General features: G+C 37.0%; 3 protein-coding genes across 3 annotated transcripts; 1 reads left to right on the top strand and 2 right to left on the bottom strand.

The window, feature by feature from the left end:
- Window positions 1–28,101: 28,101 nt before the first annotated feature.
- LOC101262669 (kirola) lies at window positions 28,102–28,874 on the top strand. Its single transcript, XM_004248734.5, has 2 exons — window positions 28,102–28,343; window positions 28,446–28,874. The coding sequence occupies exons 1-2, from the start codon at window positions 28,157–28,159 to the stop codon at window positions 28,697–28,699; spliced, it is 441 nt and encodes a 146-aa protein (XP_004248782.1). The 5' UTR covers window positions 28,102–28,156; the 3' UTR covers window positions 28,700–28,874.
- Window positions 28,875–53,954: 25,080 nt separating this feature from the next.
- On the bottom strand, window positions 53,955–54,794 carry LOC138338850 (uncharacterized). Its single transcript, XM_069289933.1, has one exon. The coding sequence runs from the start codon at window positions 54,792–54,794 to the stop codon at window positions 53,955–53,957; it is 840 nt and encodes a 279-aa protein (XP_069146034.1).
- Window positions 54,795–54,952: 158 nt separating this feature from the next.
- LOC138338849 (uncharacterized) lies at window positions 54,953–58,000 on the bottom strand. Its single transcript, XM_069289932.1, has 4 exons — window positions 56,550–58,000; window positions 56,234–56,304; window positions 55,777–56,132; window positions 54,953–55,675 (listed from the first exon to the last, which is right to left on the bottom strand). Exons 1-4 carry the CDS (start codon window positions 57,998–58,000, stop codon window positions 54,953–54,955), a joined length of 2,601 nt encoding a protein of 866 aa, XP_069146033.1.
- Between the last annotated feature and the right edge of the window lie 14,089 nt (window positions 58,001–72,089).

Below are 72,089 nucleotides of genomic sequence, written 5' to 3'. Positions count from 1 at the left end.
AAGCTAAGTTTGAGCAAATTATGTCAAACCAGAGAAGATGTTTATAAAATATATGAGATAAGTATTTTGGGAGTAGTATAGAGCACCACTATCGGGTTGCCAGTCTATATTAACTTAAGACCCCATAAATCATGTAGCTAACATGAACAGATGAAGGGTAATACATTTCATATGATTCCTTAATATATCTTATCACAGACTAGTGGATCCACTTGGTAGTTCAAAATAGGAAGATATTCTTGCAACGTGAGGTAAGACATTGTACTATTGTTTAGGCTCATAGTTATTATAGTCGGTTAGAGAATTTCCTATAAAAACTATGTTACTTTCATATATAAGTAGAGTAGAGTTTGGTACTGCATTTTGTTTAACGAACTAATTTGTTTCACTCTCTAAAAAAACTTTATATGTATTGCATATGTTTTAATTGCCTTATATATATTGAGTTGAGTATTAATAAGTTGAGCAGAACCAATGTCAGTTTCTTTTTGTTCCTTTCAAGCATTAAGTTATTGTTTAGCATTCCAACTTGCATAATTGTACATTCATTGTACTGATACCAGTGACCTGCATTGTCTTATGATGCAGACACATGTAACAAGAATCTTTATCGAGTGCCTCGCTAGTTTGAGCACTGAGAGTCAATTGTGAGCCTCCTTGCATTCCCGAGGACTCTTTTAATTGCGTTCCATGTTTGTACTTATATAACGTTTTGGGTTTTTTCCAAACATTGATCTTAATATTTTAGAGTCTTCATAGACAGATAGTCAGTCAGATTATTCAGTTACAGTCTCTTCATATATTGTATTTCAGATATTCAAATTTTGAGGCTTATGTGCCATTTTGGCCAAGACATTTCTTTAAGCCATTCGTATGAGAATTTTTCTCGCTTTATGGTTATGATAATTTTTCTGTTGTTTTAAGTAAGCCAGGACAAGGGTTCGCTAAGTATCACCAATGGTCATTGGGTGTCGGCCACGTCCAGGAAGTAGGCTCTGGGCGTTTCATACTTGGTATCACAACATAATGTTTAAGAGTCATATTGAGTCTATGAAGTTGTTTAGGTCATATTTATCAGTGTGAACTGCACCACATACATAATTAGGAGGACACAACATTCACGAATTTTGTCACATCCTTTATACTCACTTTGTGCATTAGAGTTTATCTCTAAAAGTCTCTCTCTAGTTCGAAATGTTGAACCTTATGAACAAGTGTTACCTAATGCACCTTAAGTGCAACCTCTAGAGAAGGTCAGCCACGCAGAGTTCTATGAAGCTATCAGGATGCTAAATAAGGTTGTGTGACTAACAAGATGGGTAAACAGAGAGGAGCTCGATTACAAGAGGCTGACACCTCAAGAATTTGTGAGTTCCTGAGAATGAATCCTCGAAGTTTCACAGCTTCGAGTAGTACTAAGGATACGGAAAAATTTTGGAAAAATTGAAGATGGTTTTTGATGTGATGTATGTCATTAATGTTTAGAGAGTTGGGCCAATTGCATACAAAATGAATAATATTGCTAGGATATAGTTCAATTGGTAGAAAGATGGTAGAGATGTGAATGTCTCACATCTGAGTTGCGCTTGTATTGAAATGGCTTTCATGGGGCATTTCTTTCCCTGAGAACTGAAAGAGTCTAGGATACGAGAATTCCTTACGCTTAATAAGGATTCTCTAAGTGTTCATGAATGTGGATTGAAGTTCAACCAACTATCCTGTTATGCTCGGATATTGTTAAAGATATGAGGATTAGAATGAGTTTGTTAGTTGCTGGTTTACGCCGTTTGTCAAGCAAAGAGGGTCGAGCAGCAATGCTTATTGGGTACATGGACATTTGGATATTTATGGTCTATGTGCAACAAATTTAAGAAGAGAATCCAAGGGAGAGATAGGAGAACATGAACAAGAAAGCGAAGACTAGGAATGAGTATGGGATGCAGAAAGGTGGTTTGAATCATCCACAATTTCAAAAATCAAAACGGGCATGCACCATCATATGCTAGTGCACCTATACTTTGAAACATAGGTTAGTATAATGTCCAAAATTCACAGAACTTTAAGTCTATACCAGCTAAGTCCCAAGGTAGTGTGGCACACAGAGGTAATTGGGATCCTGTATGTAGCAGGAGTGGTAAAAACAAATTGCTTCAAGTGCGGTCAACAAGGTCACTTTATGAAAGAGTATTGTAAGAAAAAGCATGGTGGTGGATATCCCGGGTAATAGAGCCCAATCTTCATCATTTGCACCATTAGAAAGGGATGCACCAAGAATAACTACTTCTGGCATTAGTAGAGGAGAAAATTACCTGTATGAAATCACTAGCTTCCAAAAGAAAGATGACTCGCCAGATGTTGTCACAGGTATTATCAAAGTCTTTACCTTTAATGTTTATTCTTTGTTAGACCGTGGAGAAAGTTTATATTTTGTAACTCCTTATCTTGCAAATCTGTTTGAGATTCTTTCTGAGAAAATATGTGAACATTTTTGTGTTTTCTACCTCTTTTAGAGAGTCAATTCCAGTGGATGTCTATCGTGATTTTCCTATTTCTATAAATCACAAGAGCACCATGGCTGACCTATTGGAGTTAGACATGGTAGATTTGGATTTCATTCTTGGTATGGACTGGCTTCATGCCTATTATGCATAAATAGACTGTAGAACTTGAGTTGTCAAGTTTCACATTCTTAATGAGCGAGTCATAGAGTGGAGTAGTAGTTTAGCAATTCCCAAATGTCATTTTATTTCATACCTTTAAGGCGATAAAGTTAGTTTCAAAGGGGTGTATATATTACTTAGCCCGATATAATGACTCAAGGGCTGAGGTACCTGCCCTTCAGCTAGTTCCTATAGTAAAAGAGTTTTCATAAGTTTTCCTAATGATCTACTCAGAGTCTCTCCTAAGAGAGAAATAGACTTTGACATAAATATCATCACAAATACTCATCCTATCTTTGTTTAACCATATCGAGTGGAACTAAAAGAGTGAAAAGTGTTGAAAGAACATCTAAAAGATCTGTTAGATAAAAGTTTTATACAAACAAATGTATCTCCTCTAATTCTCCAGTGTTGTTTGTAAGAAAGAATAATGGTTCCCTTAGGATAGGTATAGACTATCGCCAACTGAATATGTTTACGATCAAGAATATGTATCATCTTCCAAGGATAGATGATCTTTTCGACCAGCTTCAGGGTGCTTCATGCTTTTCAAAAATTGATCTCAAATCGGGCTACCATTAGTTCAAAGTTAAGGAATGTAATATTACAAAGACAACTTTTAGAAACAAATATGGGCATTATGAGTTTTTTTTCATATCCTTTTGTTAGATTAAATCACTTGCATCATTCATGGATCTCATGAATAGAGTCTTCAAAGCTTGTTTAGATATGTTTATTATTGTGTTCATAAGGAATGAAGAAGATCATGCTAGTAACCTAAGAATAGTTCTTTAGACCTTGAAAGTTAAGTAATTATATGTCAAGTTCTCAAAGTGTTAGTTTTTGCTTAAGTTTGTGGCATTCTTGGGCTACATAGTTTTCGATAGTGAGATTAATGTGGATACCTAAAAGATAGAAGAAGTTCAAAGATGGACTAGACCCTAATCTTCTACAGATATAAGGAGTTAGGTTTGGTTGGCTAATATAGAAGACTTGTTGAGGGGTTTTCATCGATCTTGTCTCCTTTGACAAAGTTATCTCTGACGATAGTTAAATTTCAATAGGCTGAGGCCTGTGGGAAAATATTTCACGAATTAAAAATGAGGTTGACTATTGCCTTAGCTTTGACCTTACCAAAGTGTACCGAAGGTTTTCTGGTTTACTGTGATGCATCAAGAGGTTGTTTGGACTCTATGTTAATGCAGAATGGCAACGTAATAGCTTATGCCTCTATACAGTTAATAGTTCGTGAGAATAACTATCCTACGATGACTTATTGTTAATTGTTGTGGTATTCACCTTAAAGATGTGGCATCACTAATTGTACGTGTTCATGTTGATATATTCAATGATCACATGAGCCAACAATATGTTTTTACCCAGAAGGAGATCAATGTTAGACAAAGGAGGTGGTTAGAACTACTGAAGAATTACAACATGAGTATTATTTACAACTTAGGTAAGGAAAATGTTGTTTTTGATGCTTTGAGAAAGTTATCCATGGGGAGTATTGCCCATGTTGATGAAAAAATGACAGAGTTGTCCAAATATGTGCAGAGAGTTACACGTATGGGAGTCAGACTTATGGATTCCATACAAGGAGAAATAGTTTTGACTAAAGAGGATGAATCATCACTAGTGTCAAAGGTGAAAGGAAAGCTAGACCAAGACCTCATTTTTCTTAATTTGAAGGTGATTGTTCATAAGCAGAGAATATTTTCTTTTGACCAAGGGGAGATGGTTTGATAAAGTGTCAAGGTATATTGTGTGTACATGGGGTGGATAAACACGAAGAGAGTATATGGAGGAGGCTCATATCTCAAAATATTCCATTCATCTAGGTTCCACAAAGAAGTACAACAATATGACAGAAGTATACTGGTGGGAAGGTATGAAGAAAGACATTGCTAAGTTTGTTGCAAAGCGCCCAAACTACTAGCAAGTGAAAGTGGAACACAAAAAGTCTTGAGGGTTGGCTTAGAATATAGAACTTTTGGAATAGAGGTGGAAGATTATTAACATGGACTTCATCACACGCTTGCCAAGGTCTCAAAGACAAGACGATTTAATTTGGGTGATGGGCGGTAGAATGAAAAAATCAGCCCAGCTCTTGCCGGTAAATGCCACTCATTCAATGGAAGATTATGCAAATTTGTATATATGAGAAGTGGTAAGACTTTACGGAGTCCCAATTTCAATCATTTCATATAGAGGTACCTAATGTAATGCTCAGTTCTTGAAGTCTTTCGATAAAGGTTTAGATTCAAATGTTAACTTAAGCAGTGCTTTTCATCCTTAGACAGATGATCAAGAACAGCATACTATCCAGACCATAGAAGACATGTTCGTAGATTGTGTGATCAATTTCAAGGAGAATTGGGATAGTCACCTACCTCTCATTGAGTTTGTTACAACAACAACTACAATTCCAGTGTCGAAATGGTTCCATATAAAGCTCTCTATGGGATTTGATACAGATATCCTATTGGGTGGTTCAAGCGTAGTGAAGTAGGGTTGATAGGACCACATCTAGTTCACCAAGACACGGAGAAGGTGAAGGTTATTCAAGAGAGATTGAAGACTACACAAAGTATTTAGAAATCCACACAGATGGAAGGAGAAGGCCATCGAAGTTTGAATTTGATGACTTGATAAAAGTTTAACCCATAAAGGGTGTTATCAGGTTTGTTAAGAAGCGGAAACATAGTCCACGGTATATGGGACGTTATAGAATATCTAAGAGAATTGGAATTTAGCTTATGAATTGGAGTTTCCATAAGAGTTAGCAGCGGTTCATCCGGTATTTTATATCTCCATGTTAAAGAAGTGCATGGGTTACCCTTCATTGATAGGACCGACTGAGAATGTTGGAATTAAGGATAGTTTTTCCTATAAAGAGATTTTGGTTCAGGTTTTATATCGCCAAGTTTGCAACTTGACAGCAAGGGAGGGTGCGTCAATCAAGGTCCTTTGGAGGAATCTATTTATTGAAGGGCGACTTGGTATGCTAAAGAGGATATGAAGAGGAGATATTCACATCTCTTTGAATTCAGAGAGAATGCAGATCAAGGTACTAATTCTCTTCTTATTACTTTATTAATTTTGAGTAACATGATTGTTATTTGATTTTGGATTGTGAAGTGTTTAAATTGATGATACTATTCTTAGCATAGTAAAAAACTCTCATCCGGGGAGGACTGTTCACAAGGGGAGATATTGTAATATATTTTAGCTCGTAATAGCCAAGAATAACATAAGAAACATAATTTATAATCTTTTATAATAAAATGAAAAATCTAAAAAATTCATCAGTTTAAGAAGTGAGTTTTGGTCCTTTACAAACGGTTATAACTTCTAGTTCAAGATGATTTAGAGTCAGTTCTTTACATGGTTGGAAAGCCCTTGGATAGATTTTCCCAATGGCTTCAAGTTTGCATGATTTCAATATCGTATGACAGAGATATGCCTTTCGGAAGTTGGGTTGTTGAAGTGAGTAAGGTTCAATTCTGGATTTTAGTCAGGTCAAACTTGGCTTTTTACCTATCTATTTCATAATTAATTTTAAGGGTTGATTTGCAGATAAAATAAGTTGGAATTAAGAATAGAAGGATTATTTACACTTAGGGATTAGAGAAAAGGAAAGAGAAGGAGGAAAAAGGGAGAAAAGATTAAGAATTCATCAAGAATGCCAAGATCTTCGAGTGAAATTCTCTTGTGGTGATCCCTATTAAGGTGTGTGATATCTTTCTGTGTTGGGATAGTTCACCCACACACCAACTTGTTTATTTCAGCGATTTATGAGTTGATTGAATGATGAAAAGTGAAGTTCTTGAAAAACATTGTGGAAATCTTGTTGGAGGAGTTTTTATATGGATTTAGTTTATTTGATTTGGGTTTATGGGTTATTTTCGAGTCTAATATATTGGGTATTGAGGTAATTTGAGACCCTAAATGTTTGGATAAATATCCATGGAAGTTTAGATGTTTTAGAGAAGAAAAACCGAGAAAAAATCAAATTAACCATCTAACAGGCTTGGGGATCGAGCCTGCCAGAGCACCATACCACCAGCTCTTTCCAAAGCATCCTAGCACTCTGAACCAGAAAAAGCTCCTTAGGAAAGTCTGTATACGTCAGGCTCTGGCGGTCCACGCCTCCCACAGTTTCAAGGAAGCTTTGAGACCCAATTCTTTCCCTATCTTTTTGCACTAGTTCCTAAATGATGTACCCACATTTCTTGGTTTGTTCTAATATTCTAAGGTACATTTATACGTCATGAAATCATCCATAAGCATGATATCATGAAACTTTAATCCATAATCCAACTCAAGGAATGTTAAGATCAAAGTGAAATAAGTTAAGAGTCAAGTCTAAAATTTAAGAAGCATATCAAAGTAAGTACTTATGGTTTGCAATGGTCTTAAACTAGAATTTAACTTTATTTTAAGTCTCAAGCTACAAGTTGAGAAAAGAGTAGTGTGCTGAGTTAAAATTGTTAAAAGTTATAAGGGAACTAAGTATTTCGTAAGAGTTAAGTTACAAGTTGAGAAAACAGTAAAGAGTTGAGTTCATTTCTCAAAAGTTATAAAGGAACTAAGTATTCCCAAGAATTACAAATGTAATTAACATTGTGAGAAAGAAAGTAAGCTAGACTTCCAACAGAGCCTTTGACTAGTCTTATTATAGAGGAAACTATGAATTCGGAGAGAGATTTTTAAAGTAAGTTTGAGCAAATTATGTCAAACAAGAGAAGTAGTTGTTTTTAAAACACATGAGCTGAGTATTTTTGGAGTATTATTGAGAACGAATAGAGGATTATAGTTCATATTAACTTAAGTCCCCATAAACCATCTAGATAACATGGACAAATGAAGGTTCACACATTTGAGATAAGTCCTTAGTGATTTTTAACATTGATTAGAGGATCTACTGAGTAGTTAAGGTTCTATATCGACAAAAAGTTATAGGAAGGTCCTCTTGCAATGTGAGGTAATATGTTGTACCATCTCTTAAGTTGATAGTGATGCTTGTCAGTTAGAGAATTGATCTGTCGTGATTTTACGACATTTCTAATGTATTTTATTTATGATTTTTGGGTGTATAAATCCTTTTTGTAATGATTTTAACAAATATTTATCTTGTTTTGAAGGAAAGATGTTCAGGTTGCAATAAAAGGAAACAACTGAAAATAGTGCAGAATTAGACCCATAGAGGAGATCGACGGTTCATTGTTTAATTGATTGACCCTAGATGCTATTGAAGATTAGAAGCTAATGACATTGAAGGAAAACATCAGGGACGTCTCAATAAGAGCGGAACCACGAAAGACCATAACGGTCCGTTAATTGATTTATGAACCATACAAATGAACCGTCATTTGGTCAGGAGAAGGTTCCAATACCTAGTTTTTAGAAGATTCTAAGTATAGCGCTATTGAGGTGCATCGACGGCCTGTAAATGGGTCGACGAACCATATTGTTGGTCCTTCATTAGATTTAGATAGGGTGTCATTTTCATCGTAGGATCAACCCCAACCTACTAGTTGGGTTTTCTACATGATAACGTTCGCTTATACTTCTTTAGGGAGGTATATTTTAAGTGTCAAATATTTGCACCGCTGCCGGGGAATTATATATTTAGGATTATTTTTAATAACATTATTTATATTTAGTAAACTTTTTCCTTATTTTACTTTTTTCTTTTTCTTTTGGTTTCTCTCAGGTCTAGATACAAAGTACACAAAGCCGAGGGGAACCATTCACTCCATATGATCCTGAACTAAATCAAACATTGAGAAGTATGGACAACCAAGGGGTTCGAGTCAACGCTAACAGAGAAAATATAGATGACTGAGCAGGCCATCAGCCTCCATTACGAGTTCAGTCACGTAATTGGGCACACATTGAGAATTAGTTAGGTGACGCCTTGAGGGTACAACCTCTAGTATCCCTAAGACTTATGGATTACTACAATGGTAATGTGAACATTGTAGACTCTGATAGACCTCTAGTCCTACCCCGATCATCTCTTGGGCACACTTCCATGGTGTTTAGTAGCTTCATATAGATACTCACCGTGAGGTCTTGTTTTGAGAACTTCCATTGGAAAACCCATATGCGCATATAACCAACTCAGATACGTGTGCAAAAGTAGTGTGGTAGACTAGTCTTGGATATGAATGTTATCAGGCTGTGTCTGTTTCCTTTGTCACTGAAAAAAGATATTGGTATGATGGTTTACTAAGATACCCTAACACTCTATCCACACTTGGGATCATTTGAGAGATGTGGTCTTAGTGAGATACTTTCCAGTATCCCTGAAGACAAACCACATGGATAACGTAAATTTTTAGCATTACCTCGTGAGTTAGTGAATAGCTTTTGGGACAAATTTACTGCATTCGTAAGGGGTGTTTTGAATTATCGCATTGATGATGAGTCATTAAAGGAGTACTTTTATAGAGGTCAAGATGAACAAAGCGTTTCTTGATATTATTGCACGTGTCTCTTATAGGAAATGCACATATTTAGAGATTGCAAAGAAATTGAACAAGATATCTCGCAACAGTATAGGTTGCAGGACTAGAATTCGGACAGTGAGCGAAACTCCTTCCCAGTACAACATACAAACAACACAACCATAGATGATATTCGTGAAAAGATGGAGCAGATGAGAACTGAATTAGGGTTGTTATTGAATCATGTGAGTGGAGGCGCAACAAAGGTGAATGCGATGAACTATTTGGTAAAACCACCACCCATTAGCTAATAAGTATTACTATGAAGAGGATACATACGTAGTTAATGATCAACGGGTGGGAACGTGGGGGGGGGGCTTCTGACCAAATGCCCAAAGTGCCAATCATAACAATTGGTGCCAAAGTTCAAGAAACCTAGTTAAGACTATGGTAATTACAATCGAGATGGTGAATATATCCGAGATGGGAACTACAATTGCGACAACAACTTCAACTGGAACAACTGTGGTCACAAGATTACATGTGGTCCATATGTGCCACCACAAAATAGGGAAGCTATACCTAGGGTCGGTAGATTTAGTAGGTCACAGGTTGAAGATATGCTATAGAAGATAAAGAGGAGATTCGACGCAACCAGTGAGAATGACAAGGAGATGAGAGGTGCACTATCAAGCATTGGACAAAAGGTGGATGTGTATGTGGTCTCGATAAATCATCTTGAGATACAGTTGAATCAGTTGTCTACTATTGTGAAACCATACCAATTTCGTACTCTCCCAAGAAACACTATCCAGAATAAAAAAATTATGGGCATTGCATGGTAGTCAGTGCTCAAGGAGGTAAGCAGACAATTGATCCACCTATGTCGTCTGTAGTAGAATGTGTTATTAGAAAGGAAGACGAGGTAGCAGAAGCTAGTGGGGAAGGTAATGCACCATCGAAAGAAGTAGAGGATCTCAGAAAGTTCTCCCCATATAAAAGCTCCACCACAATTCCCACAAAGATAACTGAAAAAAATGGAAGATGGTAAATATCGGCAATTTAACACTATGTTTAAACATCTTTACATCAATGTGTTGGTGATAGAGGCTTTGGAATAAATGTCTGATTATGCTAAGTTTACAAAGGACATGGGGGGGGGGGGGGGCTTCTGACCAAACGCCCAAAGTTCCAATCAGAACAATTGGTGCCAAAGTTCAAGAAACCAAGTTTTGACTATGGTAATTACAATCGAGATGGTAAATATATCCGAGATGGGAACTACAATTGCGACAACAACTTCAACTGGATCAACTATGGTAACAAGATTACATGTGGTCCATATGTGCCACCTCAAAATAGGGAAGCTATATCTAGGGTCGGTAGATTTAGTATGTCACATGTTGAGGATATGTTATAGAAGATGAAGAGGAGATTTGACGCAACCAATGAGAATGTCAAGGAGATGAGAGGTGCACTATCAAGCATTTGACAAAAGGTGGATGTGTATGTGGCCTCGCTAAATCATCTTGAGATACAGTTGAATTAGTGGTCTACTATTGTGAACCCGTACCAATCTCGCACTCTCCCAAGCAACACTATCAAGAATCAAAAATTATGGGCATTGCATAGTAGTCACTGATCGAGGAGGTAAGCAGACCATTGATCCACCTATGTCGTCTGTAGTAGAATGTGTTATTAGAAAGCAAGATGAGGTACCAGAAGCTAGTGGAGAAGGTAATGCACCATCGAAAGAAGTAGAAGATCTCAAAAAGTTGTCCCCATATCAAAACCTCCACCACCATTCCCACAAAGATAACTGAAAAAAATGAAAGATGGTAAATATCGTCAATTTAACACTATGTTTAAATATCTTTACATCAATGTTTTTGTGGTAGAGGCTTTGGAATAAATATCTGATTATGCTATGTTTATAAAGGACATGGAGGGGGAGGGGGCTTCTAACTAAACGCCAAAAGTTTTAATCAGAACAATTGGTGCCAAAGTTCAAGAAACCTAGTTAAGACTATCGTAAATACAATCGAGATAGTGAATATATCGGAGATGGGAACTATAATTGGGACAACAACGTCAACTGGAACAACTATGGTAAAAGGATTACATGTGGTCCATATGTGACACCTAAACATAGGGAAGCTATACCTAGGGTCGGTAGATTTAGTATGTCACATGTTGAGGATATGTTATAGAAGATTAAGAGGATATTTGACGCAACCAATGAGAATGTAAAGGAGATGAGAGGTGCACTATCAAGCATTGGACGAAAGGTGGATGTGTATGCGGTCTCGGTAAATCATCTTGAGATATAGTTGAATCGTTTTTCTACTATTGTGAACCCATACCAATCTCTCACTATCCCAAGTAACACTATCAAGAATCAAAAAATTATGGGCATTGCCTGGTAGTCATGTCTCGAGGAGGTAAGCAGACCATTGATCCACCTATGTCGTTTGTAGTAGAATGTGTTATTAGAAAGGAAGATGAGGTAGAAGAAGCTAGTGGAGAAGGTAATGCACCATCGAAAAAAGTAGAGGATCTCAAAAAGTTGTCCCTATATCAAAACCTCCACCACCATTCCCACAAAGATAACTGAAAAAAACGGAAGATGGTAAATATCGGCAATTTAACACTATGTTTAAACATCTTTACATCAATGTTTTGGTGGTAGAGGCTTTGGAATAAATGTCTGATTATGCTATGTTTACAAAGGACATGGTGAAAAAGAAGAGGTCAGTGAGTTTTGAGGATGATGACTGAATGCAACATTGTAGTGCTATTGCTACAGGGTGTCTTATGTAGAAGAATAAGGATCGAGGAACCTTCACTATTCCATGTACGATAGGGTTGCTACACTTTGTTAAGGATTTGTGTGATCTTGGAGCGACATCAATCTCATGCTATTGTCCATTTTTAAAAAGTTTGGTTTGGGAGAGCCAAATCCTACTACGATGCAGTTATTTGCCGATTAAGTGATTCTTTACTGTGAGATTATTTTGAGGTGACTATAATTCTTGGCAGACCATTCCTTGCCACTGGCGTGTACTAGTCAATATGGATAAAAGACAGATGAAGTTTAGGTTTCATAATGAGGAAGAAACTTTGAATATTTGTAGGTCCAAAGAGTAGAGTGGTGAGCTCCAAACAGTATCTTCTATATCCTAAAAATTGGAGAGTGTATCCGATGTGCATATTGAAGAGCGACTAGTTGTAGAGGAACTCACAGCGGTCATCATGAATTTTTATAGTGATATTATTAAAGAGTATGATTCATTGGTAGTGGCTCTTGAACGTAACAAATATCAGTCAAAGCCGAAGAAATTTGAGTTGGATAAGAAACATCACGATTTTCAACACGCGAAACATCTATTGTGGAGTTCCCAAAATTAGAGCTTCAGGCTCTTCCACCTTACTGAGGTATGTTTTCTTAGATAGATATGACACTTTTTCGGTGATTATTGCATTAGAGTTGAATAGGCAACAACTAAAGTGCTTCGTGGTGGTATTAAAGAGGTTTAAACAAGCCATTTGTTGGACTATTGCGAATGTCATTGGGATACCTCCCAGTATGTGTTTCCACAAAACAAACTTATTCCAAGTTACAAAGAAAGTTGAATCCACCTATGTAATAAGTAGAGAAAAACGAGATCATCAAGAGGTTGGATGTTGATGTCATTTATCCTATTGCAGACATTAGTTTGTTGTGTCCTTTTCAGTATGTTACTAAAAAGGGTCGGATAAGTGTGGTACCTAATAAAAGGAACGAGATTGTTTTGTGCGGACAATGCCCGATTGGAGAGTTTGCATTGACTATCGAAAGTTTAATGCTTAGACTGAGAAGGACTATTTCCCTATGAACTTCAGGGATCATATGTTAAACAAACTTGCATACAAGGGTCAATATTGCTTTTTTAATGGCTATTGGGCTAAAATCAGATCTTTATCACTTCAAAAGAATATTGCTTGGGTTATGTAATGCACCTTCCAACGTTGTATGATGTTGATGTTCTATGATATGGGGCAGGACGCTAAAATCATTTGGCTGAGGTGTTCAAGAGATGTAAGGATTGTAATTGGGTATAATTTTGAGATATTTCACTTTCTAGTGAAATCAGGAACAATGATGGGCCACTGAATCTTAGAGAAGGAAAATGCGGTTTATCGAACCAAAGTAGAGGTAATAGAGAAACGTCATCCACCAATCTCTGTCAATAGTGTGAGATGTTTTCTAGGGCATGATAGTTTTTATCAGAGGTTTATTATGGATTTCTCGAATATTGCACATCTTTTCTGCAATGTGCTGAACAAGGATTGTAAGATTTATATCGATGATCCTTTCAAAAAACATTTGGAGAATCAAAAGAGAAGTTGGGGTCCGCACATATTATTTTTTCACTAGAATGGAGTGATCCATTCAGGTGATGTGTAATGCGAGTGGGGTTATACTTGGTGTGGTACTAGGACAAAGAAGGGATAAAATCATTCAACTCATCTATTATGCGAGTAAAGCCTTGAATGAAGCCCAAAAGAACTACACGATAACAGAACAGGAAATTCTTGTGGTGGTGTTCACATTCAAAAACAATTTGTTCTATTTTTTTTGCACGAGGGTTATAGTGCCTAACAATTATTTTGCTTTGAGGTATTTGGTGACAAAAAAATGTGAAACAAAGGTTGATCAGATAGGTACTGTTGCTACAAGAGTTTGATTTTGATGTGAAAGATAGAAAGGAGACTGCGAATCAAGTAGTAGATCATTTGTCTAGATTAGAGGATGAAGATATACGAGAATGGGGAGAAGAGGCTGAAATTGATGATTCATTCTAAGGTTAATATGTAATTACCACTTCTTAAAATTTAATTACATGGTTAGCAGACTTTGCAAATTATCTGGCAAGTGATGTGTTTTCGTCAAATCTGACCTTCCCCTACAGGAAAAATATCATTCACGATGTGAAAAAATTCTTCTTGGATGAGCCTTACTTATATCGGATTTATGCCGATGGGGTGATTCGCCACTGTGTACGTGGGGTTGAGATGTTGAGTTTTTTTGAGGCGTGTCATTTCTCTCCTGTGGCTGGGCACAATAGTGTTATTCAAACTATGCATAAGATCTTGAAGTGTGGGTATTATTGTCCAAACATTCACTAAGGTACTCATGATTTCTCCATGTTATGTTATCGGAGGTAACATTATGGAGGAATCTAAATGAGCCAAGAGCTTCCCTTGAATCCCGTTCTGGTTATTGACTTATTTGATGTATGGGGCATTGACTTCATAAGACCGTATTTGATTCCCATGGGATGAAGTACATTCTTTTGGCAGTTGACTATGTTTCTAAATGGGTGGAAGCAATAACTATTTTCAAAAATTAAGGAAAGAGTGCTAAAGAAGAACATATTCTCCACATTTCGTACACCAAGGGTCATCATTAGCGATAGTTACTCACACTTTTGTAATAATTGTTCAAAGGAATTCTCGAGAAATATGGTGTTCCTCACAATGTTACAATACCTTACCATCTATAGAGTAGTGGACAGATGGAGGTGTTCAATCGGGAGATTAAAACTATTTTGGACAAAAACGTGAACTCCAATAGAACGGATTAGTCAAGGAGGCTAGATGATGCTCTTTGGGCCTACCACAATACATTCAAGACTCCTATAGATATGTCTCCATAGCAACATGTATAATGAATGCTTGTCAATTACCGGTCGAGGTAGAGCACAAGGCGATGCGGGCGATGAAGAGACTAAATTTGGATTGGACCAAAGCATCAGAAAAAAGGATAACTGAGTTGTATGATCTTGATAAGTTTCAACCATCTACAAAGAGAAGATGAACAAGTATAACGACCAAAGAATTTAAAAGAGAGATTTTGCGGTTGTAGATTTGGTGTTTCCATTCAACTCTAGGTTGCGCTTATTTCGAGGAAAACTCAAGTACAAATGACTAGGCAATTCCTTATTACCAAAGTGTTACTACATTGGGCGGTTCATCTAGAGAAGAAGGTACGAGACAAGTTCACAGTCAATGGAGAAATGAGAAAGATCTATCTGGGCACACGAAGAGTGTTCATGAGTTTTATGCCTCCTACATTGCTACTACCGAAGGGTCCATCTATAGGCGGAAAATACCGCCAAATAAGACCCTCTCACATCTACACTAGTTTGGATCTAACAGGTTGACCTATCAAAATATACAATCTGTCACTTCATATACGACCCCACCATTGGCTCACGCTAAACCTAAAATACATTAGAGTTTGATACAGGTAGGAGATTGTCCATAGAGGTGAGTTTCGGTAAAGTGCGAAGTAACGTGAGGCAGTTCAAAATGCATGGCCCAATATCGTGCAATAGATGGTGAGAGGGAGGACTGGGTTATCGATCCCTAAGGGTTGATAAATACGGCGACACTCACTTTTGTGACAATGTTTTTCGGGCTTTTGGTCTAACACCAATTATCGCCCACGAAATCTTACAATGTACTTAAATGGGATAGGGCAGTGGTGGTGGCAGCACTGGTAGAGGGACTGGAGATAGACTTCGCTCCAATGATTACAGTGGAGATCCATGAGAAGGAACCATTTACCCCTTTCTGTGTCTTATTTTACAGCTATGATGGGATACAGGAGTGCCAATTTGGCACTATGATAGACTCCGTGGACAAGCAGGACAGTAGATATAGAACTCATCAGGGATGAGGCCAATGTAGAAGCACCCCGCAGAGGGACCCGGATAGAGTACCATTCATTGAGAAAGTATTTGGGAGATACGATTGAGGTAGCTGAAGGGGCTGACCCTGCCGTACAAGACCATGCACATACCACTCTGACCTTTTCCCCACATGCAGCAAATAGGCCCCCAGCTCATCTAGATCCACTCCACCAGTTGTTGCTTTAGTATCTGTAGCTCGAGTCTAAAAGTTAAAGGCACAAATTGCCACCCATATCCATCACATTCAAATGTGGATGCATAAATCTAATAGAGGACCGCATAGAGTACCGGGTGTCAAAGTGGGACGAGCAGTAAATTCAGGAGGTTCACAAGTGTCATGACGCTTTCGTGCTGCATGTTCTAGCATAACCAGCTCCTACCACTACCTCATTACTTTTCAGTCTGACCTTGCCAGCTTGAAAGCAAATGTTAATGCCAACTTGGAGATGTAAGGGACTGAGCCAGAGAGTGCTCCCATTGAAATAGGTAAGGACACGGTGCTAGAGGTCTTTTTTAAGGTCCATGTTAAGCCACAGTCCAAGCAACGATTTCATACCAAGAGGCACCGCTCCAGCAATACCATGGAGTTCGGTGACCTGTACCATGTGAGAAAGAGAGAAGAATGAGCTGGTCCATGCTAGGAGGGCCTCTTTAGTAGATGAGGAGATACGTCAAAGGAGAGTGCTGGGGATGAATGCTGGGGAATCAAATTCTATACGGTTAATGGATAGAAGAGCACTACTAATGGTGCGGAGGTTGATGTGGGAATTACTGAGGGTGGCCCAAGTTATGATCCTACTGGTTTTGGGAAATCAGACCCACCCGCTTGTTGAGAGTCTTCGAGACTATGCGCCATATGTTTGCTTCACCCACCGCCGTGTTTCTTTGATTTCTAATTGCATTAGGTACAATTGTAAATTTTTTGTTGGGGTGGGGTAAATGCAAAGTGAGTGGTAGGGTGAAGTTTGAGTAACCCAACTCTCAATCGTCTCTTGGCATTTTCTTGCCTGTGTTCTTTTTCCCCAAGTAACTGCTGAAATTTATGTTGAACCGACATATCTTAGTGAGTACAACTATAGAAGCATGAAAACAAAGAATGATGGTTATTAATGAGGATACCCCGACTATTGTTGTGCTTGCATGCATATGTTAAGATAAGTTGAATGTGTTGGCTCTAAATATGATATAAATAGGCATCCCCTGCACGACCTTCAACTAAATACTGAATAGGGAAATCTAATAACCTGATAGTGCATTGATGTGCCAAGAGAGTGTGTGAAGATTCGAATGTTCAAACAGTTGGGCCTAGCTAAAACATTTCTAGTTATTCATGCGAAGGGAATCGACTCTAGAAACTGGGAAGTTATCATAGTACCTTGTTTGAAATAAGCAATATCTAGCCTAAAAGAAGATGATCAAATGAAATAACTATCCCTATTTTATCCAAATATGTTGAGACTCTAATAGAACGATTTTTTTATTTACCAACTCATATTCCCAAGGTCTAATGTTTTGGCCCTGTCCCTATTTGACATGTGCTCATTGACTTAGACGAAAAGTCTAAGTTGAGGGTTGCTAAAGTCAAAAGTTACCTCATCTTAGCCATGACCAGACTTTGGGTATTGTGAAACTCAACCTATGGAATATCCTTGAGTTTAGGTTGACTATTATGAGTGAGGACCCTAAAATGGGTATGAAAATAGTTGGATGTTGAAAAGAAAACCTGAAGTAAGTGAAACATGTAACTTGTAAAAAAATGAAAGAACAGTTGAAAAAGAGTAAAAAAAAATAATAAGAAAAAGAGAAAAGAATTTTCTGAGAAAGAGATAAAAAGGAAAAGTGAAAGTCACATTAAATAAAAAAGGGAAACAAAGCAAAGAAGAGAAGAGAAATGGGAGGTCAAAAGCAATGAAAAAAGGAAGGAATCTTAAAAGTAATGTCAATGAGAGAAAAATGTACTAAAAATGTACCCAAATGTACCACACTTGACCTTGATCCTACATTACAAACCTTGAAAATTCTACCATGATCGTAGAGTCTACTGTTATTAAACTAAGAAGCAAAAATAAGGGAAAATATATGGCGTGAGTACTAACTGTATTTGAACATGTTCCTGAGTGCGAGCATTGAAATAAAGATCGTTGTATCCAAAATGCTTAACCATTGTGTGAAAATTTAGGATTTCTATTGATGTAATGGCACTAGTTTCAATGTGAGAAAGCTGGTACCTTTGTGAGAGGAAAAATAGTAGAGTTGTCTGTTGCATGGAAAATTTGTGTCATGATGTGATCCGCATGAGGTAGCTTATCTATCATGATGTGTCGTTTAGCATCATGGTTAATATGTGTCGGAATGTGTCGTGATATCACAACATTTATAATGCATTTTACTTAATGGTTTTATGTGTCAAAATCCTCTTTGTAGTGATTTAAACAAACTTTGTGCCTTCTTTTGCAGAAAAAATGTTCAGTTGTAAATAAAAGAAAACAACTAAAATAGTGCAGAATAAGACATAGTGAGGCAATCGACGGTCCATTGTACAATCGATGGACTTTTGTAGATGAGAAGTTTAGGAAACTGAAGGAAAATCAGGGAATTATTACTAAGTACGGAACCACGAGAGACAACGGTGGTCTATCGATTAATCGATGGACCGAATGGTAAACTGTCGTTTGGTTCAGAGTAGGTTCCAGTACCTGATTTTAAAAGATTCTAAGTATGGAGCTAAAGAGGAGAATCAATGGCTCGTAGATGGATCGACAGATCGTATTGTTTTTCAATCGTTTGATTAAGATAGGTTGCTATCTGGATAGCAAAAATAATTTTATGTCATGACTAACGAAAGTAATCTACAGACCGTCGATTGATCGATGGTTCATCATTTTTTTTGTCGATTAATATCGCATACCTTAACAAAACTTTCCTTAATTGAATACCTTTTCTTTATGACTATGTTTTCTATATATATGGTATTAAAAACATCATTTTTCGGGGTTAGCTATTATTACTTTTGTTCCACATTGTGTACTGGAGATTATTTTTGCAACATTAGCAATTAGTTTATTTATAGATTTGGTTTGAAGAATGTTTCTTGCAATTTCAAGTTGAATTTCTTATTTTATTCTTCTTATTCAGCAAGTCCATGATTTCTTCATCTAAAATTATGAATTGTAGTCTTTCTAGCATGGGAAACTAAATCCACCACTAGGGTTGTGGGAACCATGGGTATTTAAAAAAGTATGACTAGTAATTAAGGAATTCTTTAATAGTGTTTTGCATGCATTGATAATTCATTCATTAAGGAGTCTTTTAAATGGTTTCCAACGTTAGAACTCACCTTGTTTCTACTTTCCAGACCAAGGAGGTATTAAATAAGAAAAGAAATATCAACATAGATTTAGTGAGATACTATCTAATAGGTTGTTGTCGATTGGTGCAAAGTAATAACTAAGCCATACATCTATTATGATGTCTAATATGAGGTAATGGTAAGGGTTAATTAGTTATACACACATAGCCGTACCAAGGTGCGGGGTAAAATTCTCTTGATTCCAGACCAAGGATTTAGAGTTACCTAACTAATCACTTAGCATGTAATACACTAGGAAAGGATTACTATTATTGAGTGTATCAAGAATCTCCCACAGAAATTATTTTACTTTCATATATACGTAAAAATGAGTTTTTATTGCCTTTTCATTAATGAAGTAAGTTTAATGTTACTGCTTTACGAAACCTTATATACATTGCATGTGATTTCATTGCCTTATATGCATTGAAATGAGTATTCTTTAGTTCAGCAGAGCCAAGGTATGTTTTTTCTTATTCCTTTCATGCTTTAAGTTATTGTTTAGCATTTTAACTAGCATATGTGTAGATTAAATGCACTTATGCCAATTGTCCTGCATCGTCTTATGATAAAGAAGGAGATAACCAGGATCAACATCCAGCGCCTCGTTGATCCATTTAAGCACTTTGAATCAGTTGTGAATCTCCTTGCATTCTGGAGGACTATTTTAATTGTTTTCTATGTTTTTACTTATAGAATGTTGTGGGTTTTATGTCAAGACTCATCTTAGTATTATAGAGGATTCATAGACAGATAGTCAAACATATTAATCAGTTTAACTCTCTACTTATCTTGTATTCAGATATTCAAATTTTGAGACTTAAATGTCATTTTTCCAAGAAATTTATTTTAGTAATTTTTATGAGAATGTTTATAGCTTTATAATTAAGATATGTCTTACACTAGGTTAAGTAAGTTTAAGTCAAGGGTTTGCTAAAGACCAACAATGGTCATTGGGTGCCGCCCACGTCGAGTGTGTAGGCTCGGGGCATGACATTAATTATGAGATAATTAAGTAAGCTAGTAGGAATTTTTATAAATTATTCATTATATTTTTCATAGGTGGATTCACTTTATGATATGTAAAGTTCATTCAATACCATACTTGAAATAAGAATCAATCATTATCTCATCAAGCGTATTATTTCTCAATATGCTATGTAATTCCTTATTCAAGATTATCTTTTATAATGAATTTTATCAATATAAGATTACATTTATTTGTAGCTTTAAGATTATTCATTATTTATGTTGTTGATACTCTTTCTATTTTAGATTTAAAGAGATTGAATCTAGTGAGTCATAAAGTGGATTTAATCAACCACTTATTTGTGAGATGATTATATTTCTTTTACTACTCAGAACTTGTAATAATATATATGGACGAGATACATCATATGAAACCCCAGTTTAAAACCATGCATGTTACACTTATTCAATTTCCAAAAATGGAATCTTCACAAGAATCTTCAAATGAACTATACATAAATTGAATAAGGAAGAAGGAATGAAAGGATGCATCTTTTTTTAAGAAATGTTTGTTATTTTCACCAAGTATTTATTTAACCCATTAAACAATAGTTCCGGCCCCCGAGCCGGTGATCAGAGTAGAGATCGCATGTCCATGATAAGAGTAGAGAACACAAGTCCATGGGAAGTGTTTTGTTCCTTATTATTAGTCGCATAAACAAACTGATGTACCTAATATGGCATCCTCGATGGTTATAAATTGTGGCATTCTTCTTTGAAACCTTCCCTTTATATAAACTATTCATGAAACCCCCATTGCAATACCTCCAACTTTTATTATTTCAAAAATTTAACTTATTATGTAAGAGAATAAAAGCCACACTAATTGACAATCCTTACATAAGTCTATAAACCAACACTATACTTTGTGTTTTTACCTTGGAATATGCCTACTACAAATTATTTTTAACCATTCATGTTCCTCTTGATTCAAGTGTACTACTGAAAGCCTGCTGAAAAACAACGACCAAAGGAGACATACCGCACCACTTATTTTGTCTAAATCGACAAAAAAGCAACGCAGTCATATTCTTCACTTTTTGGTTTGACGGTACGGATAGGAAGACCTTGTCCGTCACTTTTATCAAAATATTTCTTTTGTTAAAATACAAAAAATCGACGGACTAATGGACATTGTTCATAACTTTTTTGGGATTTTTTAAACAATAAAACCCATAACAACAATAAAAAAACCACTCAATCAATCGTTGTTTCTGCAATTCTTTTGACAACTGAAACTGTTAGTCTCTGCTACCTGCAAATGCAATTCAATTTAGCCCAATTAAACACACAACATTATTAGTAACCTACACAATACATAAAACAACCAACTTAAATTACCATTCAAAAGTATTTTAATCACAATTTAAAGACTCATAAAGTCTTTCAAAATTCATTTCAAAATTTAAAAAAAGTCCATAAATTAAAACTGACCTAATCTAAAGAGTGGCATATACAAATAAACCTCTTCAGCACGTGTTGTTTCATTTGTTGAACGACCTCACTCTTGCTCTATGTTCAGCTACTCTTCTCCGCTCTAACTCTGCCAGTGTCGATGTAAGTTGTGCTATTTGAGATTACATAGTAGCAATTTGAACATCATCAAGTGCCTCCGCTTGACCCTATGATCCAATATCTTGTATGCCTGATTGAAGTCGTCTTACATTGTTTTTAAAGACTAGAACATCGACTCTACCTTTGCGTGTCCCCCCTCCCAAACACACTATCTAAATTTGGGTGGAAAATTAAGGTTTCATTATGACTGAAATATCTACATTCTCATTGACATACTGATGAAACTTATTCAGCATATTAAATAAAAACAATGACACACACACACACATATATATATATACACACACACATTACTCCACTATTTATCTATATTATTCAAATTAAATAACTTATAAAAGTTTGTTCGACCTTTTCCTCTACTCACACATCTGTATCCGACTCATTTTCTTTCTTCCTGACATGAATCAACTTGAAAACCTCCGGTGCAATGGGAGTGTGCCCAGACTCTTTTTCTGGTAAATAATAGCTAAAATTTATAATTGTATATATAAATCAACAAATTATTTACTTAAAAGTTTGAATAGAACTACCATCTCTCTTGAAATTGTTTCAAAGGTCTTTGCATCTCCAGTGTGCATTTAGACACCTTTAAGACTACCTCTAGACTTTTTGTCTTATGGTGAAATTGCCTTAAACTTATATATATTCCAGTACAAACGCAATTAACCAAAAATATGAGGCTACAAATAATCTACACATTGATCATCATCCCGAATTATCTTTAGCCACCTAAACATTTTGGCAGATGCCCTCCTCTCAGATGTGGTCGTTATGGCAAAATTGTATCTCGACGCCCAAATATAATATACTGTGAAAAAATTGAATAGTATTAATTATACTAATAGTAAAAAAAAGTAAATTATAACAAGCATACCTACAAATATATACTTTAAATTCATTAAACTTCGTTTGGCATATACTATTTGAAATATTGCTCCAAGAGTGATAAGCATGCGTAGAAATTCTTCTAACATAGTCTTTTAAAGCTCAAAGAGCATACTTTGCATGGTGCGACTTGCAAAACATATAATAAATATGTTAGTTCATAAATAAATATTAAATTATAAGAAATAAATAAAATAAACTAACAAATAGATAACAAAACAAACGTACGATCATCCATTTGAGTCAATCATGATACTACCAAGTCTATTGATGAGTCCACGATTTGGACTAATTTAGGGCAATGTTTTTGTAGAATAAGTGTCTTCTACTGCATATTTTGTCTCGAAAAATTATGGAAACCTTGAGTTTCATGTATTTAGACTTGGAGGAAAAGCATGGACACAATTGAGCAAAAAAGAACAAGGCATTGGAACGAATGAAGAAAGGACTGATTGAGGATCGCCTTACTCATTATGTGAGTCTCCGAATGTCCTTATTCTCGCCTAATGTTCCAGTGTACTGGGATTTGAAGGAAATAATTAAGTCAGCATGTTGCGGAGCAGTTCCGCAATTCACTACTACGTCACCAAAATTTAAAAAACACGAAGATGTTGAAGGCTAAGGCAGGACGACGAGGAGATATATAAAAAGGAGTATCACCGAGGTTCTTTGCGATCCCAACTAACGGCGCTGAGTGGTCCTTCACACCACAACTTTTCATAAACTATAACTACTCGTTGTTATTTTTAGCTTAGTATCAAATTTTACTAGACTTTTACCTTTTAGGTTATGTTCAAATATTTTCTCAACTTTAGTTCATAGAATTCTTGTGAAAGTTTGTTCTTAAGCTTTGAAGAATTAAGGGTTTTCAACTGCAACACATTGGAAGTGGGTATTGAAGAATCTTTGTTGTAGACATGTGTGTATACATATCAATCATACCAGTTGATGGAAACACCAGTTGGAATCGACTACTATATATTACTATGCCTAGCTAAAACCCCAATTCTTTGGGTTTGATTATGTGAGTATGAGTTGAATTTACTTCTAGGTCTTTCTCATTGACTGTTTATTTGCTTATTAAATGTGATTTCATTTAGTATTTTTGTCTGAATTAAATTGTCCTGTAGTTTTAAGTATTATTTCACCTTCGTGTCTTTGGCTTTTTCTCGTGAGAGAGGTACCAAGTCTACTGAATCGATAACTGGTGATTATTGGGTTGACGTGGCTTAGCTCGAGAGAATGAATTCTAAACAATCTCCCAGACTTTTAGCTCGAGAGAGTGAATAATCTAAGTCAAAGGTTGGGCATGATTGCGGAAAATTAGTGTTCAAGGGAAACCAATTTGATTTGGGTTAATTTGCTTAAAGGAGAATTTACTCCACTAAAGCCTATCTAAGTCATAAATTTACAACAATTTAATATCAATTGGTTTAACCCAATAGTTTATTTTAGCTCATACTCCTATCACATCCCAAGCATCCCATATCCGTATTAGTATTTTCAATTATTATTAGTTGTTAGCTTATAATTTTTTACAACCCCCATCCATTTGATAATTGATACTCGTGCCTCTTTTAATGTATTATGTTTCTGTTTATAGTAAATGTCTTTTTGCTACGAAGAGCTTGAACTAATTCGGTCTTAACTCTTAAATCTCAAAATTACTCCCTATTGGAATGGTCCCAAACTTTGGTTGGTTTATAACATTACTTGCAGACACGGGCACTTAGAATTGGAAAATGTATCCTAATACGTCAAGTCAAAATGGTGACACTAGAGGGGAGAAGTATTATTTTAGAATTTTTGGTTAACTTCAGTCTTGAACTTGTTTGTTATAGCAGAATTAATCTAATTTTCTCTTTTGTTTTGCCTGTTTGTATTGAAAACATGAACCATAAGTGTTAATGGAAGCCAAATAGGCCAGCAAGATGACATTGGAAACCTCAACAATGTCAACGAGCTTCGTGCTAATAATCCCCATCTCATGGGAGGTGCCATTTTTTTTTACCACAAGTTGAAGGGAATGCAATGTTACACGTCACGGGCACCATGTTGCAACTTTTGCAACTAAAGGGCGTTAAAGATCATTGGGCCATGAGGATTCACATTACCATCTTTAAAACTTCATGGATTTATGTGGACCATTTTCCTTCGAGAACATATCTTAAGAGTCAGTCTGGGTAAGGTTATTTCTATTTTCACTGATGGAAGGAAGCATGCAAGTTGTTGGCCGAGTAGCCACGTGCCTCAGTCACTTCTTGGGAGGAGTTGGTCACCATATTTTACGTGTAATTTTTTCCTACAAAGAAGATGATTAATGTTAGAGAAATCATACAAAGATTTCAACATTTGGAGGGCAAGAGAATTCATGAGACTTGGCTCTAATTGAAGAAGGTGGTGCTATGAGATACATGATCAATATCATGAAAGAGTGTGAAGAAGTCTGTTTTAGTTGCATCCACTATGGGAGCTGAGTTTGTGGCATTCTTTGACTAGTCGATAGTATTTCCAAGCAGCCAAAAATTTATTGTGATAATACTGCAATAGTCTTCTTCGTAAAAATTATAAGTATTCTAAGGGTGACAAACATATGGAATTGAAATGCGTTTCAATTAAAGAAAAAGTCTAGAAGCATCAAGAGACAATTGAAAATATTAGCACCAAACATATGATTGTTGATCCTTTGACGAAAGGATTACTGTCAAAAACATTTATTGAACAAGTTTAAAGAATGTGTCTTTTAGATGACGATGAAGATTTTTGTCAAGATTTTATTATCTTTATACACTTGACACTATGAGCTCAACTATGTATATGTTTTTGTTATAAACTGTTTTCTTTTGTATACATCATGTTTAGAATGCCGATGACATGTTTTGTTTTAGATAAATATATTCTAAGCATTATTGTGGACCCTTTATGTATTTGAAAGGTTGTGTTAGTCAATATACTAATATTGTAGTGCATGGAAGGGACTATGTCAAATAAAGTGGTGTACAACCAACATGGCTCATAGTAGATTTATTTAATAACGACGAATGATATTTGACTTAACATTGTGCACATGAAGATTAACATGCATATTAAACCATTAAGTTAAAGATTGTGCGTCAAGTTGGAGAATGTATGTTTCTATGGCCCACTAACTAATTTTGGTTTAACAATTAATATAATTTATATCGTAAATAGGTTGTGGAGAAGTGGGGAAGTTGAAAAGTTACTTACATGTGTAATTTTGAACTACCTGTTACCTCTTTCAACTACCCATCAAGTAGGGAGCTACTTGGTAGTTTTAAAGCTACCCACTACATAAATTATTTACCATGACGGAAAGGTGGGAATGATGTAAAAAAACACTCTTAAGTAAATGGCCTTCACTCTGGCATAAATATATAGTCTTATCCATCAAAATTATTCTTAATATATAAGTCAAGAGAGAGAAACAACTTGTGAAGAACGAAAAGAAAGAAATGACTTCCTCTCAATTCATTTCAAGATTCTGGAAAATCACTATGACTTATTAGGGTATGAATTCTTAACTGAATTATCATAGTAATCGATATATATGAAAATCTATAATGCTATGATCATGAATACTTGATAGGATTTATGAATGCATATATTGTTTATATTTTCATAATCCATTAAAATTCCTAACTAGTGACACCATTTCTAAAAAAAATAAACAAAGATAGGATTACGTTTGAATTGTTTTAATTAATGTTAACAAATTTGAGTGAAATATGGAAAATAAGTATTCCTAATTTTTTTTGAATATCCTAAATTTATGTCGGGTAACAATTATGATCAATAAATTAAAAATTAATTAATACACCTTATTCGTTTTTATCTTCTTTATTTTTTTCAAATTTTATTTTTTATTCTTTTTTATATTTTTAGTTTTTTTCAAAACTGATTTTTTACAATTACTTTTAAAACAATTTTTTGTTACATAAAATTTACAAACTAAAAATTTTAATGGTTACAACATGAAAGTTTAGTTATACTGCTATAATTAAAAATATTAAACTAATGTCATTTCATAAAATTTTCAAATTTACAAAAACCATTAGTTACTTTTTTGTCCCACAAAATCGACATGAAAATTGATAAGATTGAGTTTAAGATATATATTTATGATTTTTTGATATCAAAAAATCCAAGTGTCCAATATGATACAAAGTTTTTAATTCATAAACTTTAAAAGTGAAATCCATAGTCTAATTCATTAAAAAAAAAACTCAAAAAAAATCCAAAAAAAATTGAATTTGGATTTGAATTTTTGTTTTTCTAGACTATCCTCACCTACCATATAGGATTAGACAAAACTTTCTCATATTAAATTTTGAAACTTTTAGCATGGCTACGTATAGATAGCTACCTAAGAAATTTACTACTGATAATCACATGTTTTAAATATAGTTTTGATGGTAAATTTCTTACCAACATAAAATATTTAAGATATATCAAGAATTAGTATGCATTTTTTACGGACAAGATTGACGTTTCAATTTATTTGTCCTTTTTTCGATTAGGTTTAGAGTTTTAAAAGTAAAAGTAGGCTTTTAAAATTTGTTGAGTTAAATTAAAATTATATTAAATATATCAAAATATCATTTGATCTTTTGGTGTTAAATGTGTCATATGAAAAGTTGGTACTAAAAAGTCGTGTAAAATGAAAAACATATTCTATTTGAAAAATAACTAAAAGAGAAAGTAAAACAACAAAACTGAAACAGAGGGAAATAACAATTTTTCAGGACTATACAGTTTGGAGCGATGAATATTCATTTAAAAAAATCTGAAATCAATATTATGAGTAGTCATTAATGGGGGGGGGGGGGGGGGAAGAGAGATAGTTTTCCATAAAAAGGTTCCATTATGTTCATATTGTTAACTAAGTTATATAGATTTAATAGAGGCGGAGTTACGTAAAGCAGAGTTCGGTAGGGTTCATAGTCTCGGACGAAATCACTAGTTCTTTTGTAGATCCTATATTTGTATTAGAAGAATAATTAAATATATGTATATGAACATGTGAACCCCCATATAACATTGATCTAGAACTCTCAAACTCCTATGTTTGACTCCGCCTATATTAAATAATTTGAACACATTCATTTTGTATAACTTTCATGATTTATTTTCTAGTGAATGTAATTATAAAATTTGTTAAACCATTTCATTCCCAATTTTATAATAATCAAGTGAAGATTTAACTTAAAAAGTTGAAGTTGTAAATGAATATGGAGGGAGATGAGATAGGTATTTAATATTTCAACTGTTTTTTGCCTACATAAATATTGCCACCTAAACTATTAAAAATAGACCACATTCATTAAAATTAAAATATATTTAATACTTCAAGTAGCTATAAAATCACAAACTCTATATAAAGCCTCCATGTATCTCAATTAATTTGTAAACATTCTCTTATAACAAAATCTCACTCAATTCTAGGTAATGGGTTTGAAAGGTAAGTTGATCTCGAAATTAGAGATGAAGTGTGCTGGAGATTTGCTTCATGACCACTTCAAATCAAATCCACACCAAACATCCACCATGTCTCCTGATAAGGTAACGAACTTCACATTGCATGATGGTCAATTGGGAAAAACAAACTCTGTTATTGGCTGGAAAATTATCCTTGGTAAGCTTTTTATATTAATCCATTTTTCAATTGGCTATGGTAGAAACGATCAATTAATTAGCTTTGATGTTTGAACTTATATTATTATATTAATATGTTCAGGGGGCAAAGAACGACATTTCAAACAGGTCGTAGACATAGATGATGCAGCAAAATCAATGACCTTCAATTTTATTGAAGGATATATGAATGAATTATATAACTCAATGACACTTATATTAACTGTAAAGGAAAACTGGATTACTTGGAGCATGATGTATGAAAAACTTAATCAAAATATTCCTGAGCCCCTTGACTTTATGGAGTTTCTTATTGGCCTCATCAAGGACCTTGAGGCTCACCATGCCGGAAAATAGATATCAGTCCTCATTCCCAGTTAATAACAAGATTGAATATTGTTACTATCCTAAATCCTTAAGAAGAAATAAGACTATTTGTGTGATGTATGTTTCATAGGTATAATCGTGTATCATATGCATCGTAAATCATTATAAATAAATAAAACTATTCGGTGTGATATATTTTCATGAATTGTGTTAATTGTTAGTAATATATATTTAACTTTTTTTATAGAAAGTGTAATCCCTAGTGTCATTATATGTAATGCTCTGAAGTATTCATAATTAAGCTGATAAAATAACCAAACATCTGAAATTTAATATGCAAAAAACTATGAAATTGTAAAAATATCTGGACAAAATCTACAGATTGTCACTATACTTTAAAGTAGTTATATAATATCGGAGTCGGTTCACCTCTAGTAGAAGAAGCATCTAATATGTCTCATAATGATATAAAAGTCAGTAATTATTTGATCAAAATAACCTTTTATATATAGTTATATCGATCTGCTCCGGCTTACCATCGATTTCTAAAGACAGAAATAGAAATGGGGAATTAGAGGTGTACATGCCTGGGTTAGTTTAGGTTTTTCATATATCAAACCCTACTATTTTTCGTAAAAAAATTAAATTTATAAACCATAGCAAACTAATTGCATGTTTTTTTTCAAATAAAAAGAGAAACCATTCTGTCGGATTTTTTAGTTTTTAAATCAAACTAAACTAATAAATCTAAGATTTTTTAGTTATCAAAGATGTTTCTAAGAAAATAACACAAAATATGAGATGAGTGATGACACTAAAATATTTACTAAAAACAATAATGAAATCACCATATAAAATAAATATTGTAAAGTCATAATAAAAATGATAATAATTTCAAAGTACTAAATCATGCGAAAATAAATCTAATAAGTGTTAGTTACATTATTAGATATTTTAAAAAAAAATTATAAAGTTTATTATGTATTTTAAATGTCTAAACTAATGTAAAACTAAAGAACAAATATTCAACATTATTCCCATTCTTAGCGTTGGATTAATTTATTTTGTTAGCATAATAGTTATTTGATTTCAAAATGAGTTTTAATAGAATTACTAATATCTTTGAACTATATTATCTTAATTGGATTATTAAAAGTTCTAAGTTTAAAAAGCTTGAAAAAACTATGCCAAAACATAAAAATAATGACAATATATATATATATATATATATATGTACTATTTGGAAGATACATCAAAGTAAATAGTTTTACATATAAATAAATTTAAAAAATTATATGTATGATATCGGGTTGACTTTATTTAGTTAACACGACATCAACCCAAGAATAATTGAGTTTTTTTTATTACCAAACGAAGTCAAAACCAAACCATAAATCGATTTTATTGTTTGACTTGACATGCGATTTGATTCGCTTTTCAATTCCGTTTTGTATTTCTGCTAATTTTACATATGTGGAAAAACTTTTTGAGAGAGCAAGAATTTTCCTTTGTCGGGAAAATGATTTTTTTACCATGGATGATATCTTTCCAAAAGATAAATTGTACAATACTTAATGCGTTTGGAACTTTTAATGTGAAAAGGTGTCTAAGATGTTTTTGACAAAATGTCTCTACTAGAACTTAATTATGAGATTATTAAGTAAGCTAGTAAGTATTTTTGAACATTACTCTTTATATTTTTCTTAGTTGAGTTCACATTATGATACGTAAAGTTCCTTCAATACGATCCTTGAAATAAAAATCAATTGTTCTGTCATCACACGTATTATTCCCCCAATATTCTATGCAATTCATTATTCAAGATTTTCTTTTATAATGGATTTCTAAAATTTAAGATTACATTTATTTTTAGTTTTAAGATTATTGATTATTTATCTAATTTATACTCTTTCTACTTTAGATATATGTAGGTTTAATCTAGTGAGTCTCAAATTGGATTTAATCAAACACTTACTTTGAGAGATGATTGAATTTAATTTACTACTAAGAAAGTGTAATCACATATTGACGAGATACAGAAACCCCAGTTTTAAATCATACATGGAACTCTTATTCGATTTTTAAAGATGAAATCTTCATAAGAATCTTCAAATAAACTATAAAAGATTGAAGAAAAAAGAAGGGGTAAAAGGCTGCATCTTTTTTTTTTAATTTTATATTTGAGAAAGATATGTTGTTTGTACAAAGTATTTGACCTATCCAACTATTGTTCCGACCCGTAAGTCAGTGATCAGAGTAGAGATCATATGACCACGATCAGAATAACGAACACAGGTCCATGGAAAGTGTTTTGTGCCTTAGTCTTAATCACATCAACCAACTTACTTGTCTATTATGGCATTCTCAATGATTATAAATTCGGGCATTCATCCTTTAACACCTTTGCTCTAGATAAAATGATTCATGAAACCGCCATTGCAATGCCTCCAACTTTTTTTATTTCAAAACTTTAACATATTATGCCAGAGAACCGAAGCCACATTAATCGACAATCCTTTCATAAGCCTATAAACCTACACTACTTTTGTGTCGTTACCTTATAACTATGCTTACAAATAATTTTTAACCATACATGTTCCTATTGATTCGATTGTACTACTTACAAACTACCGAAAAATGAAGGCCAAAAGCGACACACTGTATCGATTTTTTGGTGAAAACAGATGAAAAAGCGATGCATCATGTTTGACACTTTCTGGGTCAATGTTACCAAAAAGAGGACCATCTCCGCCACTTTTCTGGAAGTTTATTTTTTGAAAAATTCAGAAAATCTACGGACTAAAGGAAACTACTTATCATTTTTTTTTTGGATTTTATTTTAAAAATATAAAACCTAGAGAAGCAATGGAAAAAACAACCCTATACGTAATTGTTTCTGCAAAACATTTTACAACTAAAATTGGCAGTTTCGGCTGCCTGCCTGCAAATGCAATTCAATTCAGCTTAGTCAACACACAACATTAAATTTAAACTACATAAAATGTAAAACAACAAACCTAAATTAACATTCAAAAGTATCTAAATCACAATTTAAAGACCAATAAAGTTTTTCCAAATTTCAAAAAGTTCATAAACTAAAAGTAACTTAAACTAGGGAGTGATATCTACAAAATCATCATCATAATCCTCATTTTCGTCATTGATGTCCTCAGGAGCCGAAGTAGTAGGTCGACTAGCGCGGTTCTTCACTTGTTCTTAAACTTGTTGAGCGGTCTAACTCATGCTTTGCTGTTCAGCTACTCTTCTCTAGTCTGATTCTACTATTGTCGAAGTAAATTATGCTATTTGAGTTGACATAGAAACAAAGTCAAGTGCCTCGGCTTTATATGATGATACGATACCCTGTAAGTGTGATTAGAGTCGTCTTACATCATTTTGAGAGCCTAGAACATAAAGAGTACCTTTGTATGTCCTCCCACCCTCCTATCACTTTTTCTACCAAATTTTTGGTGGACAGTTCATGTGTCATTTGGAACGAAATTTCTAGATTCTGAGTGATAAACTGTTGAAACTCATTCTACAGATTAAATATATACATCGACATCAATATATATATATATATATATATATATATATATATATATATATATATATATATATATATATATATATATCACATATCACAAATATATTGCTTACATGAATATTCCTTAAAACCTCTAGTGCAACGGTAGTGTGCCTCAATTTTTTTTCCAATAAATAAAAACTAAAATTTATAACAATATATAGAATCACTAATTATTTACTTAAGAGTTTGAATTAAAACTTCCATGTCTCTTGCAATTGTTCAAACAATCTTTACAATTCAGGTGTGCATTGAGTCATAGCCTTTTTGGCTTTTTGGCTTATGCTGACATTTCCTTAAGCTTATCGATGTTCCAATAGAGACACAATTCATCAAAAATATGAGGAAACATTTCATCAGGATGTTGAATACGACAAAAAAATATGGCAGATGTTCACATCTCAAATGTGGTCATAATGGCCAAATTGTACCTCGACACCCAAATACACATAGTTTGAAAAAAATTGGAATAGTGTTAATTAGATTGATATTAAAAATAGTAAAGTTTAATAAAATTACTAAAAATATAAACTTTAAATTCATTAAACATCGGCTGGTGTATACTATTTAAAATCTTGGTCCAAAAGTTATAAGCATGTGTATAAAGTCTTCTAATACATTCTTTTAAAGCTCGGGGAGCATCCTCTGAAAGATAAAACCTGCAAAACACATAATAAATAATTTAGTTCATGAATAATATATAAAAAATATAAGAATGAAATAAAATAAACTAACAAATAGATAACAAAAAAAATTACGATGATCCATCCGGCTCAATCATGACTCTACCAATTTTGTTTATGAATTCGCGATTTAGACTCATTTAGGGCTATATTTAGTAGATTAAGTGTCATCAAATGCATATTTTGTCATGAAAACTGATGAAAAATCTTGAGTTTCAAGTATTTAGACTTTGAGGCAAAGCATTGACATAATTGACCAAAAAAGAACAAGGCAGTTAAAAGAATGAAAAAAAGATAGACTAAGGATAGCCTAACATATTTGCCGAGTCTTCAAATGACCTTATTATCAACTAATGTTCCATTGTGCTGATCCCTAAAGGAATACTTAAGTCGGCGTGTTGCCGAGCAGTTCTGAAAAGCAGTACTACATCACCTAAAGGTATAGAACACGAAGATGCTGAAGGCTAAGAAAGGATTGCGAGGAGATATACTAAAGGGAGAATCGTTGTGTTTATCGTTAATTGTGAATAACGGCGCTGAGTGGTCCTTTGCAGTACAATTTTTTTAAAAAAGTATAAATACTCATTGTTATTTTAGCTTAGTATCGAATTTTACTAGACTTTTACATTTGATACTGCATTACTCATACATTTTTTCAACTTTATTCTTAGAGTTTTCTTGAGACTTTGAATTGAAGCTTTCAAGACATACAGGATTTCAACTCTTAGAAATTAGAAGTGGGTATTGAAGAATCTTTATTTTGCACATGTGTAAAGACATACCATACCTAGTTAATGGAAACACTCGTTGGTATCGATTTCTATGTCCTTACTATGTCCAGCTAAAATCCCAATTCGTGGGATGTAATTATGTGATATGGGTTGAATTTACTGTTTGGTTTTGCTCATTGATAGTTTATTTACTGTTTAAATGTGATTTCGTTCAGTATTTGTATCTGAATTTCATTGTATTGTACTATCAAATATGATTACACATATGTGTCTTTAGCTTGCTCTAGAGAGAAGTCTTAATCCCAAGACTACTTAATCGATCGTCGGTGGTTATTGGGCTGACGTGGGTTCAACTCGAGAGAGTGAATCCTAATAAATTTCCCACACTTTGAGCTCGAGAGAGTGAATTCGCTAAGGCAAAGGCTGGCATAATAGCGACAAATCAATGTTGAGGAAAATAAATCTCATTCGAGGTATGTTTCTCCAGAGACAATTTACCCCAACTAAAATCTAGCTTAATCACAAATTTAAAACAATTTACTTTTATTAAGTTGTATCTTGTAGTTTATGTTAGCACATATTCCTATGAAATGCCAAGAATCTCGTCTCTATGTTTGTATTTTTGTTTATTTTAGTTTTTAGCTTATAATTGCTTACAACCCTCCCCCTCCCCCACGGATAATTGATATTTGTGTCCCCATTTCGACGTACTATATTTTGAATAGTAAATGTATTTTAGCTATGAAGAGCTTGAACATATTTGTACTAAACCCTTAATTCTCGAAACCACTCCCTGTGGGATCGATTCCAATCATTGGTTGGATTACTATACTACTTACCATTATAAGAAGTGGAAGAAGTTTCCTAACATACCAAGTAAAAATGGAGTCTCTGTTAGGGAGTGGTTTTATTTGAGAATTTTTGGTTATGTGGATTTTGATCTCGTTGGTTATAGTTGAACTAATTATTTTTGATTTTGTTTTGCTTGTTTGTATTGAAATAAGACGTATGAGCGTTAATGGAAGGCAAATAGGCCATCAATATTGCATCGGATACCTCAACGATATCAAAGAGCCTCATGTTGATGACCCCCATCTCATGGGATGTATTTGTGCGATTCTCTTACCAACAATCGAAAGGAATTCAGTGTTACACATCACGAGCTCCATGTTACAAATTTTGAAACTAAAGGGACTTTTTAGTGGATTGGAAAATGAGGATGCTTATGAACATCTTAGAAACTTCGGGGATATATGTGGACCATTCTCCTTTAAGATCATCTCTCAAAAGTTTATCCAGGAGAGGTTATTTTGATTCTCTCTATTGAGGGAAGCATGATAGTGGATGCCTATGTTGCCACAAGAATAAATAACTTTGTGGGAGGAGTTGGTCACCATATTTAATGTGTGATTTTCCGCTTCTTAGAAGATGATGACTCTTTTGTACAACATCAAAAGTCTTAAGCATTTTGTGGGCGAGCGAATTCATGAAAATTGGTTGTGATTCAAGAAGTTGGTGCTACAATGTCCAACCTATGGCTTGCCTGACAACGTATTATTGTTGCACTTTTACTGGAGTCTTGACTCGATAAAAAAGGGGTCACTGACCAACCTTTTTTGGGAGGTTTAATTCAACAACCTTATGTGATAACGACATAACTATTTGATGGAATAACAAAAATAAACAGGTCATAGTATACCCGTGAAGATCGGGTATCTTCCCTCTCAATCAATTGACAAAGGACCAAATGGAGAACGATTAAGACAGACAATAAAGTGAAAAAAATCCTGACACAAGTTTAATTTTTTTCTAATAATTTCATGGGAGTTGGTTCTTGACCTAATAATGTTATGGGTGTCGGGTGTGGTAATTCAGATGAATCCACATTTCATGACATGTGTAATGAAGAGGCAAACTTCTTAGACAGCCAAGGTAGAGGTTATCATTCAAACTAACTAGATAGGGTATACCAAAGTTTGGAATATAGATAAAGGATGGAAATATCGAGATCAGGAATGGAGGGATCAAAATCCAAAGTCAAATAAGTGGGGGGAGCTATGTATGTTCCTCTACGAACGTCAAAAGCCAAAGGATTAAGACGGTGGAAAGTCTGAATATATACTCTCACACATCCTCAACTAGGTTTAAGGTTAGAAAAGATTTGGAAAGAAATAAAAGTAGATGTGTCGACCCTTAGGCAGAGAGTCACCTCTCATTCTGTCTGTATCAAGCATTTGGAAGCCCACATTGCCCAGATTTCGTAGCATTTTAACTCGCGGCAACAAGGGGATTGCCTAATGACACTCTAGAAAACCCCAAGAATGAGGTTGAAAGTGGACTTGCATCATGCCATGAAATTTACTAAGGATTTATTTTGGAGGCAACCCAAAACCCTTTTTATTGCATTATGTTTGTCTTAAAAATAATTTTTTTTTGGTTCTGCAAGATGAAGTGAGGCAAGTGTTTGGAAGAAGGAGATTGTCAAGTATAAGGTCCAGGCGGCGCATCGCCAAATATGTTGGTGATTGTTGGAATCAAGAGAACTTTAAGGTACAATGTGTAAAATATTGCATGTCCAAGAAATTATTGGTGAATCGCCGACCCTGTTAAAAATCCTTAGCTTTCCAACGTTTAGACTACCTAAATTGACTAGAGTTCTGCAAAAGCATCACGCCCCGAGCCTACACCCTTGTCGTGGCTGTGTAGAGATGGATGTTGTGACAGGACCTGCAACCATCCTAAAAACTAAAAATGAATGAAAATAACTAAATGATAAAGACGTCCTCCAGAATGAAGGGAGGCTCACCAACTAACTCTAAGTTGCTCAATGGATTAATTATGTGCCCAATCTCGATCCTAGTTACCTCCGTGTTCATCATGATACAATGCAGGCCAACTGGAATCAGTAAATTGAATGTACGAGTATGCGAGCTTGAATGCTAAACAATACTAAAGATTTAAAAGCAGTAAGAATGAACACTTACCTTGGCTATATTCAACTCATGAATTACTAACTCATTTTAGTATAAAGAGATAATGAACAAGTACCCCGTCAACCTATGACCGATATCTCATAGAAACACTTATACTATACTACGGTCCTATTACACCCTGAACATATTTTATTAATAATTTTCTACCACTTTTCGGTCTACGTGGAACTATCTTGTGGGCCTTACAATCTTTGATTTTTTCTTTTAAGCTATTGCCACGTAGGCCTAAAAAGGGTAGAAAATTACTTATAAAGTAAGTTTAGGTGGGTAATAGGACCTTAGTATAATCTAAAGTCTGTCTTTGGGATTTCAAGCATTTGTTGAGAGTTTACTTGTGCATTTTCCCTAATATAAAACAATTTAACAAGAAATTTAATATAAAGAAATGTTGTTTGAAAACCTGTTGTACACTCTTAATGTATACAAGGACATAATTAACTCTGTGATGTATGTAAAAATAAAAATAAACTTAGGTATATTAACTAATAAATTTAACTATTGTGGGAGTTTCTCTAACCAACAACCATCACTTAAGAGTTATAGTGATGATACAACGATCTACCTCACGCTGCCAGCGCATCCGATACCCGGCCAAAGGTATAATCCCCGAACTTCCTAGTGAATCTTTTAGTGTAATTTGAAAAGAGTTCATTTAAAAATGTCACATCCAGGAAGTACCCCTTAGACATTACCATTATCGTCGCCATGAGAGAGAACTAAGACTTTCCTCTTAGCATTCATTACAACATATATAGGTTAAAAGTGAGGAAAATTAAAACTTTTAATCTACATTTACTTCATGAGTTTTATTTAGAACTCCCTTAAATATAATATATTCATAGCGAGTATACATAGACTCTTCGAATAAGAAGATTACAGTTTTCTACTTTTATGCTACATATAGGTAACATGCATAATTTAGTCTTAATAAGGATGTCTCATATTAAACCCTCTAAAAAGAATAAATCAATGTGGAAATAGGCCTTAAAAAAATGTAAAAATGCCACTTAGGGATTACAACCATATCTTGAAACAATATCAGTGAAATGATGGTCCTTAGACTATAACAATGCAACATAAGTAGAGTGAGATAAAGGCATCATCCTCGAAATTTGAGGACATAACCACACTTGGAGAAGTGATACAAATTTTCCTTAGAAAGTTGTCACTAACCCTTCAAGGACAGAAACCTAAAATACTGTGGAAAAGGGAGAAATAGGGGTTAGCACATCACTTTAACTAAGTATGGAAACACATGCACACACAACATAGAAATCATGCTAAAACAGACATTTGTTCAAAACGATTCAAATTTACTTCGAAAATCCTTATGCACAATCATGAACACATATAGGAAAATAACTACATATTTTCCAAGACAATAGTATTTCCAACACAAGGCAACAACATCAAGTATAACAAAGTCAATATGATTAATAGCATAATAGAACCATAGGCAACAAATTTCTAACATCACGTAAAATCAAAAAAACAGGTATAGAAGTTTATGCCAAAATAACACATACAAGAACCTTTCTCATAATTCCTCCTGAAGTCTACAAGCGCAATGAACAAGTGAAGCCCCATAACCTTAGTCCATCAAGAAAACCAAATAAAGGATCACAAGTAATTCCTAACATCACATAACATAGCATTAGAAGTAGTCATCATCTTAGTTTACCAATAATAGACCAAATAACATGTGCATACATAAAACCAACGTATTATAGTATCATCAAAATGAAAAATCAATGCATACAATTCATTAACTTTGTAAGGGAATGAGAACATTAGATCATCCTTCTGAGAATTCCCTCAAGGATAACTAGCGCAATGTATAGGTAGAGTCCCATACCCCTTACCTAGACTAAGTCTAACCCCTTAAGTCATCCTAGTTATAATTCACTTTATTACTTTGTTTTACCTATGAGAACATCTTGCCTTAACTTACATAGAACGCATGAGCTAATGTGGAATCCGGTGTCATCGAACCCTATACTGTAAAAAGGTGGACTACCATCCAAGGTAGGAACAGAACATGAACATGGCATCTAGGTGGATCCACTAGCTAGTATTCCTATGGGGCCAACATAGTTATTGAACTACGAGATGTGTTTGGGACCCTTCTTATCCTATATGCATTATAGTCTCCAATTTGATGAGTACAATAGTGAACCTACCTTCCCTATGTGGGAGGGGACACTCCTCACTACTACTTCACTCGGTGCTAAGCTATATTACATTTCGAAACGTCTTTCATTAACAATCATAAATAAGTTTAGGTAATACGAGAATAGCTCCTTCTATAGTCATAGTCATTATCTCAATACGAATTGCATGAGAAAACCTCATATGTGAGATTAGCATATTAACATCATTATATCATAGTAAGGTACCTAGTTAGTTCATAACCAACCTTATATCCTTTCATCTTAAGCATAATCTCACAATCATATAATCGAAAAATTTAAACCGTATCGCCATAACATACCTACTTGATACAATTATAAAACATACTTCTATTGAAGTTCATCACCAAGTACAAGCCATCATAATTGAAGTAAAGGTTTAGGATATCAAGACTTACACAATTTCCTTCAAGAGACATCCTCATGGTCGTACAATCAAACAATTCAATTCGATCAAATAATATGTTTAGTAACATTAATCAATGGTAATTAATATAATAATGAAGTCAATTACATCACTACAACTCAATTCAATACTAGCTCATAACCTAGGGTTAGGGAATTTGGGTCAATTTATGATCTATTCCATAAACTAGGTTAAGAACCAATGTAATTGAACTATAATACAACATAATCTAATCATAATAATAAAAAGAAACCATAAACAATACAATTTGGATAATAAAATATATGTTAGGAAGAAACCCATATGAAATCATCTTTTGAAAACCAATTTTGAAGGAACCCTTTGGGGAAAGGAATCCCAAATGTGAAAGGATCACATACCTTGTTGTTTGTTAAATATTTATGGAAAAAAACATTTTTCTTTCTGCCCTTAAGTCCTTGACCTAGACCTTCAATGGAGTTCTTCCTTATGGGAGAGAGAAAGTAGAGAAAAAAGATCAATTGTGTTTTGGGATTGTAATTAGACTTAGGGTAGGTTATATAGTTAACTAACTAACCTAATTAACTAACCCCTAAAGACTAGTTAAACCCCTAACTAAATAAATAAATTAAATTACCCAACTAAAACTCAACAACGAAATTACAGAACTGACCTATGAGACCCCGACCCTACAGGCCATAGGTCAGTCGACGAGGCCTTGGACCAACCGTCCGGCAAAATCGTCATTTTAGTCAGAGAGTTAACAAAATGGCTTTTTGGGAAAATGGCTAAGTCACCATCGATAGATTCAATCGATGCTCGTTGATTGGACCACGCCTCGATGCTTGCAAGTCGTAGGCAGACACTTCCTCAAGGCAGCTTCTTGGCCAAAATGGAAGGGTCCTCTTCAATGACCCTTAGGGTGGTCTTTGGGGAGTCGTACCCAGAAATTTCAACCCTAAACAAACATTAATACATGTTAGACACCACAACACCAAATCTCATCAATTTTTGACTCTCAAAACCCCATCGAATAGGCTAAGGCACACTAGCACCTTTTGGACTCGTCTCCGGACATCATGAACGTTCCTTAACATTTTGACTCTAAAATTTCTTAACTGACTTTTATACTCTATTATTGACCTTGAAACAGAGTTATAGACCTTAGACACTCGTGTGAGGATCTAGATTAGGTCTTAGATTTTTGTAGTGTTACATTATCCCCCCTAGGAACATTCGTCCCTAGATGACACTACAAATCTTTCAAAGGGCAAAGATACTCTAGATACTAGCAGCCCAACCAAAAACATGCAAAATCAATATGAATTACTACTTGATTCATAATAACATGGTATTTGAACAAAGTAACTCAAAATATTGATTATAACACCTCTGAGCTCAACATCAAAACATGAGGAATTTCCTTTTCAGAACAAAATGGGCTCAACATATTATTAAAGAGTAAACTATGCAAAAAATTAACGTATCACTATTGTCAATATTATTTCATAAAGGCAACAACAAACCAATTACACAATAAGTGTAACAACAACCAAAAAATCATTTTTAGATGAAACTTGTTTTTAAGAAAACTGTATAATAAATATGAACATCTTTACAAAAGAAAGTCAAATTCAATTTATTTATTATTTTCATTATTAGCAGGAATAAATAGTCTTAATAAACAATGATATGAGGGTAACGGTACTTCATGTCATCCTCGGCCTCCCATGTTGCCCCTTTGATAGGTGGTTCTTCCATAACATCTTTACGGAAGCCACCTCTTTGTTTCTCAACTTCTTCACTTGTCTATCAAGGATATGAACCAGAACCTCGTCATAGGTGAGGTATCTTATACACCTAGACCCTCAATAAGAAAAAAGGATTAGGGATCAGGGATGAACTTCTTGAGCATGGACACATAGAACACCGGATGAACAAAAGTCAATTCACTAGGTAATGTCAACTCGTATGCAACCTTGCCAACCCTTTGAAAATTTTCATAGGAACTCACATAACGAGGACTCAACTTCCCTTTTTTGCCAAATCTCACCACTCCCTTCATGCGTGAAATTTTTAGATACACCTTATCACCCCCTTAAAATTCTAAATCCCTTCTCCTATGATTGGCATAAGACTTTTGCTGGCTATATGCTGCTTTCAACCAATTCCTTGTCATGTGAACTTTCTCCGAAGTCTTATAAATTAATTCGGAATGCAAGAGTGAAGACTCCCCCACTTCAAACCATACAATTTGAGATCTTCATCTCGTACCATACAAGGCTTCAAAAGGATCCATAGATATAGTTGAAAGGTAACTATTGTTATATGAGAAAACAACCAAAGGCAAATGTTTATCTCAATTTCCCTTGAAATCAATTACGGAATCTCTAAGAATATCTTCAATGATTTGAATAGTACACTCCGCTTGACCATTTGTTTGGGAATGAAAAGCGGTGCTTAACTTTACCTTTGTACCTAACCCTTTTTATAATAACCTCCAAAACCAAGATGTGAATTATGTGCCCCTATCTGATATGATAGCTAATGGAATACCATGGCGACACACAATATCATCTATGATGATCCTTGCATCATCCACTACGTAAGTGGACTTGACGGGAATAAAACAAGCAAATTCGGTCAACATACTCACAACCACCCATATTGAGTCATGCTGGTTTTGTATCCGAGGTAACCATTCCATGAAGTCCATATTAATATCTTCCCATGTCCCAATGGGAACTTCTATTTTATGAATTAAACCATTTGTATTTTGGTGTTCGACTTTCATTTAATGGCAATTTGGACATTTTGCAACAAATTTCGCTAATTCCCTTTTTAAGCCTTCCTACAAAAATACTTCCCTAAGGTCAGGATACATCTTTGTACTACCCAGATGGATGGAATAACGGGAATTATATACCATGGTTTCACGGTATTATTAATACTTTTTCCTTAAATTTTGTGTGTAAAAGCCTTTTTGTGCTAATTTTTATGTATGTTTCTCTTTATTTGCAGGAAATCTGTATAAAAGATTCATGCGGAGGTTTTTGAGCAAGAAATAAAGAATAGTACCACCTACGGATCTTGTGACGGTCCTTCATACTCATACGGTCCATAGGTGGCATCGTAGTGTAGCTGCTAAAGGAAGATGGGGAAGTCTGACAAAGTGTAGGGTTACGGAAAGCGTGACGGACCGTCGTAGCAATGACGGTCTATCCTGCTTCTTTGTCATGAAGATCAGAGAAGTAGTCCCAGTACCCAAATTCCAAGAGTTCAAGTGTTTTGGAACGGAGACCCTCGATGGACTATTGTGCCTGTGACGATCCGTCATACATACCGTCGAGGGTAATGAAGAGAGAAGGTGAAGAAATTGCACAAGTATGGGACAACGGAGTCCATGACGGTCCGTCCTGACCACGACATTCCGTCGCGAGGTCTGTCGATCCAGCCGTGTTTTGACAGATTTCCAACAAATATAGTCCTTATTTAAGTAGGTTTTATTTTTTATGAGTAGTTCGAAAAAACTCATTTTTGAGTAAGACTCTTGATTATTTTTTAGAATCTTTGTTAGACTCTTGATTATTTTTTAGTCTCTTTGTGAGATTCATGATTATTTTGAGATTCTTGAATATTTTGAGACTTTTGTATTTGATTGTTGGTGACTTTTGCTGATTAATCAAGTGAACTTTCGGAGTTTACTCTTTCTCATTGAAGTAAGTGCATGAATTCTTATATCAGATATTTGAATATTGTGATTATGACTATGGGTAACAAAACTATATCACTAGAGTTGTGGGAACCATAGGCGAATGATGAGGTAAAACCTAACTAAAATAACAGTTCTAGAATAGTGTCTTGCATGTATTGATAATTCTTTCGATTAGAAGTCTTTTTAACGAATAGACAACCTTAGAACCCGCCTTAATTCTACTTGTTGGACCAAGGAGGTAGATAATAGAAAAACAATTATTAACAAAGATTTAGTGTATACTATCTTATAGGCTAGTATTGATTGGTACGAGGTAACAAATTAGTCAAATATGGAATATGATGCTTCGTATGAGGTAATGATAAGGGTTAGTATAGCAACATACGTAGCCGAACCAAGGTGCGGAGTGAAATCTACTAGATGCCGGACCAAGGATTTAGAAATACATAAATTATAACTTTGCATGCAAAATACTAGGAAAGAATTGTTATCATTAGAATTATCAAGTTATGAGCCTGTAGGGGACACGTAAACCCTAGTTACATTTATCTACAGAAAACCCTTTTTTTAAAATCATTTTTTCTTTCCAAGGAAGTAATTGACTAGTAAAAATAGAGTGAAGTTTAGTCTAAACTATTTTCGTCGTGGAAAAAATCTCAACCTCACTAGTTGGGATATTTACTTTACATGACCGTTTTCTTCTTATTTGAGAAGTAAGTTTGAGTGTATCAGGGAACCATGATCTTCCTCAAGAAACCTTATTAATATAGTCATCCACATTGGGCTTATATAACCTTCCTTTATTCCTCAAGACACCACGCCCCCTAAGAGGAATCACTCATTAAGCTTACCAAGAACCGATTCCTTCAACTCCTTCAATGGTTGATCAAGTTGTTGCTAAGACTTCACCTCAACCACTAAAGACAATTCATAGTTATTATGGACCATAACACCACCATTTGGAGAATCTTTCAATCTAACACCCAACCTAGCTAACCTATGAACATCTTTCACCAGGTCTTTATTTGAACCTTTTATATGAGATACACTAGACATGGTCATATGACTTAGAGCATCCACAACCACATTAGCTTTGTCGGGTTGGTAGAGAACACAGATGTCATAATCATTCAACAATTCCAACCATATTCTTTTTCATAGATTTAACTCTTTTTGAGTAAACACATATTGAAGACTCTTGTTGTATGTATACACATCAACATGGAAACCATACAAATAATGCCTCTATATTTTCAAGGAAAATACCACCGCCGTTGACTCAAGATTATGAGTTGAATAATTCTTCTAAGGCACCTTAAGTTTCATAGAAGCATAAACTACTAATTTGACATGTTGCACAAGAAACACCCTAATTCCACTCGGGATGCATCACAATATACGAATCCCTTGGTACCCTCTGGCTAAGTCAACGCACGAGTGGAGGTAAGGTGCTCTTTCAAGACTTTGAAGCTTCTTTCACATGCCTCTGACCACTCAAATTTCACACACTTTTGGGTCAAGGTAATCAAGGAAGATGCACTAGATGCAAAATCATCAACAAATATACTATAATATCCCTCTAGACCCAAAAATATTCTAATGTTGGTTAGAGTCAATAAACTTGGACAATTATAGAACGCCTCGGTTTTTTCTTGGATTGACCTCAACTACCTCACTAGAGATTATATGCCCAACAGATGCCACAAACCTTTACCAGAACTTACATTTACTATACTTAGCAAATAGTTGTTTTCTTTAAGCACGTGCAACACCACTCTTAAATAGTCCATGTGTTCACCCTCATTTTTCGAATATACCAAGTTATTGTCCATAAACACAATAACAAAGGAATCTAAGTATCTTTGAAACACCATATTCATGAGGTCCATAAATGCCTCCGGGGCATTAGTGAGACCAAAGAATATTACTAGAAACTCGTAGTTACCATATCTAGTCTGAAATTCCATTTTTGGTATATCCTCACCCCTCACCCTAAGTTTGTCATACCTTGATCTCAAGTCACTCTTAGAAAATTAGCTTGCCCCTTTGAGATTATCAAAAAAGTCATCAATCTGATAGAGAGGATATTTGTTCTTAGTAGTGAATTTATTGAGTTTGTTATAATCAATGCACATTCTAAGGGACCCATCATTCTTCTTCACAAACAATACTGGTGCATCCATTGGATAAATACTAGGTCTTATAAAGCCTTTAGATAGCAATTCTTTAAGTTGAGCCTTCAACTCATTCAATTCGGCTGGAGCAATCCTATATGGACAAATTGAAATAGGGTTAGTATCCGGTAGCAAGTCAATACCAAAATCAATTTACCGTTCGGGAGAAATTCTAGGAAGATCATTAGGAAGACCTATAAAAATTCCCTCACTACGGGGACTAACTCAATGGGAGGATTTTTGGAGTCCAAATCTTTGACTCTTAGAATAAGGTATAAGGACAATTTATAGATCATCTTACAAGCCATTAGACAAAAAATGATATGTCCTCTAGGAATATAATCACCCCCTTTCCACTCTAAGATGGGTTAATTTGGAAAATTCAACTTAACAAATTTCGTTCTACAATAAATAATCTTGTTCTACAATGAATGGAAGCAAAATAATCATGCAACCAATCCATTCCCAAAATGACATCGAAATCGACCATATTATGTTCTACTAATTCAACATGAATAACTCTATAGGTAAACATTATGGGAAAATTTCTATATACCCTCTTTGTAACCACAAACTCACCTACCTAGGTAGTTACCATGAAAGGTTCATTTAGAATATCGGGAAAAATATCAAACTTCTTAATTACCAAGGGAGTAACTGTTTTATCGAAAAATAATTTTCTAAAAGAGTTTGTTTATTTTTAGAAGTATTTTCGAATTTTAGGAGTCGCCACTTAATTTTTGAGAAAAATCAAGAAAACTTATTTTTCAAAACAACTAAACAGAAAATAATGATTTTGAAAACTATTCTAAGGGTTCGGGATTCCTATTATTATCTTAGGAAGGTGTTTAAGACACCTAAGATACTCCGCTAAATACGGTTTTCCGACGACTAACTATTTGACTATTTTGTTTTAATTTTTACAAGTCGAAGTTAAAACTTTATCAGGATCTACTTAAACAAACTTTGCAACTTTTAAAATATTTATCTTGCAAATTTTGAACTTCTTACGATATCTAGGAAAACTTTACAAGTTTCGAAATATTTATCTCTTTGAGATTCCACCTTTAGTTAAACTTCTTAAGTTTGATAAAATAGATAGGCGTTCAGAGGGGTTTGGAGTTTTCCCATCCTAATACTAACAAGAATTTAAACAAACGGACAAACAAACTAATAGAGAGAGAGAGAGAGGGAGAGAGAGAGATTTGGGTCCAAGCTCGGGTTCTGTTCGCCTTGACCGAGTTTGGACCCACCTGTTTTCGGGGTTTTGACCCATTTGTACCTGTCCTAATCTAAACATACAAAATAAACTATAAAAGAATGGAAACAACGAGGGCTTATGCCCATTACAAAATAAATAAATGCAAAATATATAAAAGAAGCTAAGGAAATCTTCTAGTCCATTCTTGGATTTTCTTCAATCTCCGTGGATTTTCGAATCTGCACTTCTGTCTCGATAGGCTGACTCGATGGGAAGAGCTTTTGAGCCTTTACGGCTCAGCGGGGACATGCAAGAGATGGAGACGAAATCCACGAGACTCGCCAGCGATTTTACATGCAAACGTACAAAGGGATTATATAAGTGACGCTAAGGAAAATACACAATGTGTAACAATCACAACACCAAAAGCAAACAATCAACTGGACATCGCATGAACAAATAATGATCGATTAACAATCAGCTGACAAGTAAACTAACTGCAAATGAAGGTGAAATAAAAAATAAATATAAAAAAGAAGGATAGGAAATAACCAGCAACAACATAACAATAATGTAGTAATCAAAATGGTGTAAGTTGTAGTAATAATAATTTCTGTAATTTCCAGAAAGCATGAATATAAACAGCTTGACAATTAAAAAAAACATCACATATGAAACCACAAAAACCAAGCAACTGAAGATAAAAGAAACTAATAGAGATGTATATTTTATGATAAACTCTACATGTTTGAGAAAAGGAAGTTATATTGAGCACGACAAAGTAAACTCAAAGCAGAAAGAGCAACTGTATAGCACAATATTTCCGACCGAAGAGAGCTAATAGTAGGTGAAGAGCACATGTATGGATTTTCGAACTCGACGAAATAGAAATCTCTCTTTAACATGGAAAATGAACTTCAGCAAACAGTACAATATAATTCTTTTGAAATTTAAAACAGATAGATAACAACACCTAACAGCTAATCACTTCAACATACACACCATGTAACAGCATTTCATCAATGTCAAACCATCCAGCCATGGAAGCCTCAGCCTTACCTCCGTCATACAAGACAGAGAGGCTGATCCAAATGAACCCTAGACACATATAAAACGTATCAAGAAGCTCGCTGACTCAGACTTGTGATATGAAAGAGAGAGAAAGAGGAAGGAAAGAAATAAACAGCTAACATAGTTTCACCTATAAAAAACGCCACTGAAAGGCCCCTTCAACAGTGAATAATAACCAACGACAGACTTAGCTTAAGGGGGGATTATCCCTTTCTATCATTCATGTCACCGAAAACTCTAAACTTCGACATTAAAGAGCACAAGGTACCATTCTCTATTATGCAAAACTTAACGCAAATAAAGCATGTCAAGAACTAAATAAAGACTCGCACTAAAGAAACAGAATGAACATCCTCGAAAAACCAGAACGGATGCAAGGACTCCCATACAAGATGGAGCGGCAAGTTTAGAAAGCAGAGTAAATTTCTTCGACAGCCATAAAACACAGGAACAAACCAGAACGAACTAAACAAATCACAGTAGTTCATAACAGATAGGACCAATAGCAGCTCACAAAGCAATGATCGAAAGACGAAACCATTTCAAGATGAAGGGAGACGAGAAAATAGTATAGAGTGGAGAGGTTACCTGTTCGAGAGCAGCAACTGGAACGGGTAAGCAGGAACAGGCAACAACGAACTTCCACCACCGCGAACGCGAACGAGCTTCCACCCTCAAATGAGAGAGACGTGCCGAGGTTGCTACGACGCTTCACCGGAACACCACTGTTAAACACTCGTTGGTGAAAGAGAGTGTTTCACTCTAAAATTTATCCGACTTCCTTAGTTCTTCCGCTAACCAACAGTAGAAAAAACCAAAATGTTTCCAAAAATCTCAAAACAAACAGAATAGCTCAATTCCTTTTTCAGAATTTCCCAATTTTCAATCTTAGAAATCTCGAAAAAAAAATTTCCACCCAAAATTTCCAACCCCCTTTTTGATCTAGGGTGGGGGTTTATATAGGAAGACGATTTAGGGTTTCGAAATTGGGATGGGTTGCAAGAGTTTCGGCCCATTCCAATTCAAAATCTCAAAATCTTATCCGAAATTTCGAGCGGGATGGGATTTTGAGGAGAGGTGGAGGGCTGAGATGAAATCGTTGTCCTTGAGAGCTACGTGGCTTGATCTTAGCTAACAAGGACGAAACGCTTGTCGCCTTGTGCTCACTGGGAGGCTGCGTACGATCTGCAGGTGAGGACGACTCCAAAGAGCCGTTACGCAGCAGCGTGGGAGAGAGGATGAGAGTGAGGGGGACGCGTGAGGAAGATGCGGGAGAGAGGGAGAGAGAAGGATAGAGACGCGAGGGGGAGAGAGCGTGGGGGGTCACATTTCCATTTTTGGGTCTGTTTCTTCCGCGTTTCTTCTTTTCTTTTCTGGGAATTTTGTTTTTTTCTCTGAGAATGGCGCCTGGGAATTTGGGGACGAAGGAGGGGGAAAGAGGAGGGAATGGGTCGGGTCAGAGGTGGGTTGGGTTAAAAGATGGGCTGGAGTTGTGTTTTGGGCTGGATTTAATTGATAAAGTGGGATTGGGTCGGGTAAAGATTGAGGGATTTGGGCCAGGGTGAGGAATCACAAAGGGGTTGGAAACTTGGGCCGAAATTGGGAGAGAAGGGGAGTGGGCCGCCGGATTTTGGAGAGGAGGCCCACATGTGGTCTTGCACATCAAAAGGGAAATGGGTTGGGTTGAGGGGCAATTCGGGATGGGCCTGAGAATTAAGAAATGGGCCGCTGGGTTTGAATTGGGTTGGATTTAAATTGATGGAGGTTGGGCCTGAATTCAGTTCTTCAAAAGGATTAAAGGAAAGAGTTAAATGTAAATAATGGCCAATTGATTTAAAACGAATTTGGTATAAATTCATTAACGAGCCTATTTATTTAGTAACATAACTATTTGAATTATAAAATAATGATTTAAAATATAGTTGTGATTTAAAGCAAACTAGATTAATAGAATACTTTCTAAACTTAAGATATACATATATACATATACATATATATATATATGTATAATAATGTATATATATATATATATATATATTAATTTTTGCAAGATTTATAAAACTAATTAACTTAAATAATTTGAAAAACTCACGAAGCTCGATAATTAAGTTATATCAACGTGGGTCAAAAATTGGGTGTCAACAACTGTCCCTCATTTTACTTGGGTTGATGCAAGCAATTCGAGGAAAATGAAATTGACCGAAGCAATTTTGACCAACTCTATTCGTTTCTATTTTTTTTTTTAAAAAAAGAAGGTTTTGACAAAGAGTTTAGCAATTATGGCCGAACCCTTGAAACGGCTATCCTACATATCTCAGGCTATATGAGAATTCAGGCCACTTGTAGTTCGATAAGCTTGATTTACCGCATGATTTTGAAAGAATCAAAAGCCATCTCGATACCGAATTGTGAAGGTATCGAAATGCTCGAGAGTAGAATTCGAAAAAGAATGCTAGAATACAGCCGAGTTTTCAACATTGAATTCGCCTACATATCCTTAAACCTTCAGAATCAGGATGTATGTAGTTCGACTCAATTTGTGGAGGAGGAAACCTATTATGCTAGATAACCTTCGGTTTTGGATAAGTGACAAGTTAAACGAGCATGAAAAGGAGGCTTGTAACCTCTTAGCCATGAATGTGGAGCTCTTCACATCCCTAGGTAAGAACTTACATGGACATAATTTCCAAAGCTCTTGGCGCATTGTCACTCAGATTGGAAACTTGCTTTCTCTAGCTCAAAACTTCCGGATGCGAGATGGAAACTGACGGAACTAAAGAAAGACCGACATGCCTTGAGAGGGTGGTTCGATTGTGATGGAAGTCGCTCCTCTGCTCGCGTCCTAAGAGTTTGACATTCCTCTTTGGACTATGTCCCAGTTCGCTGCTAAGAAAAAGTTCCACATTGTGCAGCATCCTTTTTGATGTCGTCCGCACCTGTGGTTCTTGGAGAATTCATCCTTTCGGATACTCTCGACAAAACTAAGATAAAACTCGTTAGCTTAAAAAATGCAATTAGGATGGGAGATAGTGTCTTTTTACCATGTCGACACTTCCTTGTTCTCCTCAATATTCGACGTCGACTCGATCGGTCTGACATCTAGACAATAAAGCTTATGCCTTGTGCTTTGCAAATAAAATCTTCAGGGTAATCTTCATTTGATGCTAAGATAAACAAATAAATGTTGATGCGATATTGATGTCTCTTTTGTTGTTATCTTCTATGCACTTCTTGATGTTTTCTTTTATAAAAATAAGGAATGTGGTTGAGGACGATGGATAAATATTGCTCTTTCTTTATCCGTGTATGTCCTCTTAAGGGGCATAAATATCTTCCCGCAATACGTAAATTCCCGCGAGATATGAATCTTCTCGCGATGCATAACTTTCAGCGAGGAATAAAATATTCTCGCGATGTGCAAATTTAATGACTCTCGATGCATGATTCCAGCGAGGCATAAATTCTTCTCGTGATGTATAAATTTTGACGAGGCATGAAATCTTCTCGTCGCATAACTGTAAGCGAGGCATAAAGTCTTCTCGCGATGCATAAATTTTGACGAGGCATGAAATCTTCTCGTCGTGCATAATTGTCAGCGAGGCATAAAGTCTTCTCGCGATGCACCAATTTTGACGAGGCATAAAATCTTCTCGTCGTGCATAATTAATGACTCGCGATGCATGATTTCCGCGATGCATGATTTTCGCTATGCATGATTTTCAGCGAGGCATAAATTCTTCTCGCGATGTATAAATTTGACGAGGCATGAAATCTTCTCGTCGTACATAATTAATGACTCGCGATGCATGATTTCCGCGATGCATGATTTTCGCTATACATGAATTCTAGCGTGGCATAAATTCTTCTTGCGATGTATAAATTTTGACGAGGCATGAAATCTTCTCGTCGTACATAATTGTCAGCGAGGCATAAAGTCTTCTCGCGATGCATAAATTTTGACGAGGCATAAAATCTTCTCGTCATGCATAATTAATGACTCGTGATTCATGATTTCTGCGATGCATGATTCCGCTATGCATGATTCAGCTATGCATGACTCCGCGATGCATGATTTCTCGATGCATGATTCCGCTATGCATGATTCCGAGATGCATGATTCTTCAATGTATAAATTCCACGATGCATGAATATTTATATCGCCCCCGTGGATAGTAACGGTAAGACGATCTCCAAATAATATATCGACTTGATTGATAATGATAAAATAATAATTGCATAATTGTCCCTTCTGAGGTAGTGCATGGTGTTGATCGACAATAATCATCTTGCTTTGATAACGCAATGCAAATAGCGCCTTCTATAGAAATCGTGAAATCTTCGCTGAGATTCCTGTTTGATTCACCTTTAAATCTAGCTGGATACTTTGTAAATTTCCCATCGTTGAGAATGGGTTGAAATAAACAAACACATTCATAAGCATCTTGACACAAACGATATTCCTGCTTTCAATAAAATCACTGGTTTTGGAGATAGTTTTCTCCTTCTCCGTATTCATCAGTCGGAAGAATTTGGCCGATTTCGAAGCGAAGCTATAAACCTGCATCCACAGAAAAATTGTCAGTTTCAAACATACTGATCTGTGTCGATCCCTTCGGTTTTTTGCTCCTTGTCTTGATGTCTCCGGTTGATTTCCCGATTTCCCGACTCTTGATAGATAGGAAAATATCTTATGTCAAAACAAATGAGATATAAAAGGGAAATTTTTAAGAGCAACAATTTTTTTTAAGAAATAGTATCTCGAAAAAGCCACTGCCAAGTCATGTCATGTCAGGCTTAACGAGCTCTTAGAGTCCGACGCTTGTTGAATGAATTTGAGAGGCATTCCAGACTTGTAGGGAAGACCCGTGACGAAATTTTGAGGCCATCCTCAAAATTTCTGTCCCAGTTTAGTATCTTGCTCATCTTTCCATTGTAACCGAACAGATCGCGGAATTTTTGAGATATTCTCAAAAATTCTGTCCCAGTCGAAAATTCAAAATGTTTTTTTGTCTGGCTTGCTGAAGAGGAGGGTTCTTCTGGAGAATTTTTGAGTCCCTCTCAAAAATTCTGTCCCTGTTCTAATGTAAAGGGGAATAGAAATCTTACGAGAGATATGACCGAGCCCTTGTGGCGCCTACGTATCCCGTTGAGGCAGGAATCAGGTCAAACGTAGTTCCACTTAAAGGTTAACAAGAATAGATTTACAAAGAAACTGACCGAGGCCGACAAAGGCCGCCTACGTATCTCATTCTTGAGAATTCAGGTTGAACGTAGTTCAGGTACAAAGAATTAATAAAGGGGGGTAAATGGGGTGACCGAAGCCGACATAGGCCGCCTACGTATCTCGTTCTCGAGAATTCAAGTCAGACGTAGTTCGTTACAGGAGGGATAAGAATTCTAATTCGAACAAATACAAGCAAACAGAAGATTACAAGTAAATGATGGAAAATGCAAAACGAACTTCACGCGTAATATCTCTTGACAGCATCTGAGTTGATAGGCTTAGGCCATATAGCGCCATCGATCTCTGACAAGACTAAAGCACCTCCAGATAGTACTTTGCGAACCATGTAAGGACCTTGCCAGTTTGGTGCGAACTTTCCTTTGTACTCGTCTTGATGAGGAAAAATACGCTTAAGAACCAACTGACCAACTTCAAAATTTCTGGCTCTTACTCTTTTGTGAAAATCGTGAGTCATTCTTTGTCTATACAACTGGCCATGGCAAACAGCAACCATCCTCTTCTCATCAATCAAAGCTAGTTGATCAATCTGTTTGCTAACCCACTCAGCATTACTTAGCTCAGCTTCTTTGATGATCCTCAGTGACGGTATCTCGACTTCAACAGGTACGACTGCTTCTATTCCATATACTAGAAAGTATGGAGTAGCCCCAGTTGATGTTCTGACCATCGTTCGATAACCCAGTAGAGCATATGGCAACATTTCATGCCAACCCCACTGCTTGTCAATCATTTTCCTCAGAATCTTCTCTATGTTCTTGTTGGCGGCCTCTACAGCTCCGTTCATTTGAGGGTGATAAGCAGTGGACCTTCGGTGAATAATCTTAAATTGTTCACATATCTCTTTCATCAGATGACTATTGAGATTTGCACCGTTATCAGTGATGATGGATTCTGGAACTCCAAATCGGCATATCAGATTGTTGCGGACAAAGTCGGCCACCACTTTCTTGGTTACCGATTTGTAAGAGGCTGCTTCCACCCACTTGGTGAAATAATCGATGGCAACCAAAATGAATCTGTGTCCATTAGAAGCGGCTGGCTCTATAGGACCGATGACATCCATTCCCCAAGCTACAAATGGCCAAGGTGAACTCATAGCATTAAGTTCGTGAGGTGGCACCCGTATCAAATCGCCGTGCACTTGACATTTGTGGCATTTTTGCACGAATTTGCAACAGTCATTCTCCATAGTCATCCAGAAATAACCAGCTCGAAGAACCTTTCTTGCTAAATTAAGCCCATTCATGTGTGTATCGCAAAATCCAGCATGTATCTATTCAATAAGCCTCACAGCTTCAGCAGCACCTACACATCATAAAAGACCCAAATCTGGAGTCCTCCTATACAAGACTTCTCCATTCAGAAAGAAATTGAGAGTCATACGACGTATCAACTTCTTTTGATTAGATGTGGCGTCTTCTGGATATGTCCCAGACTCCAGGTATCTCTTTATGTCAAAATACCAAGGCAAACCATCTGGTTCTGATTCCACGTGCGAACAATGGACTCGATGTTCCTTCAAGTCTATATCCAGCGGGTCGATGTAATTAGTATATGGATGTTTGATCATTGAAGCGATGGTTGCGAGAGCAATAGCTAGTTCATTCTGTCTTCTGGGAGTATGTTTGAACTCAATCTTGCGGAACCTTTTGCATAGATTTTGGACGTACTGTACGTAAGGTACAACTTTTGGGTTCTTCGCAGCCCATTCTCCTTGGACCTGATGAATCAGGAGGTCTGAATCTCCAATAACCAGTAGCTCGTAGACGTTCATGTCAATGGCCATTTTCAAACCGAGAATGCAAGCTTCGTACTCAGCCATGTTGTTTGTGCAGTTGAATCGCAATTTGACTGCCATAGGATAGTGCTGACCAGATTCTGATACCAAGACTGCTCCAACACCTTTATCCTGGTGGTTTGTCGCTCCATCAAAGAATAATCTCCAACCTGGATAAGATTCAGAGATATCTTCACCCACAAACGACACTTCTTCATCGTGAAAATATGTCTTGAGAGGTTCATACTCTTCGTCAACGGGATTTTCTGCAAGATGATCAGCCAAAGCTTGTGCCTTTATTGCCTTCTGAGTCACGTACACGATGTCAAACTCACTCAACAACATTTGCCATTTAGCTAACTTCCCGGTCGGCATCGCTTTCTGGAAAATATACTTCAACGGATCCATCCTGGAGATAAGGTATGTAGTGTACGACGACAAATAGTGTCTCAGCTTCTGGGCAAGCCACATCAGAGCACATTATGTTCTCTCCAGCAAAGTGTAGTGAGACTCGTACAGAGTAAACTTTTTGCTTATGTAGTAGATAGCCCTCTTCTTCTTCCCTGTCTCGTCGTGTTGACCAAGTACACATCCAAAGGCATTATCTGAAACAGACAAATAAGCAACAAAGGACTCCCTTCTCGCGGAGGAACCAATACTGGTGGGTTAGACAAGTAGCTCTTGATAGCGTCGAAAGCGGTCTGGCACTCCTCAGTCCACTTAGTTGGGGCGTCTTTCTTCAGCAACTTAAAAATAGGCGCACACACCACTGTCGATTGTGCTATAAACCGGCTGATATAGTTTAACCTCCCTAAGAAACTCACCACCTCTTTTCTCGTTTTCGGCGGAGGTAACTCTTGAATTGCTTTGATCTTGGAAGGGTCGAGCTCAATACCTCTTCTGCTGACTATAAACCCCAACAACTTCCCAGCTGGGACTCCAAAAGCACATTTGGTGGGATTTAGCTTTAGGTTGTACCGACGCAAACGTTCAAAGAATTTCCTCAGGTGTGTCAAATGATCCGAACTCTCGCGGGATTTGATTATGACGTCGTCCACGTACACTTCAATTTCCTTGTGAATCATGTCGTGAAAGATGGTCGTCATGGCTCTTATGTAAGTAGCACCGGCGTTCTTGAGCCCAAATGGCATCACCCTATAGTGATATACCCCCCAAGGTGTGATGAAGGCCGTTTTCTCCGCGTCTTCTTCATCCATCAGAATCTGGTGATAACCCGCGTAGCAATCCACAAATGACTGCATCTCATGTTTGGCACAGTTGTCAATCAGAATATGGATATTTGGCAACGGGAAATTATCCTTTGGACTAGCCTTGTTGAGATCTCTGTAATCAACACAAATCCTGATTTTTCCATCTTTCTTGGCAACCGGAACGACATTTGCCAACCAGGTGGGATATTGTGTCCTTCTACCAATCGGGACTCTATCTTCTTGGTGATTTCCTCTTTAATCTTCAGACTCAATTCAGGCTTGAACTTTCGAGTCTTTTGCTTCACCGGTTTGAACCCTGGATTGATAGGCAGCTTATGAGACACGACATCAGTACTCAACCCCTGCATGTCACTGACTTCCCAAACGAACACATCATGGTATTCAGCAAGCAGGCGAACCAGGCTCTCCTTCTGAGTGTCACTCAAATGAGTGCTGATCTTAACCTCTTTGGCATATTCAGAATCGCCCAAATTCACCGTCTCTGTTTCCTCCAGGTTCGGTTTATATTGGTTCTCAAAATGTCGGAATTCTTCGGCCACATAGTCCGGTTCCCCTTTTACTCGTCATGGTCATCAACGTCACCGTCATTTTCCTCATTTTGCTCATTTAGCCCATGACATGACATGACATTGGCAGGTTTGTAACTTACGTTACTGAAATCATAAACAGACAAAATTAGGAAAGTAAAATATAACTCGCAATTAAATAAACAAAGTCAAAATAAGGAGGCTTTCATTTAAATTGAATAAAAAATGCAAACTTGGGTCATGGCGCGAGGCCATGTTGCCTTTTCAACATCATAACAAAATTAAAAATCAAGAAAATGCAGAAATGGTGGGTCTCGGGCCTCTTCCGGACTACCATCGATTTTAATATGCACAAAATAACTCCTTTCTACCACAGAGTTCGGGACATCAGGATTGGCGTGGATGTCCAATTCAACAGCATCTCGCCTGGTTCAGCGTCACGAATGCCAGCTGGCTCAGTCTCCTCCTCGATGATAGCATTGATCTCCTGGAAAAGGTCACAGATCCCTTCCCCGTCGTCTTCAGGCTCGGCACGCTCCCGGACTGGAAAGGATTGATAGAGATGCGGGATCGGCTTAGTCAACCCTTGATCCCTTTTCCTCTTCATCTTCATATCATCATCTGTGGGGATGTACCCCAAACCATACCTTGATCCTGTAGCAAGGACCGGAACTGGCTCGATGATCCCTTGCGCATTCCTTCCTAATCCGAAACCTGGTTCGAATCCGCTCTGCAGCGTTACCATGGCGATCATTTTGTACACGGCTAGCATAGGATTCTGCGGGGCCAAGCCCTCATCGGTGGCATTTACCAACTCCACCGTGTAGAAGTCCGAACCTTGCGGTGTCTCGTCCGAGACCGGCACTTGCCTTCCCGATAGACCCTTTTCACCATGAATCACCAGTTCTTCATTTTTCCACACCAGTTTTATAATTTGGTGGAGAGTGGAGGGGACGGCCCCAGCCGCGTGGATGAATGGCCTTCCCAACAGAAGGTTATAGCTGGTGTCGATGTCCAACACCTGGAACTTTGCCTCGAACTCTGTGGGGCCCATTTGGATGGTCAGGTTCACAGCTCCCAACGTGTCTCTCTGCACACCGTCGAATGCTCTCACATTGACCTGGTTTTGCTCCAACTTTCCAAGGTCAAACCTCAGCTGCTTCAATGTGGACAGGGGGCATATGTTCAAACCAGATCCGTCGTCTACCAGAACACGGTTGATGACCTTTTCGCGACATATCACGGTGATGTGTGGAGCTTTGTTGTGGGCCCTCCCTTCGGCCGGCAGTTCATCGTCGCAGAAACTGATACGATGTCCCCGAATGACCCGGTGAATCATAGCAGCTACATTGTCGCTGCTCGTACCCGAGGGAACATATGTGTCATCCTGGGCTTTCATCAAAGCCTGTCTGTGGGACCAGGAGCTCATCAGCAGGGCCCACACCGAAATTTGGGCTGGAGTTTTCTCCAAGTGCTTGACGATGGAGTAGTCTTTGGGTTGCATTCTCCTCCAGAACTCCTCAGCTTCTGCTTCGCTGATCGATATCTTGGCATGATCTTTCTTTTGTCCTCCGAGAGCAAGCTCATCAGTAGTGTAACATCTTCCAGATATAGTCATGCCCTGAGCCACGGCCGTTTCTATAACGAACTTGGGCTTGGAGAGAGTCTTTGCAGGCACCAAGGCAACAGCCTTTGCAGGTGTTAGAATGACAAACTCTCCTTTCTCCCTGACGCTCAAAGAAGCGACAGCCCTCTCCAAGTCTTCCTGAACAACATGAGTAATTCTCTTTGCTTCACGCTCATCATCGTCAGTTTCTATCATATTGATGTTTCCACCCCCATGATTTGGCAATGGATTCGTGTTGACGTTTGGCGCCACGGGCAGAAGAGAGACCACTTCCTAGTCAATCAAGTCCTGGATCTTGTGCTTGAGATTGATACAATCTACTGTATCATGTCCAACACTGTTGGAATGGTAAGCACATCTCTGCTCTGGTCTGTAGAATCAGGAATTGACATCCACGGGCTTGGGGCCCACAGGGTGGATGTATCCGGCCGCGGATAACCTTTCGAACAATTTAGTTCTGCTTTCGGCTAACACGGTGAAGCTTCTGGAGGGCTTCTTCTCAGACCTGGGGCGAGGGGGATCATACCCGCCCTGCTGTGGGGGAGGGACTTGTTGATAACTGCGGGCATTTGGTCGTGGAGCTTGGTCTCTGGGATGGGGATTTGTTTGGTAGTTAGGCATTAGGGCTCGGTAATTCGGATGGGGGTTTTGATATGCTGGGGTTTGTATTTGCTATGCCGGATATGGTGCTCGATAGCTTGGCTGTACATTAGCGCAGCTAGGAGCGACATTTTGGTAATGGGGAGGGACTTGATAAGCTTGGGGGTAGTTTGGATATGTGGAGGGAAAATTTTGGGGAATCAGGGGTGGATTTTGATACGACACAATATGGGCATCTGGATAATTGGGGGCAGCATTGTAGTGTCCGGAGTGACTTGAGTGTGGATGGTAGGATCGATGAGGCTTTGATGGAGGATTGGAGCGGCCTTGGGGACGTGGTAAGTTTCTGGGGATTTTTCTTCCCCCGTGCGAGATAGCGTTAACCTCCTCTCTTTTCTTCCTTACCAGTCCGGAAGATCCAGGCGATGCAGACACTCGGGCTATCTTCCCCGACTTCAGGCCATCTTCAATAGTCTCACCCACTTTGACTATTTCGGCGAACTTGGCGCCGATTAACAAGATGATCCTGTCATAATACTCGGGCTCCTGCACCCGCACGAACACCTCTACAATCTCTTTTTCTGTCATCGGAGGCCTCACCCTTGCTGCCTCTTTCCTCCACCTCTACGCGAATTCTCGATAGCTTTCTTTGGGCTTCTGCTTCATCTTCTCCAAGGAGTACCGATCAGGAACTATCTCGATGTTATATGCGAATCTGTCGATTAAATCCTTAGCCAGTGCACTCCAATTGGGCCATTATCGAGTCTCGTGTGACGTGAACCACTCCAGGGCTTCACCGCATAAGCTCCGGCTGAATAACCTCATCAGCAAGGCTTCATCTTTACCAACTCCCACGAGTTGATCACAGTATGCTCTCAGGTGTGCCATGGGGTTGCCCACCCCTTCGAAGGTATCAAACTTCGGGATCTTGAACCCTTCAGGTAGGTTCAAGTCTGGGTGGATGCATAGTTCTGCGTAGCTTAACCCGGCGACGTCTGGAGTACATTGCAATTCTCTCATCGCCCTCTTGATCTCCTCTTTTATGTCTACCTTCGCTTCTTCCCTCGCTCTCCACTCTCTTTCTTGCTCCTTATAATGGTCCAACTTGGAGCCGTGCACCTCATGCTCGGTCGGGACAGGGACTTGGAAAGTAGTTCTTTTGGGGAGGGGTGCAGCTATGGAAGGGCTTGGGACATTCTGTGCGGTTTGATAGTTTTGCGGTTAATTTTGGGGATTGGTATTTTGGTTTAAGTGGGGGTGTGATGTTTGGGAATTGAAGGCGGTGGGATTTTGGGTTTGATTTTGGGGTAGTGGGGCTGCTTGAGTATTTTGGGGATGTGGTGGCATTTGCGGAGGATTGTTTGGAAGTAGGGAGGGAGTTTGATAGGAGACCGACGCGTATTGGGGTTTTTGGGTTGTCATGTCTACCCCAGACGGGTTGTGCACGGGTGTCGATGGACGTTGCTGAGTAGGATCCGAGCTGGACGAGGGGAAGTATGTAGGGGGTCTTGCGTCGAGAAAGTTGGGGCCGAATCCGGGCAGATGGGTGTCTTGCCTCCGTTGCATCTCTACCCTCATGTCAGCTATTTGCTGCATCAACTACGCAATAAGGTCATTCTGCTCTGCCACAGTTGGCTGAGCCACCACGACATCTGTGAGGCCTATTTGTTCATTGTTGTCGCCCATGTCTGTATTTGCGTTTGATCCGGGGAAGGAATCTGCGCGACCTTTTGATCTGGTGAAGTAGTGGTGATCTGCCAGCTTTATCGACAAAGATCAGTAAGAGGTACCTGAGAAGTAAAAACAACTCAAAGGCAAATTTGTTAGGGCATATCCGAGGTACAAAATGCATAATATCGCACATAAAACAGATAAACACACAGGTCGCTTTGTTTGAGGATATCTTAACCCACGAATGAGGACGGAAATATATTCTGAACAAACAGGAATTTGTTTGTTTTGATGTCATCTCGGGAAAGATGAATCACGTTGAGCTATGGTCTTCTTGAAGCTGCTTTTCGACGTCCGTTGATCTGATCTTCGTATCTCTGAAACACGAAGGAGAATGAAAATTTTTGGTAATAGGGGCCGGGCCGGGAAAGGCTGCCTACGTATCTCACGAGGAGAATTCAGGCCCAACATAGTTCGGATACATTTTCATTCATTCTCTCATTTTGATTACAAGGGAATTGAAAAACAACATTGAAATTTCTAGAATACAACATTTGGCGATTTCTTGTCTTGTGGCTGCATCAGACAGTCGGAAATGGAGGCTTGTAGACGATTTCTTCTTCATCGTCCTCCTCAATTACTTCACAGCCGGGGCTACTGTTATCTGTTCCCTGTTCACGGGCGGGATGTTTTCTTCCTTTTGACTTGCTATGGGTTGCCAATTCTTCGTCGAGTGTCGCACTTCTGGCCAACGACACGGCAGTCTCAATATCTATTTTCGCTTCTCTCGCCTTTCCTTCGTGTGTCTCCAAACGAAGCAAGTTCAACCTTTTCCTTAGGATTTCGGTTTCCATCTCAACCTCCTTCTTTCTCCTTATCTGTGACGCCAGATCTTCATCCAAGGTTGTGACCGCAGCTTTGTAGATCGCCGTGGTCACGTCTACTTTGAGTCCTTCTTCTTTAACCCTCTGAATCTCTCGAGTGATTCGTTCGATCTTTCTTCGTAATTCCTCCTCAGTGAGCTCCGTCTGGACGTTGTTGCCTTTGTCCATAGCGGTGATTCAACTTCCCTGGGATGATAGAGCGGTATTTAGGATTTGTGGTGGGAGATGGATTTTGCGTGAGAAACTAGAGACTCGGAAATTTTGGTCGGACATTTTAATAGTGGCTTCTGTATACTCTTTAGAGTTTTGGGCTTGGAGTGGGTTTACAATATCTTCATTCAAAGCAACGTAACACATAAGCATTTAAGTGTACATAGATAACGCGTCCTAATCATGCATGGGGACCCTTTTGTGCCAAGGGTAGGCCTAACGCATTCGAATGATGTACGTGTGAGTTTAAACCGGTCAAGTGATTCCTTCCAAAATAATATTTAACAATGAGTGAAATGTTTTAAAAGGGAAATAAACAAACCCACGCAGGGGCTATTTAGAAAGTGCGATAATATCAGGCCCACGCAGGGGCTAAAGCAATGCGAATACAATAAGGAAAAACCCGCGTAGGGGCGATATCCACTATGCTGCTCCGGACGATCCCGCTCCGTCGTCGTTTTTCTGGTTTTTGTACTGTTGGAACATGTACCTCAGAATCAACAGAAAGCCTTCGCCCAGACGCCCTTTGTCTTCCAGGCTCTCGTATAGCATCCTCTCAATTTTCTGCTGGATCCAGTTGTCGAACTCTTCATACCCTTGCTTCAGTCTCTCGATCTCTCGAGTTGCCCTCTCGAGTGCGTCTTGATTCTCTACGAAATTGGTGTAGACCTCATTAGCTTCTTTCTTTAATTCTCGTAATTCGGCCTCTGCTTTGGCCTCTTTGTCTGTCACACTGCGAAAGCTACGCGGAATTTGAAAGGAGATGTTTTGTATATCCCTCTTCAACCATGCTTTGTAGCCTTCGTCACATCCAGCGTTGAATCGGTCAGGGGCGATACTGTCTTTGCCCATGCGCTTGGCATTCTTCCATTCTCTGAGCATCTCTGTAGCGTCGTCCACCCTGTCGTCCCCAATATCGTATACATAAGCGCCATGATACGCTTCTCTAGGAACGATCTGCCTCCTTCCGAACTGTCGCAAGACTCGGAATGGCGCGTAAGGGTGAATTCCTCGAATGCCAGGTAGAGAAAGCACGACACATCTTTGACTTTCTACGACAACTTCTTTGGATATGAAGCGGTCGAGCATCCATTGGAGGTCCTCTTCTCTCAACTCGGAGAAAATTTGGGCCCATCTCCCTCTCGTTTTTCGATTGTTCATGTTTGCCCAGAATAACAAGTCGTTCAAGTCCTTGAGGGTGTTCTTGTTGTCGAGAGTGTGCAGTTCTCGAGTTCCGGCACCCTTCGCCAAGTGGCTGAGAATCCACCATTGTAGGAGCAGATTACAACCCTGGAAGTACCGATGTCCCTCTTTGCACTTACCCAAAGCGCGATATATGTCTGACAATATGACTGGGGCTACGGAGTAGTACTTTGTCGTCCCTTGATTCTCGTACCCTTTGAATAGCGTCTGGACAAGTGTTACGACTCTAGTGTTGATGCTCAGGCTCGGGCCGTGCGGGAAGACCATCGTTCCCAACAAAGCTATGGCAAATGCCTACTGGCGGAGCTCGTTCCACTCCCTGTAGGAAATCTTAAATTCCCGATTATACCTGGCATAGAAAATCGCGTGTTTAAATCTGACGTAGAGATCTCTGAACATTATGTGGGAATCTTGACACCAATAAGTGAAATCCTTTCTTAATCCTAACCAATCCGAGATGTTCTCAACGGAAGGTTTGTTGGGGATAAACACGTCCTCTTGCTTTCGGACTCTTCTTTCTAGACCCGTGCCCACAGTGTCTATGCAATCTCTTATTTCTTCCAATGTAGGGGTGATTTCAGCCGTTCCGAAACGAAAAACCATTCTCTTGCTGTCCCAGTACCCTGTAAGAACCTCGATCAACTCTGGCCAACCGTCCATGTTGATTAGCTCGATTAAGGCCCCTACATACTTGTTGAGAGTCCGCCTATGATCTCCGTCTAAGTCGTTGTGCCACATTGTTAGTTAGGGTGGCGCGGAGATGACCATGTTGAATTTCGGGAAGCGGTCCATATCTGCAAAACAGAAACCCGTTAGACTTTCCCCTATCCCCAAGTTGATTTTCACACATACACTTTTGAATGTCAAATAACATGATGCGTCGTGAGGTCGAAGACCTTAGACGTGATTTTGGTGGTTTTCTACTAAAATGGACTTAATACGCCTTGGGTATTAAGTCATCCTAGGCTGATGCCTAATTTTGGTTTTGGTTTCGCTCTAACTTAGGCTTTTCTAGAATTGTTTTCAAATAGACGGTTACCCGAGTCAGACAAACATCGGGATGGAGCTATCGAATAACGTCGGATAACCGCATTCTGACTATTTACTCGATACTCCCAAATGACTTCTTGGGTTTTTCTGAAGAAAGTCGCGGTAAGCCGCGTAACTTCCGTTTCCTAATGCAACTATTTGCCGTTTGGCGGAATTTATGCCATGAAAATGCAACTTCTAAAACTAAAGAAAATTAAACAATTAAACAAGTTAGTCAAATAGAATTAGTCTTAAGGTTAGAATCCTCCAAATCCCCAGCAGAGTCTCCATTTCTGTTTTATCGAAAAATAATTTTCTAAAAGAGTTTGTTTATTTTTAGAAGTATTTTCGACTTTTAGGAGTCGCCACTTAATTTTTGAGAAAATCAAGAAAACTTATTTTTCAAAACAACTAAACCAAAAATAATCATTTTGAAAACTATTCTAAGGGTTCGGGATTCCTATTAGTATTTTAGGAAGGTGTTTAAGGCACCTAAGATACTCCACTAAATACGGTTTTCCGACGACTAACTATTTGACTATTTTGTTTTAATTTTTACAAGACGAAGTTAAAACTTTATCATGATCTACTTAAACAAACTTTGCAACTTTTAAAATATTTATCTTGCAAATTTTGAACTTCTTACGATATATAGGCAAACTTTACAAGTTTCGAAATATTTATCTCTTTGAGATTCCACCTTTAGTTAAACTTCTTAAGTTTGATAAAATAGATAGGCGTTCAGAGGGGTTTGGAGTTTTCCCATCCTAATAATAACGAGAATTTAAACGAACACACAAACAAAGTAATAGAGAGAGAGAGAGGGAGAGAGAGAGATTGGGTCCAAGCTCGGGTTCTGTTCGCCTTGACCGAGTTTGGACCCACCTGTTTTCGGGTTTTGACCCATTTGTACCTATCCTAATCTAAACATACAAAATAAACTATAAAAGAATGGAAACAACGAGGGCTTATGCCCATTACAAAATAAATAAATGCAAAATATATAAAAGAAGCTAAGGAAATCTTCTAGTCCATTCTAGGATTTTCTTCAATCTCCGTGGATTTTCGAATCTGCACCTCTGTCTCGATAGGCTGACTCGATGGGAAGAGCTTTTGAGCCTTTATGGCTCAGCGGGGACATGCAAGAGATGGAGACGAAATCCATGAGACTCGCCAGCGATTTTACATGCAAACGTACAAAGGGATTATATAAGTGACGCTAAGGAAAATACACAATGTGTAACAATCACAACACCAAAAGCAAACAATCAACTGGACATCGCATGAACAAATAATGATCGATTAACAATCAGCTGACAAGTAAACTAACTGCAAATGAAGGTGAAATAAATAATAAATATAAAAAAGAAGGATAGGAAATAACCAGCAACAACATAACAATAATGTAGTAATCAAAATGGGGTAAGTTGTAGTAATAATAATTTCTGTAATTTCCAGAAAGCATGAATATAAACAGCTTGACAAATAAAAAAAAACATCACATATGAAACCACAAAAACCAAGCAACTGAAGATAAAAGAAACTAATATAGATGTGTATTTTATGATAAACTCTACATGTTTGAGAAAAGGAAGTTAGATTGAGCACGACACAGTAAACTCAAAGCAGAAAGATCAACTGTATAGCATAATATTTCCAACCGAAGAGAGCTAATAGTAGGTGAAGAGCACATGTATGGATTTTCGAACTCGACGAAATAGAAATCTCTCTTTGACATGGAAAATGAACTTTAGCAAACAGTACAATAGAATTCTTTTGAAATTTAAAACAGATAGATAACAGCACCTAACAGATAATCACTTCAACATACACACCATGTAACAGCATTTCATCAATGTCAAACCATCCAGCCATGGAAGCCTCAGCCTTACCTCCGCCATACAAGACAGAGAGGCTGATCCAAATGAACCCTAGACACATATGAAACGTATCAAGAAGCTCGCTGACTCGGACTTGTGATATGAAAGAGACAGAAAGAGGAAGGAAAGAAATAAACAGCTAACATAGTTTCACCTATGAAAAACGCCAATGAAAGGCCCCTTCAACAGTGAATAATAACCAACGACAGACTTAGCTTAAGAAGGGATTATCCCTTTCTATCATTCATGTCACCGAAAACTCTAAACTTCGACATTAAAGAGCACAAGGTACCATTCTCTATTATGCAAACCTCAACGCAAATGAAGTATGTCAAGAACTAAATAAAGACTCGCACTAAAGAAACAGAATGAACATGCTCGAAACAACAGAACGGATGCAAGGACTCCCATACAAGATGGAGCGGCAAGTTCAGAAAGCAGAGTAAACTTCTTCGACAGCCATAAAACACACGAACGAACCAGAACGAACTCAACAAATCGCAGTAGTTCATAACAGATAGGACCAATAGCAGCTCACAAAGCAATGATCGACAGACGAAACCATTTCAAGATGAAGGGAGACGAGAAAATAGTATAGAGTGGAGAGGTTACCTGTTCGAGAGCAGCAACTCGAACGGGTAAGCAGGATTAGGCAACAACGAACTTCCACCACCGCGAACGCGAACAAGCTTCCACCCTCAAACGAGAGAGACGTGCCGAGGTTGCTACGACGCTTCACCGGAACACCACTGTTAAACACTCGTCGGTGAAAGAGAGTGTTTCACTCTAAAATTTATCCGACTTCCTTAGTTCTTCCGATAACCAAAAGTAGAAAAAACCAAAATGTTTCCAAAAATCTCACAACAAACAGAATAGCTCAATTCCTTTTTCAGAATTTCCCAATTTTCAATCTTAGAAATCTCGAAAAAAAAAATTCCCACCCAAAATTTCCAACCCCCTTTTCGATCTAGGGTGGGGGTTTATATAGGAAGACGATTTAGGGTTTCGAAATTGGGATGGGTTGCAAGAGTTTCAGCCCATTACAATTCAAAATCTCAAAATCTTATCCGAAATTTCGAGCGGGAAGGGAGTTTGAGGCGAGGTGGAGGGCTGAGATGAAATCGTTGTCCTTGCGAGCTACGTGGCTCGATCTTAGCTAACAAGGACGAAACGCTTGTCGCTTTGTGCTCACTGGGAGGCTGCACACGATCTGCAGGCGAGGACGACTCCAAAGAGCCGTTACGCAGTAGCGTGGGAGAGACGATGAGAGTGAGGGGGACGCGTGAGGAAGACGCGGGAGAGAGGGAGAGAGAAGGATAGAGACGCGAGGGGGAGAGAGCGTGGGGGGTCGCGTTTCCATTTTTGGGTCTGTTTCTTCCGCGTTTCTTTTTTTCTTTTCTGCGAATTTTGTTTTTTTCTCTGAGAATGGCGCCTGGGAATTTGGGGACGATGTAGGGGGAAAGAGGAGGGAATGGGTCGGGTCAGAGGTGGGTTGGGTTAAAAGATGGGCTGGAGTTGTGTTTTGGGCTGGATTTAATTGATAAAGTGGGATTGGGTCGGGTAAAGATTGAGGGATTTGGGCCTGGGTGAGGAATCACAAAGGGGTTTGAAACTAGGGCCGAAATTGGGAGAGAAGGGGAGTGGGCCGCCGGATTTTGGAGAGGAGGCCCACATGTAGTCTTGCACATCAAAAGGGAAATAGGTTGGGTTGAGGGGCAATTCGGGATGGGCCTGAGAATTAAGAAATGGGCCGCTGGGTTTGAATTGGGTTGGATTGAAATTGAAGGAGGTTGGGCCTGAATTCAGTTCTTCAAAAGGATTAAAGGAAAAAGTTAAATTTAAATAATGGCCAATTGATTTAAAACGAATTTGGTATAAATTCATTAACGAGCCTATTTATTTAGTAACATAACTATTTGAATTATAAAATAATGATTTAAAATATAGTTGTGATTTAAAGCAAACTAGATTAATAGAATACTTTCTAAACTTAAGATATACATATATACATATACATATATCTATATATATATAATAATGTGTATATATATATATATATATATATATATATATATATTAATTTTCACAAGATTTATAAAACTAATTAACTTAAATAATTTGAAAATCTCACGAAGCTCGATAATTAAGTTATATCAACGTGGGTCAAAAATTGGGTGTCAACAGTAACAAAAGATAATGTAGCACCCGGATCAATTAAAGCATAAACATCAATAAATAAGACTTTTAACATACCGGTCATCACAGCGGGATAACTATCTTGTTCACGCCTAGAGCAAAGATCATCAAAGCGATTCTTATTTGGACATCCACATTAGAATCACTAGCTTGAGCTTGCCCACTTCCTTTATCTTGCCCCTTCAAATTACAATCCCTATCCTTGTGGACACTCTTTCCACACTCAAAGCATTAGTGCGTCCCAACAAGGCAATAACCATAATGTTTCTTGCCACGCTTTCCATAAGTTGGATTTGGAAGGAACTTTATTAGAAAACCTCTTCTAGAATCTAGGCTTGTATTGAATTTCCAACGTCACTTTTGAAGCTCCACCATCGTAAGACTTGACCCTTTTAGCCTTTCTTCTTTCTCCTTAACCTAGTCTCTTCCACTTGTTGAGCATGAACTATGAGATGAGAAATATTCATATTATCATGAAATATATCCGAATGACATTCTTAAACCAAGTCATTAGGCACCCCCGTGAGAAAATTATTCATCTCATCCCTTGAGTTTGACACTAAGGATGGATAATACATGGACAATTTAGTAAAGTTCAAGGAGTAGTCAAGTACACTGATTCATCCTTCGCGAAGGTTGATGAATTCTCCCACCTTAGCTTCCCTCATATCTATAGGAAAGAACCTATCAAGGAAAGCCCTCTTAAAGATCTCCCAAGTCATTGAACGACCTCTTTGTGCCCTATTATCTCTCCATAGTAGCTAATAGGCTGCCAAATCGGCCTTCTCAATTGAGTCCACACCCATAGCATAGAGAATCTTATAGTCATCATCAAGGAAATCTTGATGATCTTCTTCTGCTTTTGACTAGAAGAACATGGGTTGATTCATTCTAGTAAAGTCTCTCAAATGAGATACCATAGTGTTAGCATGTTGAGGCACTCGAGGTCCAACCTACCTATTCACTTTGGACATCATGTCTTGGACTTGAGAAGTGATGACATTAGTTTGTGAAGTTATGGCATGGACTAAATTGAGAAAAGTCTCCCTTATCTCTCAATCGGTCATCGGTGTAGGATTAATCGAATATTGATCACTCATAGGGACTTCTTCAACTGGAGGGACTTGATTGTCATGCTGAGGATTTTGTGGTCATGAGGCCACGCATTATCAATCTCTTACTCGGCCCTTCGTGTCTCTGCCCTTCGAGTATTCATACATATAACCACAATAAGAGGTTTAGGTGAGAGAACATAATATAATACTCTAGAGGCATGACACATGAGTATAAGAAGATGAGGATTTTCTAAGCATCTCAGAATCTCTCTTTCATAAGTATGGCACACATCACAAGTATGAATAAGAATCTACCAAACGTGGTTTAATGAGACATACCCTAATTATAGTGAACCTCATTCTCTTATACCAAGTTTGTCACATCTGGGAAGTACCCCCTAGACGTAATAGGCGTCATCATCCTCGGAGAGAACTAAGACTAGACTCTTAGCATTCATCATAACATTAATAGGTTTAAAAGTGCAAAAAATTACAACTTTTCTACATCTACTTCATAAGTTTTACTTATACCTCTTGCTTACACATAATATATTCGTTGCAAGTATACATAAAGTCCATGTATAAGAACATTGCATAGTATTCTACTTTTATGCCACATATAGGTTACATGCCTAATATAGTCTTAATAAATATCTCATATTAAAATATCTAAACGGAATAATATAATATGGGAATCGCCCTTACAAACATGTATAAATGTCACTCAGTGCTTAGAGCCATATGTTGAAACAATAATAGTGAAATGATCGTCTTTAGACTATCACAATGTAACATAGGTAGTGTGAGAGAAAGCCATCATCCTCGGAACTTTAGGACTTACCCACACTTTGAGATATGATCCAACACTTTCTTGAAAAGTTGCCAAGAATCATTCAACGACGGGAACCTAAAATGTCATGAAAAAGGGAGAAAAAAGGGTTAACATGTCATTTATACTACGTATGAAAACATATGCACACACAACAATGATAAAAAGGACATTTGTTGAAAACCATGACAAGTTACTTTTAATAGCCTTATGCACAATCAAGAACACATATAGGACAATAACTACATATTTGCCAAGACAATAGCATGTTCAACACAACACCAACATCATCAATTACAACCAAGTCAATATGATTAATATCATAATAGAAATATAGACAACAAAACTCCAACATCATGTTAAATTAACAAATTATGTAGAAGAGTTTATGCCATAATAAAACATATCAGACCCTTACACATAATCCCCCATCAAGTCTACAAGTGCAATAATCAAGTAAAGCCCTACAACCTTACTCAATCAAGCAAACCAAATAAAGGATCACAAGCAATGCCTAACATCACATAAGATAGCCTTAAGAGTAGTCATCACCATAGTTTACCAATAATAGAACAATTGCATGTGCATACATGAAACAACCATCCTATAGAATATAAGAACACCTTTTATTACAACCCTCATATGTGAGATTAGCACATTAACATCATTGTATCTGTAACATTCTGGTTTACCCTCTAGACATAATCAGCGTGGTCCTCCTCTTGGAGGAAGAAGACTAGCCTCTTAGTCTTAGATCATTACATTCATAGGTCAAAAATACGGAAAAATTATAACTTTTCATTAAATTTACTTGGAGGTTTACATAGACCTCTAAATATGCATTATATATTTGTACAAGAAGATTACATAAGTCTTCTACTTTTATTGCATATTATTATATATAGAATATAGAACATAGCGGTAAATATTGTCTAGTCTCATACCATCTAACGATCATAGCAAATTTGGTTAGGGCCTTACATCAATGTAAACAAGCCATATATAGGCTTATACAAATCGTACTCAAAAAACAGTAAAGTTAACATAAGAGTCTTAGAAACAAAGCATCTCCAAAACTAGATATTTGCATCACCCTCAGAAAGTGAGGACTTACCCACTAGGATGGTAGAGAATATCCAAGTATTCTTCAAGTAGCCTCGAATGAGCCTCCAACTGGTGGAACCTAAACTTTTTGGAAAAAATGAAGGTATGAGACCATATGCACGTATAAGGTCAAAACATGTGAACAAGGGATATTTAGTTAAACCTTGTTATTTTACCCATTAAAAAGCCTTATGCAGAGTTAAACAAGACATATCAATCCACAAAACATACTTATTAAAAGTAAATCAAGTAATATGCACATCATACTTGAACCCATACTCAACTACAACCCTATCATGAATAAATAACATCACAAGCATGAATAAGAGTTAACCATATCATAATAAGCAAGACAAGTCCCTATGAATCCTCATCAAATCAACAAGTGCAATGACCACGCAAATCCCCATTACCTTACTTAATCAAGTATCCCTAACAAGAAACCATAACCAATGTTCAACTTTACATAATATAAACTTTAAGGATACATAACATCATACTTTAATAATATATCCAATGCATGTTTATAAGCATAATCATCATCATAAAATACCATTTACATTGTAGCATCAACGTATTATCATCAAGTACATCATTATAATATACATATATAGTATCAATACCCTAAAGCTTCCATCAAGGCCAACTAGTGCAAGGCGTAAGTAGAGTCCCATATCCCTACCTAAGCTAAGTCAGACATCTCAAGTCACCCTAGTTATTTATACTTCATTGCTTCATTTTAGTTTAGGGAACACTTGCCTTAACCGACATAGACCGCTATAGATAAGTGTAGAATCTGTTGTTATAAAACCTTACACATATTGAAGGTGGTCTACCCACCAAAGTAAAACCAAACAGAAATGTAGCTTTCTACGTGGATCCATTTGCTAGCCTTCATATGTGTGAAACATAGTTCAAGAACTAAGAGATATCTATATTCCCACTTCATAACACTTGGAAATTGGGGCCTCCTCTCATGGGAATCTATTGGATGGGTATTCCTCTTTGGGAAGTCAACACCACATGTAGAAATATAGGGTGAATCTTCCTTTTTTGGAAGTCATCACCTCCCACTGTCTCGTTCACTCGGTGCTATGCTAAATACCTTTATTGAAAAGTCTTTGAGTATTTATTAACATGAATTATATGAGTATAATCATTTTATTACAATACATATAAGTGAGGTTAATACATTTCCTATCACTTTCATGATAAGGCACATTGGTAAACATCATCATCGTCATAAAATTAACATCTTAATAAACCTCATAACAATGGTTAAGACATTTCTATTCAACATCATTCCACCCTATGAATACTAAATAAGGCATACTCCAACCCAATATCATGACTTAATCACAATAAACCACAAGTTGAAGTAAAGAATAGGGATCGCATGACTTACCAAGTCTCCTTCATAGTTCATCGTAAAGGTCTTACCATCGACCCATAAATCAACCCAATTAGGGGAATGAAAACATCACACAATGATATATAATAGAAAAACAAGGTTAATTGAATCACTATAACACAATTAAACTCTAGATCATAGCTTAAGACAAGATACTTAGGTCAATTTCACAATATACTTCATAACCTATATCAATATTTCAAGAACTAGCA

Source organism: Solanum lycopersicum, chromosome 10 (genome assembly GCF_036512215.1).
Source record: "Solanum lycopersicum chromosome 10, SLM_r2.1".
In the NCBI taxonomy this organism is placed as follows: Eukaryota; Viridiplantae; Streptophyta; class Magnoliopsida; order Solanales; family Solanaceae; genus Solanum; species Solanum lycopersicum.
Note: the sequence above shows the minus strand (reverse complement) of the source record. Positions and strands in the feature narration are given on the sequence as shown.

What these genes read in the sequence shown, in the direction of transcription:
- LOC101262669 (XM_004248734.5), top strand. Translation starts at nt 28,157, where the DNA reads ATGGGTTTGAAAGGTAAGTTGATCTCGAAATTAGAGATGAAGTGTGCT. An exon ending in TGGCTGGAAAATTATCCTTG is followed by an intron (nt 28,344 to 28,445) that starts GTAAGCTTTTTA and finishes TAATATGTTCAG; the next exon opens with GGGGCAAAGAACGACATTTC.
- LOC138338850 (XM_069289933.1), bottom strand. Translation starts at nt 54,794, where the DNA reads ATGCCGACCGGGAAGTTAGCTAAATGGCAAATGTTGTTGAGTGAGTTT.
- LOC138338849 (XM_069289932.1), bottom strand. Translation starts at nt 58,000, where the DNA reads ATGATAGAAACTGACGATGATGAGCGTGAAGCAAAGAGAATTACTCAT. An exon ending in GCAAAATGAGGAAAATGACG is followed by an intron (nt 56,133 to 56,233) that starts GTGACGTTGATG and finishes TGGAGGAAACAG; the next exon opens with AGACGGTGAATTTGGGCGAT. An exon ending in AGATGGAAAAATCAGGATTT is followed by an intron (nt 55,676 to 55,776) that starts GTGTTGATTACA and finishes CATGAGATGCAG; the next exon opens with TCATTTGTGGATTGCTACGC.